The sequence below is a fragment of the Nicotiana tomentosiformis genome, chromosome 7 (genome assembly GCF_000390325.3).
Source record: "Nicotiana tomentosiformis chromosome 7, ASM39032v3, whole genome shotgun sequence".
Lineage (NCBI taxonomy): Eukaryota > Viridiplantae > Streptophyta > Magnoliopsida > Solanales > Solanaceae > Nicotiana > Nicotiana tomentosiformis.
This window is the reverse complement of record NC_090818.1, coordinates 22314667-22375614: the sequence shown is the minus strand read 5'-3', so window position 1 is coordinate 22375614 and position 60948 is coordinate 22314667. Positions and strand designations below refer to the sequence as shown.

At 37.3% G+C, this 60948-nt stretch overlaps 3 protein-coding genes and 1 non-coding gene across 5 annotated transcripts in view; 2 read left to right on the top strand and 2 right to left on the bottom strand.

Annotated features, from left to right (window-relative positions):
• Positions 1–21190: 21190 nt before the first annotated feature.
• On the bottom strand, positions 21191–21283 carry TRNAY-GUA (transfer RNA tyrosine (anticodon GUA)). Its single transcript has 2 exons — positions 21247–21283; positions 21191–21226 (listed from the first exon to the last, which is right to left on the bottom strand). It is a non-coding gene; the product is annotated as a tRNA-Tyr (tRNA).
• Positions 21284–32595: 11312 nt separating this feature from the next.
• Positions 32596–36499, top strand: LOC104120585 (uncharacterized). The gene is made up of 4 exons (XM_009632381.4): positions 32596–32858; positions 33044–33114; positions 33513–33599; positions 36225–36499. Exons 1-4 carry the CDS (start codon positions 32735–32737, stop codon positions 36246–36248), a joined length of 306 nt encoding a protein of 101 aa, XP_009630676.1. The 5' UTR covers positions 32596–32734; the 3' UTR covers positions 36249–36499.
• A 690-nt stretch (positions 36500–37189) lies between these two features.
• On the bottom strand, positions 37190–38854 carry LOC104120586 (uncharacterized). The gene has a single exon (XM_033652661.2). It carries the CDS (start codon positions 38852–38854, stop codon positions 37190–37192), a length of 1665 nt encoding a protein of 554 aa, XP_033508552.2.
• Positions 38855–57694: 18840 nt separating this feature from the next.
• Positions 57695–60948, top strand: part of LOC104120588 (formiminotransferase cyclodeaminase-like protein) — a 3393-nt gene continuing 139 nt past the window's right edge. The window contains exons 1-3 of one of the 2 annotated variants that reach the window (XR_691692.4): positions 57695–58151; positions 60002–60616; positions 60800–60948. The exon at positions 60800–60948 is cut by the window's right edge and continues 139 nt beyond it. Coding sequence is in view for 1 of the 2 variants with exons in the window: in XM_009632383.4 (XP_009630678.2) it covers positions 57695–58151; positions 60002–60516 (972 nt within the window). In the remaining variant the exon portion in view is untranslated. Of the gene's footprint in view, positions 58152–60001 lie in introns of both variants that reach the window. The other variant, XM_009632383.4, reaches the window with a different exon arrangement.

Below are 60948 nucleotides of genomic sequence, written 5' to 3'. Positions count from 1 at the left end.
GGATATAAGATATCGGCAAAGAAGACATTTTTCTTTGCAAGTCATTGTACATGTGTCCATGTTTTGTGTCAGGGCTCGGGCCAACTATATGGGCATGGTTCGTTTTGACCATTTAGCTCTTACAACTTTTCCTATCGGAACCCTGTTGTTATGAAGCAACTTTCTTGCATCGAACTTGATATATTTTAGGGCTAATGCCCCCCAGTATTCGAGGTCGATTGTAAAGAGGCCTCGGATACTGTCAATTTGTTTCTAAGTTAGCACGATCAATAGTTGCCTCATTAAAAAACTTGCCGAAAAAATCATTTGGGATAAAACCGGTCTAAGGGAAAAAGAGTGCAATGCGTGCTTTCAGACCTAGGCCTTCGTATTGAAGGATCCATCCTAGCTCCTGATCGGACTCCTGCAGGGGTTAGTTTCGAAATGTAAACGAATATGGGAGGGTCGTACCTTAGCAGTAGTATCGTTTTAGGTGCGACAAATTCCAATTGCTTGATAGTTGTTTGTCGTTTATGATACTGAGCTTGTATGATCCTTTTCCGACGTTTTTGAGAACCTGATACGATCATTCCCAGTTCGGTTCTAGTTTTCCTTCGTTGGGATTTCGGGTACTGAGGGTAACTTTCCTTAGCACCAAGTCCCCGAGTTTAAAATGGCAAATCTTGGTTCTTCGATTATAGTATCTTTCAATTCGCTGCTTTTGGGTGACCAATTGGACGAGAGAAGCTTCTCGTTTTTCATCCGATAATTCGAGGCTAGTGTTCATAGCCTCGTTATTTGACTCTTCTGTTGCATATTGAAACCTAGCATTGGGTTCCCCGATTTCGACTGGAATCAAGGCTTCGGAGCCATATACTAAGGAGAACGGGGTTTCCCCAGTACTAGATTTTGATGTTGTTCGATATGCCCAAAGAACTTCGGGTAGGATTTCTCTCCATTTTCCCTTAGCGTCGTTCAGCCTCTTCTTTAGGTTTTGAATGATAGTTTTGTTTGTTAATTCGGCCTGTCCGTTCCCACTATGGTGATACGGTGTTGATAATATCCTTTTTATTTTGTGGTCTTCGAGAAATTTCGTCACTTTGCTGCCGACAAATTGTTTCCCATTGTCACACACTATTTCGGCTGGTATTCCGAATCGACATACGATATGATCCCAGATAAAGTATATAACCTCTTTCTATCTTACTTTCACGAATGCTTGTGCTTCAACCCATTTAGAGAAATAGTCAGTCATAAATAGAATGAACTTAACTTTACCTGGGGCCGATGGTAGAGGGCCGACGATATACATTCCCCATTCATGAATGGCCATGGGGATAGGACTGAGTGAAGTTGCTCTCCGGGCTGATGAATCATTGGTGCAAACCTTTGACATTTGTCACATTTTCGAACAAACTCCTTCGCATCTTTGTCTATATCGATCCAATAATACCCTGCCCTGATTATATTTTGGACTCATGAGTCAGCACCAGAGTGATTTCCATAAGTGCCCCCATGCACCTCACGTAGGATGTAGTCGGTATCTCCTGGACCTAAGCATACTGCCAATGGTCCATCGAATGTCCTTCGGTATAACGTTCCATCTGTAGTTAATGTGAATCGAGCAGCTTTGGTTCGTAGGGCCCTCGAATATTTAGGGTCTGATGGGAGATTTCCATTCTTTAAGTATTTAATATACTTATTCCTCCAATCCCATGTTAATCTTGTAGAATTTATCTCGGCATGACCTTTTTCGATCACGGATCTCTAGAGTTGAACGACAGTCCCGAAGCTTATCTCGCCTTCCTCGACCGATGATCCCAAATTTGCAAGTGCATCGGCCTCACTGTTTTGCTCTCGTGGAACATGCTGTAAAGTCCATTCTTTGAAATGTTTACTTGATTTACCACCAGCAAAGAGTCACACTTGGCTTCAATGACTTCTGCTCCCAAGCTTTTAGCTAGCTCGAGACCTGCAATCATGGCCTCATACTCGGTCTCGTTATTAGTCAACCTAGTATTTTTGATAGATTGCCTAATAGTGTTATCCGTATGTGGCTTTAAAATGATGCCTAGCCCGGACCCCTTCACGTTCGAAGCCTCATCCGTTAAAAGGGTCCACACCCATGATGACATACCCGATTTAAATAAGAGTTCTTTTTCAACTTCAGGTATGAGGGTCGGCGTGAAATCAGCCACGAAGTCCGCTAAAATTTGAGACTTGATGGTCGTACGGGGTTGATATTCGATATCGTACCCACTGAGTTTGGCGGCCCATTTGGCCAATCAGCCTGATAGTTCGGGCTTGTGAAAAATATTACGGAGTGGGTAAGTGGTCAATACACATACTGGGTGACATTGAAAGTACAGTCTTAACTTTCTAGAGGCGCTTATCAGTGCAAGTGCCAATTTTTCTAAGTGTGGATATCTAGTTTCTGCTTCTCCTAAGGTTCGACTTACATAGTTGACGGGAAATTGCGTACCTTGCTCTTCTCGAACTAGGACACAACTTACCGCAATTTCCGATACTACCAAGTATAAGCAAAGTTTTTTGTCTGTTTTTGGAGTATGAAGCAATGGTGGGCTCGATAGATATCGTTTTAATTCCTTTAATGCCTGTTGGCATTCTGGGGTCCAAGCGAAATCGTTCTTCTTTTTGAGTAGAGAGAAAAATTTGTGACTTCGATCTGACGACCTTGAAATAAATCGGCCTAAGGCTGCAATCCGTCCTGTTAGCCTTTGCACGGCTTTTATGCTGTCCACGATGGCCTTGATTTTATCGGGGTTAATCTCGATCCCCCGATTTGACACGATGAAGCCGAGGAACTTGCCTGAATCGACCTCGAAAGCACATTTCTCGGGGTTGAGCTTCATGTTGTATTTCCTTAAAATCCCGAATGTTTCCTGCAAATGGGTCTAATGGTCATCTACACGCAGAGACTTAACTAGCATGTCATCAATATAAACTTCCATTGATTTACCTATTTGTTTCTCGAACATTTTATTTACTAGGCGTTGGTAAGTAGCTCCTGCATTTTTTAGCCCGAAAGGCATCACATTATAACAATATGTTCCATACTTGGTGACAAATGAAGTCTTTTTCTGGTCTTCCGGATTCATTTGGATTTGATTATACCCGGAATAGGCATCGAGAAAAGTAAGGATCTCGTGGTCGGCTGTGGCATCGATCATGCGATCGATGTTAGGCAGTGGAAAAGAATATTTGGGGCATGCCCTGTTTAAATCCTTGTAATCTACACACATTCTAAGTTTGTTCCCTCTTTTAGGGATTACAACTACATTGGCTAACCATTCGGGATATTTCACCTCCCGGATGGGCCCTATTCTGAGAAGTTTAGTTACCTCGTCCTTTATGAATGCGTGCTTTACCTCGGATCGGGCCTTCTCTTTTGCTTTATTGGTTGGAACCTAGGGTCCAGGCTTAGCCGATGCATTGTTATATCCGGTGGGATCCCTGTTATATCTAAATGGGACCAAGCAAAACAATACATGTTATCGATAAGAAATTGAATAAGCATGTTCCTGAGTTCGGGGGTTAATCTCGTTCCCAAGTATACCTTTCGTTCGGTCAAATTGCTCGATTAATATGACTTGCTCCAACTCTTCAATCGTTGATTGGGTAGAGTCAGAATCATGTGGAAGCACGAAGGATCGAGGGATCCTTTGATCATCATCTTCATCGATCTTCTAATTTTCTGGTTGGGTTAAAGCCGGTGTCTATGATTGCTATTTGGCATCTAGTTCCCCTTTTGAGCTCGATCCCTTTATTGACAAAGGCGAGGATATCGAATTCGCTTCCTCGATGGCAAACATTTCTCTTGCGGCCGGTTGTTCTCCGTACACTGTTATGACCCCCCTTCGATGTTGGGAATTTAAGAACCTGGTGTAGGGTCGAAGGTACAGCTCTCATGTTGTGGATCTATGGCCTTCTAAAAAGGGCATTGTACCTCATGTCGCCTTCGATTATGTGGAACTTCGTTTCCTGGATGGTCCCGGCCACGTTTATTGGTAGAATTATCTCGCCTTTAGTGGTTTCACATGCCATATTGAATCTGTTTAAAACCAAGGTCGCGGGTACGATATGGTCCTGTAGACTGAGTTGTTGCACGAACTTCAATCTAATGATGTTGGCCAAGCTACCTGAATCAATTAACACACGCTTAACTTTAGTTTTATTCATAAGTACGGATATTACCAGTGCATCGTTATGAGGTTGTATGACTCCTTCTGCATCTTCATCATTGAAGGACAAAGTTTCTATGGGTGCGTAATCTTGAGTTCGAGATCGCTTTTCTCTCACAATCGATGTCTTAGAGCGTTTGAGCACCAAACCTTGAGGGGTATCGACGCCGCCAATGATCATGTGAATGACGTGCTGCGGTTCTTCTTGTTTGGTTTGCTTGCCGAAATCCCTATTTTTGAAATGGTTCTTCGCCCTGTCGCTTAAATTTTCTCTATGGTTCCCTTTATTGAATAACCAGGCTACCTCCTCTCTTAGTTGCTTGCAATCTTCTGTTATGTGACCATGGGTGCCTTGATATTCGCACATTTGATTGGGATTTCTCTTGGCAGGATCGGTCTACATGGGTCGAGGCCATTTAGTGTCTATGATGCGTCCAATAGCCGACACGATGGCGGATGCAACAATGCTGAAGTTATACTCCGATAACCGAGGCGCTTCCTTATATTCGGTAGGCTTGTCGAACCCACTTCTGTTCATCAGTCCCTGAGACCCTTGACCTCGATCACTTCTTTTGTTGCTTTGTCCGGGGTTACATCTCGATTCATTGATTCTATGGTTTCCATTATACGGTCGGTATTGATCCCTGATCGGACCTTATTCTCGATTGATATCCCTTCGAGCAGTGGGTTCAGACCCCAACTGATCATCTTCGACCCTAATTTTTGATTGGTACTGATTGTGCACGTCCGCCCAAGTGATAGTCGGGTACTTGATTAGGTTGTGCTTCAACCGCCGTGAAGCCATCGAACTTCGTTCGTTCAAACCTTGAGTGAAAGCCTGAACAGCCCAATCGTCTATGGCCGGGGGTAGATCCATTCGTTTCATTTGAAAACGAGACACGAATTTCCTTAGCATCTCGTTATCCTTTTGTCTTACCTTAAACAGGTCTGACTTCCTGGTCTCGATTTTTATGGCCCCGACGTGTGCTTTTACGAAGGAATCTGCAAGCATAGCAAAAGAATCGATAGAATTAGATGGCAAATTATGATACCATATCATTGCTCCTTTTGACAGGGTTTCACCGAATTTCTTCAATAATACGGATTCGATCTCATCATCCTCTAGATCGTTCCCTTTGATGGCACATGTGTATGAGGTGACATGTTCATTGAGGGTCAGTAGTTCCGTTATATTTAGGAATCTCGGGCATGCAGAACTTCTTTGGGATCGGTTTAGGAGTAACATTTGGGGGGAAGGATTTTGTATTAATTTTTTGGAATCTAAGCCCTTCAATATTGGTGGTGCCCCCGGGATCTGATCAACCCTGGAGTTGTATGTCTCCACATTTTTGTCGTTTGTTTCGATCCTCCTTTCTCCCGATTCTTTTCGTTTGGTCAGTTCTTCGAACATCTTAGCAATTTCGGGATTAGTCCCCGACTCCTGCTCATTTGATTTCACTATAGGTGGTTCCATTGTATGGGCAATTTCTCGGAGTTGACTGGGCTCCAGTCTTCTCGGTATATGGGTTTGACTCTGCAACTGAGCGATTGCTGCAGGTTGAGCTTGCAACATTTCAAAAATCATACGCAAGATGACGTCATTTTCCTCGACGTTATGGGTATCTCGAGCTACAGACCGAGTGCCACCATGAATGTTACTTTCAGGTTCAGAATGTAGGTTCGCCTCAATGGCCACATGCGAATTGATATCTATCGGCACTTCGATTCGAGCTCCAACGACGTTGACAAGTGATCTTTGAGAAGAACAAATCAATACTCAATAGATACACAAATTTACACAGAGAAAAGTACATTCGTTACAAACATACAAAGTTTCAACTTACAAAAACAAATATAATAAAACTAATTAATACAATAAGCAAATAAAATCTCAATGTAACACATAATATGATAATTGTTTTTCAATGAAGTCGGTTCATTAGAATCCACATCCTTGAAGACGTGTTTCTAATTGTGTTTATCCGAAAAACGGATAGAGTTTAATTTGTACGTAGTTCTAAGAATATGTGGTATAGCTTAATACAAATTGTAAGGATAAATAGAAATCTCAAATACGGATACCAAATAAACAAGGTTGGAAAGAAGATGATTTTTAGGACTAAGCAAGATGAATCAATTTATGAATCTTAAAAGAATAAGTCTTCAATATAGGAGTGTGTGGTGCTTGAATTTACAATGTAAGCCAAAGAATTGCCCTCTACAGAAATGTAGCCATCCTCTTTATAGTGGAGGATCCTACTTTAGATATAATTAAAAATACATAGTGGAGAACCCATGATAAATCAGCTTTTTCCTAATTTTCGCCGAGATTCTCTCCCTTAGTGTGTTTGCAACGGCTCTTGTCTGTGAGTTTGAGATCGATCGGCCTCGGTGCTGGTCGGTATTGCTTCTAGAGCTCGATGTGGACTCGGAATCAGGTGATGATTCGGGCTCGGTATCGGTTGGCCTCTACCCCTTAAGATCGAAATCATATCATCATAGTTCGATTCAGACCCAATCTCGATAATGAGTTCGAACTCGGTGTTTGACCTATACCTGAAATATGAAGCTCGTTCATACCATCTTCAGAACCCATCTCGATATTACGAAGTCTTTCTTCGATCTATTATGTTTCGACCTCGATCAATTGTACGAAGGCCGAAATCTATTTCGACCGTATACAAATTATTATGCATATAATTATTGTTAGAACATAAATTTCTTGTATGCTATATTTATGTTTACCCGTGAAATGGTATAGTTGAATTTATTCGTGGTTTCTAGACAAGTGAACTAATTTGATCCTGAAATAATACAATAATTGAAAAAATGTACAATACTTAGCCTTGAAATGTAGATGAAACTACAGAGATGACAGTTCCGAGAACAGGGTTTCCGGGCACAGCAATGATGAGATCAAAAAGTAAGAAAAGTAAGATTGTATTAAGCTTTATATAGAATTTAGTATAAGTTTAGCCAGAAAATTCGTCCCCCTTACAATGTTAACTGAGCTCCCTATTTATAGCTATGTCTAGGGAAGGAGGTCCTAGGATCGTGTCCTCCTTTAATGTCAATTATGAGGGTCATTGATGAAGACGTAACGGTGAAAATAAATACAAATTCTCTGTAACGGGCCGTCGCTCTTAATGCTGCAAAATATTTCCTATTAAATGCTACTTGGCGCAGAGCATTTAACACACCTTTATGAACGTTATCCTTTCTGGTGACAAGCGGAATGGTTGTGTTCGGTCTTCCGCCATCCCCATCTTGGATTCCACTTGTCCTCCCTTTAGATGATCATATGTCATATCATATTTCACCCTATATAGATAGTCCCCTTGCTTTCCGGTGACATAACTTTGTGTTACCGGAAAGTTGATAGAAATACCTTTTTGGCGGGAATTACTATAACTCCCTTTGAAGGTTTTTGACAGTTGATTAGATGCACGTCTATTTAATACCCCGACCACGCGTCATCCCATTATTCAGCATAATGTTTGCCGATTATCGAGGTAATCATGGCCATGAATTTAGCCGCCAAAATTTTACTTATACGTAACATTTTTTTCCTTTGTGTTTCATAATTTCTCGAGCTTCTGATTTGCATCTTTGTTTTCCATCCTTTCTCTAATTCTCTTCAAACACAAAACCTTTTCCTTCTTCTTTTTCAATGGCTTCTTCCTCTAAGCGTGCTGGTTCTAAGAAGAACAAGAACAAAACCAAGGACTCTGTTCCAACAACAGTGGGTTCCGTCATCCCAAAAAGACTTAGTACCACAAAGGACTTTGAAGAGAAATTTCCTACTGCTAACCCTCGCACATGGGCTGTTAGTAGGTACCCTTCTTCTATCCGTCCTTCCAGTATTCCTGCTGTGAAGGAGGAATGCCGCTGCCATGAGTTGGATATCATTGCTTCTGATCTATCGGAGCGAGTGACCCTTCCCAAGGAAGGTTTTACATACTTTTTCACGTATCCCTTTACTTTGGGTGTGTTTTCTTGGAGCGGAGAGCATGATTCCGTGATTACGGAGTTTTGCCTTCGATACCAAGTGTGTTTGGCACAAGTAAGTCCTTCAGTGTGGAGGATGGTCCCCTACCTTCGACGTTTGTACCAGGAAACTGGAGAGGAGCTAACCTTAGCTCATATGATAAATCTTTATTCTCCCAAAATATTCCGCAGGGGAATGATAAACCTCTGCAAGCGTAGCCACCATGCTTTGCTGTCTAGCATGGATGAAGACAATGACCGTGGATGGATGGAACAGTTCGTTGCAGTCACCACCAAAGACATCATTCCGACAACGGCTTTATCCTTTTCGGTCGCTTGGAACCGCACTTGTAAGCTCTTTGTTTAGTATTTCTTTTTACTAGATATTCTTTTATGGTCGTATCAACTCTTCACCCTTCGCATGTTTCAGCAACTCGATAGATCCCACTGGTGGTGGAAGTTTTGGACCGGTGGGTTCAGAAGATCTTGGACGTCACGACCCCCGAAACTTTTTTATGGAAAGAACTGGCCCTTAAATACGAGTGGAAGGCCAAAAATCATGGTAATTTTAATTTACCTTGCTTTTATTTTTTTTTTAGTTTATGGAGAATTTGGTTGAACCCTTCTGACTTGGTCACAAAATTAGGTCTACCTGCGGGCTCTATTGTTGTCCCCGAGAAGGACATTTTGGCTGATCTTGATGATGCAGCAAGGCTGCTTCAGGAAGCACTTACTCGAACAGGTATCTCCGAGCCTAATTCGGGCACAAACACTTCTTTACAGAGTCCCCGACCGGAGGATAAGCAACCAAAGAGAAGATGTTCCTCCGCGGCCAGGGAAAAGAATAAGATGGCAAAGATTGATGCCCCCAAGTCATCTCCGGTGTCGATGACGACTAGTCCTCCTTTCGGGCCGGTCATAGACACTATGATGATTGATGATGATGAAAAAGCTAGTGATGAGGGAGCTTCTCTACATAAAAGGCTATGATCCTCATCATCTCAACAAGATGCTCGACCTGTTGAGATAGTTACACCAACTGAAGACAATGTCTCGGCACTTTGGGGAGAATCTGATTTGGTAGAAATTGCCAACTCCCGTTTTTGGGCCCCAATTATTGTAACCGGTGTTGCGGGGCTGAGTAACGGGTTCGTGCCGTCTTTGGTTTGCGAGCGTCCAACAGCTAGCATTGCATTTGATGCAGCTGCTTCTCACTCTTCAACTCCATCAGCTTCATCTCTACCTTCACCCACACCAGTAACTGCTACATCACTTCCATCTTCATCCACTATTCCACCAGCAGTTGCTACACCACCTCCATCGGCCGCACCTGACCATGAAGAAGGTGTTCCTCTTCCACAGTCCCAGTTCATGGGAATTTGGGGAAAAATTATGCTGCCCCTTCTGAAGATCCACAAAGGAGGAGAAACATTACTCTTTTTCGGTCTCTACCGGATGCAACTTGCTATCCCAGCCGGTGGAGCTTGCTAATTATATGAAGCCTTTGGCTTCAAAAAAGACTGGGAAAAGATTCAGGCACTCTCGGGAGAGTTCTTGTTGAACAATGCCATGTATAACGCCGCAACGGCACGTTCTTTTCTTCCTTCATTACTTCTTCTACTTTTGTATTAATGTATTCTAAGTTTTACTTCTTCTTGTTTTGTAGGCCAACTTTCTTGCTTCTGAGGGCCTTAAAAGGTTGATTCGTGAGAAGGAAGAACTTACTTCTAAACGGAATCAACTTTTGGTGGAACGGGACCAAACTATTCTCCGCCTCTCGGAACTGGAAAGCAAAGCTACTAAGGCCATTATTTTGGAGGTTTGGTTGTAGCAAAGTGAGCAAGAAGTGGTAACCCTTAGCCAAGAAATTGGCCTACTGAGGGTTATATTTGATGAACCCAAGTCCAAATGGGCTAAAGTCCAGGACGTCGTTCTTACTGCAACCGACCGTGAGGCTGCCTCCGCTGAAAGAATGATTAATTTAGAGGCAGCCTTGAACTCTAAAATCGAAAAGCTTGCTTCTGTGGGGGCAAAACACGCCCAGCTAGAAGAGAAGTACAAGAAAACTATCGAGCATAATAGGCTCTTTAGTTCAAATGTTCGCGACCTTGACGTCAGGTTCTAATCCGCTAGGTCCGCCCGGGAAAGCCTTTCTGCTGAGGTTACCTAACTCAAAGAAGAACTTAAGCTCTAAGCGGCTTCCCTCATTGTTGAAAAAACTTATGCCATGTACAGCTGTAACAACCCGGCCGGTCGTTTCGAGTATTACAACTTCGTCTCCCTATTTACTACTCAAATTGTGCTTTACGATTGTTATTTGACTTTTCGGGGTAATTTCTTTGGGTCCGGTAAGGTTTTGGAATGATTTGGAACACTTGGTTCCAAGGTTTAGAACTGAAGTTGAAAAGGTTGACCGGATGCTGACTTATGTGTAACGACCCCGAAAATTATTTTGCTAAGAAAATTAAGGTTTCGTGGTGTCGAACTAGGCTTACGTGTTTGAGAATTGTACCGCGGCTCTGACCTTTTGGGTTGAACAGTGCGCGGGGGAGTTAAAGAAAAATATTTAGCAGAAAGATCCATTTCTGCGGTCCACTTTGCGAGCGTAGAATCACTATACGGGTCGCAGAATGGTCGCAGAATGGGCAGAAGCTGGGCAGGTGTAAGTGCAAATCTGCGGTCGATTATGCGACCGTATAACTATTTTGCGGTGCATTATACGACCGCAGAACAGGTCTGCAGGCTGCATAGTAATCGCACACCCGGGCAGAAAATACCCAGTTCCGAGGGCCATTTCGCGGGCCGCATGAGCATTATGCGGTCACATATGCGACCGCAGAATGTGTTTTGGAGCTTCATTTTTCTGGTTTTATAAACCCGACCCCATTCTTATAAAACACTACTAGGGGTCATTTTGAAGGGTTTCATCTGATAATTTAGAGAGAGGTGAGAGCATTAGAGAGAGAAAGTGAAGACCTAGTCATTTGTCCATCAATTCTTGTTCAAGGTTTGAAGATTTCACAAGGATCTTGTTATGGCTTCAAAGAAGTAAGAATTTCTAACCGTAGTCTTCAATTTCGAGTTTGGGTAAAGATTGGTGATTAAAAGTATAATTTTGGGTGTGAGAGTATTATTTATATATACACGTACCAATAGGGTTTGGGGAAAGATTGTTGAGTTCAAATGGGTAAAGATTGGGTTGAAAATGGTAGAAATCTTCAAAGACTTTAATTGAAGATTTGAGGGTCGAGTTGATGTCGGAATTTGGCGAGATTTGTATGGTTAGACTCGTAGTTGGATAGGCATTCATAGTTTATAATTTTTGTCGGGTTCCGAGATGTGGGTCTCACGGACGATATTTGAGTGCAATTTCGAGTTTTTGTTGAAAACTCTATATTTTCATATGGAATTAATTCCTATAATTTGTATTGACTGAATCAAATTAATTGTGACTAGATTCGAGCCGATCGGAGTCGGAAAATCGAGAGAAAGGATTTCTTATTGACTGATTGAGCTTGGCTTGAGGTAAGTGGCTTGTCCAACCCTGTGTAGGGGAAATCCCCTTAGGATTTGATACTGTTGTAATATTTTGTGATATGTGAGCGTCGTGTACGAGAGGTAACGAGTGCGTACACGGGCTAAATTTAAAAATATTGGTTCTTGCTGAGTAGTCTACTTTTAAATTCTTTAATTGAGTTGCTTTAGTATATGTAGTGATCATGTTTAGTCTAGTATCACATGGCTACGTGCCCTAACTTTTACTTGCAATATGTGCAACATGCTTAGTTGAATTACCTGCTTATTTGATTTGATTTAAATCTTTAACTGAGAGATTCTTGTTGTAAATTCGTTGTTTCCTTCGGATATATATTGCATATTTACTTTTGGGACTACGAGGCGGTTCCTTGGGAGATCCCTTTGTACTGCATATTTACTTTTGGGACTATGAGGAGGTTCCTCTGGAGATCCCCCTATACTGCATATTTACTTTTGGGACTACGAGACGGTTCCTCGGGAGAACCCCATGTACTGCATATTTACTTTTGGGACTACGAGGCGGATCCTCGAGAGATCTCCCTGTACTTCATATTTATTTTCGGGACTATGAGGCAGTACCTCGGGAGAGCCCCTGTTGTTTACCTCTATTTGTTGTGTTGTTCACTTCTCAGTCATTTCGTTATATTATTATATCCTCTGTCTTACTTTTCTATTATTTCTAGTAGGGCATGACCTGACCTCGTCACTACTCTACCGAGGTTAGGCTTGGAACTTACCGGGTACCGCTGCGGGGTACTCATACTATGCTTTTGCACATCTTTTTTGTGCAGATCCAAGTACTTCTTACCAGCCCAGATATCAGTGAGCTACCTGTGTGCGGAGACTTCAAGGTACATCTGCCAGCATCCGCAGACCACATTAGTATTCCTCTTAGAAGCTTGTGACTTGTTTCTACCGGGTTTTGGGATATTGTAGTTCTTTGACTTGCAGTTTTCATTTATCACAACTATTGAGGTTTGAGTTTCAGATTCTTATTATGTTATTCCGCAATTTATTAGGCTTACCTAGTCTTAGAGACTAGGTGTCATCATGACATCCTACGGAGGGTGAATTGGGGTCGTGACAATAGCATGAGGAGAAAAACCTTGGAGGAGGCCAAAGATGGAATCATCGACTATGATGCCGAAATTGCTAAGGCCTGAGAGCTTGAGTTAGCTGCTAAAAATGGACTCCCAGCACAGTCTGATGCTCCTGGTTCTTTTGGTTCCGATTTCGAATTTTCGGGAACTAAAGAGGGATCAGAAGGCATCGATGCTAAAGACCAAACTGGGGAAAATGTCGAGCCATCGGTGGACCCACCTACTTCTCCCGGGAATGCGGACACTTTTCTTCCTCCTGGTTCCGGAGGCGCTGCAGTTTAGCTTTTCTCTTCTTTTTCCCATTTTGAACTTTTACCATTTTGGCACGTTCTTGTAAACAAATACATATTTTTGCTCAAGTATCGTTTGAGTCTTACTTTCGCTTGAATATCCATGCAAGTATTTAATCTTTGCACTTGCTCAAGAATTCTGCCCATGTTTTCTTGTTCGCGCTTTACTATATGTAGTCTCGAATGTGTTTTCCTCGAAGCACTTTGGTTCCGAGCGTTATCCCTTTTACGTGAGGGTTTCTATAAGTATTTGCGCAAGTTTACTTTTTGCGTCCTTTTCATATGTGGCTTCGGATGTATTTTTCCATGATGGCATCTTCTAATCCGGGCATAAATTCTTCCGGAACCAACCCTTTAATGTGAGGCTTTTTTATAAGAGAGGGCCCTCTTATGTTTACGGTTCTCTTGAAGAGGAAGTCTCATGTTCATTATGGTACTAACATTTGAAGTACTTGTAACTTTCAAATGACAAAGTTTATTCATCGTTCAGACAAGAAACAAGATAAAAACAAAAGGTTTTCATTTTATTCCTTCTATTTTCAAAAAATACATAAGCATTTGCTATGCTGAAAAGAAATTGCAATTACTTGTGGTTATCTTGTACAACTTGTTTCTACAGGGCTGGCTGCACAGTCCCTAGTCCTAATGATGCATTTTGTTTTCGGATTTTCATTCCCCGGTTGATGTGGCAGTCATTGTTGTCGTATCCTCATATCATTTCCCCCCCTCCCCCCGAGTGTTCGATTGCGAAGAGTGAGAATTGGAACACTGAAAGTCTCGTATCTTCGAAGATTCCACTAATGAATTGCTAGATAATCCTCAACTTGGTAACACAATTTTACTTCCCCTGAGGAATTTATGCTATCGAGTGAAGGAATATCTAATAACCCTCTAGTGGTTTGCGCTCGTGAACGGTTGGGTAACTTTTGTTCGGTAGCAAACTTAACTTCCCAGTGGAAATTTGCTATCGCACCAAAGATTATCTAATTGTCCCCGAGTGTAAGCTTGCTTGTTTGCCTTGCTATCAAAGGTTTTATTGTTGTTGTCTTCGTAGTATGATTTCTGTTGCTGCCCCATTAAAAACCTTGCCAGAAAAACATAATTGGGACAAAAACTTAACGAAGGGAAAAAGAGTGCAGCACATACTTTTCGTTTGAATAATGTTCATCAACAATAATATCTTTTGAGGTATGCCACGTTCCAGTTGCTAGGCAACTTGTCTCCATTCTAGTTCTCTACTCGTATGATCCTTTCTCGGTGATATCTGAAATCCGGTAGGGATCTTCCCATGTTGGACCTAGCTTCCCCGCGTTAAGCTCCCGGGTATTTTGGGTTACTTTTCTGTCACGACCCAAAATCCCACCTCAGGCGTCGTGATGGCACTTAGTCTCTAAGACTAGGTAAGCCGATTAATATTTCATTTCAAGCCATTTTGTTTTTGAAATTTATATAATATAATACAAGTGTCAAAACCAAAAGCAGAAACAACTATGAAAACCTCCCAAGATTGTTAATACTGATTCACGAACTCTAACGGAATACATGCAATGATCTCAAGGATCGATATACAATACTGTTCGACTAAGAGTTGACAGTAAAATAAAATGGAAAGACTCCAAGGGACTGCGACGATCAAGTAGCTCTACCTTGAATCCTTGCGATCACGCTCTAACTATGTTCGAGCCCGATATCTCCAATACCTGGCTATGCACAAAAATATGCAGAAGTGTAGTATGCGTTATGGGTGTCTAACGGGCGGGCTAGGACGGGTTGGACACAAAAAAAACCAGCCCGTCCGTTGAACGTTGCGGGCTGTTAGCGGGCTGTACTTTTTCGGGTTTTTTTGTCCGTTCGATTTCGGGCTTAGCGGGCTGGACCGGGCCGTGCAATTTTATTTTTTTTTAGTAAATTTTGTTTTCTTATTCAATGTTATTGATACTTAAGTGTTTGCAAACTTTCAAGGCTTAGAATTAAACTTTAAAGTTAAAGTTTTAAATTTGAAATTTGAATTTTACAATTTTAAAATTGAAATTTGAAAGTAATTGGCTACAAAAAATTATTTAATAAGACCAATAGGCAATATGTAAGGATCAAGCTCCGAAAACTTTTATTTGATATTTTTATTGAATAATATATAATACTTCAAATTAAATTGCAAGTTCTTTTTTGATTTTGTTATTTTTGAACTTGCAAATTAAAAGTTTACAACAATTATAAAAAAAAAATAGTACATCACATGCTTTGCATCATTTTTGTAAGTTCATCCATGTCAACATGAGGTTCTTGATTTTCGGCATTGGTTGAATTAGAACCATAAACTATTATATCTCCAATTTCTTGGTCCTCCGCTTCTTCTACCTCGTCACGCCCTTGATTTCGTCATTCTGATCTTATCCAATCTCTAAAACACACTAGAATTTCCAAAGCATTGATGCCCAATGAATGACGGGTATATTCTAGTTGCTGCCTTGCTTGGCTAAATGCGCTCTCTGATGCGACTGTTGAAATCAGCACATTTAGCACGTCTCGAGCCGTGGCCGAAAGAACAGGAAATTGATTTGAGTTGCTCCTCCACCAACCCAGTGGTAGAAATTCCTTTGTGCGGGGCTCTGCTGACTTTTGCAAGTAGAATTGAAGTTCATTAATATTCTTGCTACTGGTTTGTTGATGCTCCCCTAGTGTAGACCAAATCAAATAATCTTCAACACCATCATTATCATACAAAGTACTGGTCCCAGATGTTGAAACTGAACTTGAAGGAATATTTGCATCTACAGTAAAAGAAGCATCAACAATGTTAGCATAATAATTGTATAATGTTTCTAAATGTTTGTGTAGATCAGAAATACAAGTGTCAATATCAGGAGTTTCAGTTAGTCCAATATCCATATAAGAATATAAAGCAGTGATTAATTGGCGACAAGTGGCCATTTTGATAGAAGGGTTTAAAATATCACCAATAAGGTAAATAGGGAAATTGGGTAGAAATAATTTTTAAACTTATCTAGTATAGATTCAACAACAGAAGTATATCCTTCTTTCTTCTTCAAATTATGTAGTAAAAGAGAAATTTCAGCAATATGAACTAAACCATTTGCAATAGTAGGATAATTTGCAATATTTGAATTTGAACGTTGGCAACGGTCCAAAAAATAATTTTTTTTAAAAAATCCCGTTAAAAAATGGGCTGAACCGGGTTGTAGCCCGTTAAAAACCCGTTAATGGGCTTAGCAGGTTCCGGTACACCGGTATCAAAAATTATTCGTTTGAATTCCGCTCCCCGCCCAACCCGTCCCAGCCCGCCCCCACGCTACAGTACCGGGCTGAACCAGGCTGAACCGAGTTGTAAACAGGTCAGCCCGGCCCGATTAACAGGTATAGTATGAGTACACCTTTGTTTATATTCTATGTCAAACTCACTCATTTTGACGGCCCATTTGGCCAATCTTCCCTAGAGCTCGGGTTTATGGAGGATGTTTCGCAAAGGAAAAGTAGTCACCACAGCTATCAGTTGGCATTGGAAGTAGGGCCTCAGCTTCCGAGTGGCGACTACGAGAGTTAAGGCCAGTTTTTCAGATGTGAGTAGCGAGTTTTTGCTCCCGTTAAAATTTTGCTAACGTAATAAATAGAAAATAGCATACCTTCATCCACCAGGACTAAAACTGCACTTACCGCAACTTCTAAAACTGCGAGGTAGACTAGCAATGTTTCACCTTCTTTTGGTTTTGAGAGTAATGGAGGGCTTGATAAATACTTCTTCAGATCCTTCAAAGCCTGTTGGTACTCCGGTGTCCATTCAAAATTATTTTTCTTTTTGAGCAGTGTGAAGAAGCGATGACATTTTCCGACGACTGGGAAATGAACCTGCTCAAAGATGCTAGTCTTCTTGTGAGCCTTTGGACTTCCTTTACGTTCGACAATTGATCCGTAAAATCCTCTATGGCCTTGATTTTGTCGGGGTTTACCTCAATTCCCCTTTGTGAGACTAGAAATCCCAGAAACTTACGAGAATTGACCCCGAACACGCACTTCTCGAGATTAAATTTCATGTTATGCTTCCTTAGGATATCGAATGTTTCTTGCAAATGCTTAAGATGGTCACCTGTATTCAAATACTTAACGAGCATATTGTCTATATAAACTTACATAGTCTTTCCTATTTGCATTTCAAACATGTTATTTACGAGCCGTTGATAAGTGGCTCCGGCATTTTTCAACCCGAATGGCCTTACATTGTAACAATATGTACCGAAATTCGTTATAAACGAAGTTTTTTCCTGATCTTCTGGGTTCATATTTATTTGGTTGTACCCAGAATAAGCATCGAGGAAACTCATCAACTCATGCCCGGCCGTGGCATCAATCATCTGATTGATATTTGGCAGTGGGAATGAGTCTTTCGGGCACGCCTTATTAAGGTCTTTATAGTATACACACATACAAAATTTATTGTTCTTCTTAGGAACTACTACTACATTGGCTACCCAGTCCGGATATCTTACCTCTCAGACCGAACCGATTTTAAGCAAGCGGGTTACCTCTTCTTTGACGAATTTATTCCTGGCCTCGGCAATAGGGCGTTTCTTTTGTCTTACCTGAGGTACATTGGGATCCAAACTCAGCTTGTGCACGGCTATTTCCGTCGGGATACCTGTCATATCCTCGTGCGACCATGCAAAACAATCATCATTAAATTTAAGGACTTCAATAAAACCAGACATGAGCTCCGGGTGTAGTCCTGTCCCCAAATGGAATTTTCTTTCTAGGAATTCCTCGAATAATGCAAATTACTCCAGTTCCTCCGCCGTGGATTTTGTTGCGTTTGAATCTTCTAGAACTTGGAAATATCTTGGCACCTAATATTATTCTGATGACTCTGCTTCCGGCTAACTCATTCTAGCTCGGGAGTAGTGTCGATTCCTATAATTGCTATATCGCGCGTTCCTTCCCTTTGCTACTAGAAACTGAGATTGCATTCATCTCCCTTGTTGTCGATTGATCACCTCTTATCCGATTGATTCTTTGGGCATTGGAAACTTCAGCAATTGGTGATATGTTGAGGGTACAACTTTCATCTCGTGTAGCCATGGCCTTCCCGGAATGATGTTGTATCTCATGTCACCATCTACTACTTCGAAGAGAGTTGTTTTTATTACTCCTTCAGTGTTCGTGAACAGCAAAATCTCTCCCCGGGTCATCACGCTCGCATGGTTGAATCCAACGAGGAGCTTTGTTGCCGGAATAATGCTTCCAGTGAGTTTATCTTGCTCCAATACTCGCCATTGTATGATATTAGCCGAACTTCCTGGATCCACTAGAACACGTTTAATCTAAAATCTAACACATGTAAATAAATTACCAGTGTGTCGTTGTATGGTAACAGCAATCCATCTGCTTCCTCCTCCATGAAAATGATATCGTCTTCCCGGAGTCTTTTACTATGAGTTATTGATACTTTCGTCTTCTTCACTGCTGAAAAGGTGACCCCGTTAATCGCATTCCCCTCGAAGATCATATTGATCGTTTGGCGTGTGGGTCCTTCTCCTACTTTCAAAGGTTCTGGATTGTCTCTGTTACAACCATAATTGTTCTTAGCTCGGTCACTCAAGAATTCTATGAGGTGACCATTCTTCAATAATGTAGCCACTTCTTCCTGGATGTGCCGGCAGTCCCCTGTACGGTGACCGTTCGTCCCATGGTACTCGCACTATAAGTTGGGATCTCTCTGGATGGATTCGAATCTCATAGGTCTCGGGAATCGTGCCTCTTTAATGTTTCTCATGGCTGACACCAACTCCATTATACTGACGTTGAAGTTATATTCCGATAACTTGGGGTAAGAAGGATCCCGAGATCCCAACGTCTCTTTATCCTGGAGTGATCTATTATTTTGACCATGATCGGTCCCTTTGTCAACGATGAACTTGTTTGCTACCTAGAAATTTCTGCCACGACCTTCGGTCCGCTCGTAGGGCAAAAACCGGCCCCTCAAAGTTTGTATGTCCGCGTCGTAGTTATCCTTTGATTTTTCTTTGCTCTTCTCCCGTCCTTTGGCCGATGATGTGGAACCGACCTGGTCATCTTCGATCCTTATCTTTGACTCGTACCGGTTGTGGGCATCTGCCCAAGTTGTTGCTTGAAACTCAAGCAAGCTTTCCTTCAGCTTTCGGGACGTGTCTGAGCTTCTCGGATTCAATCCTTTGGTGAATGCTTCAGCTGCCCATTCGTTCGGGATGGTAGGGAGAAACATTATTTCTTTCTGGAATCGGGTAACGAACTCTCGTAATAATTCAGATTCTCCCTATGCTATCCTGAATATGTCGGCCTTTCGGGCTTGTACTTTTCTGGCCGCGGCATGAGCCTTGATGAAAGAATCCGCGAGCATCTCAAAGATCTCTATGGAATGCTCGGGTAATAATGAATACTACGTTAGAGCTCCCCTCGCGAGAGTTTCTCCAAATTTCTTTAGCAACACATATTCAATTTCGTGAGGAGCTAAATCATTTCCTTTTACCGTCGTTGCGTAGGTGGTAATATGCTCATGTGGGTTTGGAGTACCGTCATACTTTGGCACTTCGAGCATTTTAAACCGCTTTGGGATTAGGTCCGGTGCCGCACTCGGCTTATACGGCAATTGAGTATACTTCTTCGAGTCTGGGCCTTTCAATATTGGTGGCACGCCCGAGATTTGGTCCATGCGGGCGTTTACTTCCCTCATAAACCGTAAAAGTTCATTTTCGATGGGTTGTTCTCGTTGTTGAGACCGGATCTACTCCCCCCGGCCCCATGGGAGCCAACTTCGCCCCTTGGAGTGTTGTTGTCGGCTCTCTGCGTCGTTTGGTTTGCGGGAACATCAGGAGGAATTGGGTCTCGTCTGTTTGCATTTTTTGAAGCCCCTGATAGTGCCTGCTTCAGTTCCATCATAACTTGATCCTGCCGCGTGAGATGGCCTAGAATGATTGAGTGTTGCTCTTGCAGGACCCTCACCTCATCCACGACATGCTCCTCATCAGCATCATCGGGAGTTGTATCTCGAACCTATCGAGGGTATTGTCTGTCATGCACCGACGTGGCGTCATTCTCCTCATTGCGGGTGTCACTGATTGAATCCTCAAAATGAGGTTGATCCCCTCGAATTTCAAGGTTGTGCGTGTTGTCAACAGTGTTATCTGCCATTTTTTTATGATTTTTCTAAGACGAAACAATCTAATCGCGTTAGTAAAAAAGGCAAGGATCAATTTAATTGCACGACTGTCTAGGCCCCATAGTGGGCGCCAAATTGTTTACCCATAAAACGGTACAGTTAAATTTATATGTGGTTTCTAGACAAGTGAACTAATTTGATCCTGAAATAATACAATAATTAAAAAAATATACAATACTTAGCCTTGAAATGTAGATGAAACAGTAGAGATGACAGTTCCGAGAACAGGATTTCCGGGCACAACAATGATGAGATCAAAAAGTAAGAAAGGTAAGATTGTGTTAAGCTTTATATAGAATTTAGTATAAGTTTAGTCGGAAAATTCGTTCCCCTTACAATGATAACTGAGATAACTATTTATACCTATGTCTAAGGAAGGGGGTACTAGGATCGTGTCCTCCTTTAATGTCAATTATAAGGGTCATTGATGAAGACATAATGGTGAACATAAATGTCAAATTCTCTGTAATGGACCGTCGCTCTTAATGCTGCAGAATATTTCCTATTAAATATTGTCGGGCGCAGAGCATTTAACACACATTTATGAACGTTATCATTTCTAGTGACAAGCGGAATAGTTGCATTTGGTCTTGTGGTCATCCCCATCTTGGGTTCCACGTATCCTCCCTTTAGACGACCACGTGTCATATCATATTTTACCCTATACAATTTATATCTTAAAAAATAGAAAAAATGCGTAAAAGTCGATTATATATTTTTGTGAAAACCAAACTATTAAATAAAGAAAATGCAAATATGAATTGATTAGCTAAGTTTTTTCTTTCGAAAATTGGTTATGTTGCATATTTGGTTTAATCTCATCATATTCTACTTTCGTTTAATGACCTAGTTATTTCATTTTATCCCGTCAATAAAAAATTGAAAAAAACATCCGACCTGCCGGATTCGAACCAGCGACCTAAGGATTTGCTGTTAGGCTTTGCCCACTACAGTCCTCCGCTCTACCAACTGAGCTAAGGTCGGCTATTGACAGTCTGTGCAACACTTTTGTATTTTGAATGCGAGATTTCCTGATGTACTTATTGCTATTTTTTCCCAATCACCTCAGCTAAGTTTACAGTTAATAAATGGAATTTGTCCTTCGGTCATAAAGTGCTCGTTCACTTTTTCGATTTTATTGAAAAGACGTAGTAATAAATTTCTTAATGCCTTTCCTAAGTTGCATGACTTAAATCTATTAAGCGAATAAACTATATTTTCTTGAGCATATTTTTCCATATTAACAAATTATTTGCTTGTCTCCTTCCATATGTGATATGTGTATAATAATATCTTTATTCACTTCTAGCAAATATTTACAATCTTCAATTGTCGCCTTAGAGGATGATATTGTGTGTCCTCCTCTTTGATAAACTTGACAATAAGTAGGCAGTTCGTCTTCACTTTTAATTTTTTGTATCCCCTTTCTTGTACTAATTTGAGACCTTATTCGATGTTACAAAGTTTTGTAACGACGATTGATATAGACTTCATTCGTTTTTCTTGGTCTTTCTTAATGATCCCTCCAAAAATAGCATTTCCGATCTTCACAGTTCATGACATCAATAATAAGTTTCATTTTTCTTGCATAAGGAATTGATCAAAACTTTTGCTTTTGGCTGGTTTTAGGTATAGAGATTTGTGAAGGAAGCATTTCATCAATTTTCTTAGGATAATCTTTAATTTGCTAGTATATAAGTTCGATAGATACATACTTTTTTTTAATCAAATTTATGTTTTGCTCTTCCCATATATACAATTGTTATTTATGATATCATAAAATCATTTAAGTAGGGGTGGCAAACAGGCGGGTGGGTCGGATATGAACTGATCGAAAATGGGTAATATAAAAATAGATAAAATATCTGACCTGACTCATATTTAATACGAATAGAAAATGGGTTAACCGGCGAATAATATCGATATACATATTATCTATTGCTTCTTGAATATGATCACTTTTGGAGTTTTAGGAGGATTCCTAATCTCCCAAATTTGAGAAACCCCTACTTTGAGTCTTTGCAAATGTAAAAGTTAAACTCATTGGTTATTTATTTCTAAGTGGATAATAGGGATCTTATTCATATTTGACCTATTTTTAAAAAGTTAATTATCCAACCAATGTTTTAATGAATAATATGGATAGATAATTATTATTTTTATCTATTTTGCCACCACTACAGCCAAGTATTGGCTTCTCATTCAAAGTATTAATCCCATTCAATGAAATGAACTTATTCCATGTTCATTTAGATAGTAAACAATCTCTGATAATATGCACAAAGTCCTCCACATTTTTATCATATTGTTCACATTTTGGAGACTCAATTAGTTTCTTAGTAATATCAAGGAGTGCTGGTGTTAGTGCATTTTAATATCAAAATTATAATATTAAAGTGCATTATTTCTTGTGAGATGGTGGTTATAAATTGGTAAGAAAGTGATCATTACTTTTGTGTAACTCATGAAATCACTAATGTCATGATCTACCACTAATTACCCACTAAAGATTAAATTTTGTAACCAACAATCATGTTCTATAATTTTATTTTTTCGCTACCTTATTATTTATTTCATAGAAGAGATTCTACACCTATAAATAGTGGTGTTTCCTCCTTGTGTTTGGAATGGGATAATTTAGTAGTGTGTATGAAAAAAGTGAACTTGGTATAGTGAAAAAGAAAGTTAAGAGAAGGAGAAAATTTAAGTCTCCAACTTATTCTCGACAAAAGAGAATATTATTTCTGTTGCAGGAAGGTGTTCATTTTGGTAGAGTTTTGGACACAACAACTTGTCCAGAGTTAGTTCGAGTCATACGATGTTGCCGGGTTATTGTATTTTGGAGGGGACAAGTCAAGAGTATTACTGTTGGACCGGTAATGATGCTACCGTAGTGGGCTTGAATCTCCTTAAAGAGAGCGAGATATACGTACCTCAACCTGAAGAGTATTTATTTAATTTTCTTCATCTTATTTTTCAGCTGTAATTAATTGTAATTTCACCGACAATTTTAAGGAGATTCAATTTTTATGCAGTTGAAAAAATAGTGGATATCAAGGTAGATAAGGTTGGTTGCTCTGATGGTAAGCACCCTCCACTTCCAACTAAGAGGTTGTGAGTTCGAGTCACCCCAAGAGCAAGGTGGGGAGTTCTTGGAGGGAAGGATGCCGAGGGTCTATTGGAAACAGCCTCTCTACCCCAGGGTAGGGGTAAGGTCTGCGTACACACTACTCTCCCCACACTCCATTAGTGGGATTATACTGGGTTGTTGTTGTTGTTGTTATTGTAAGGTAGAAGTTCACTCTCTTTATGAGATGGAAAGGTAAAAACTTTTTTACTTGGTTAACTCAAGCGGATGAAAGGTAAAAACTTTTAACCTTATACTTTCTTGACTATGTGATTATATTATTTATGATTATGAATCTTCATATTTCTAGAAATATTGGGGGTAAAAGAAATAAAAAATTCTTGCATGAAAATTTTGAATATTCGTGCAAGAGTGAAAGTTGATTAAATCAAAAGATTGTGATAAGTATATCTATCATAAGTCTTGAAATAATTCACATGTAATTGTTTGCCTTTATGTTGATGATTTGTTAATATTTGGCTCTGATATGAATGTTATTGGAGAAACTAAAAGCATGCCTAGTAGACATTTTGACATGAATGATTTGGGTGAGGCAAATTTTATTCTTGAAATAAAAAATTATTAAAACATGTAATGCAAGTATCCTTGATTAGTCACATTATGTTGAGAAAATTTTGAAAAAAATATAATTTTATTGATTGCAAGCATGTTATTCCTTTTGATTCAAGTGTTCACTTATTCCCTGTACAAAGTGATAATGATGTGATAAATCAAAAGGAAATATGTTAGCTTAATTGGAAGCTTGAGAATATGTGACTGATTGTACTTGGCCAGATATTGTATATGTGACAAGCGCAAAACACACACTTAAATTGTGCTCACTGGTCAAAGATAGTATAGTATAATATCGTGTCTACAGGGATTGGATTTAAATAGTAGTCTCGTAATTTTTAGCTTGATTGCTATTCAGGAGGATCAACAGTTGAGATTTATATGACTAAGAATCTAAAATCTACATGTATTACCTAGTGACTATCGAAATAAGGAATAAACAATTAAAGTTATCGGTGGGACAGGATAGGGTTTTGACGGAATAAGTGCAAGATAATTGTTCGGGGTCTAACTCTATATAATTCACTTCCAATGTTCAAGTGAGTCTCTCGAATTCACTCTATTATTAGTTCAAACGTTTAGCAAAAACTCCTCTCTCGATTAAGTCTTAACCTCACAAGATGAATCAATTTAAGCATTGTGAAGATATGCAATAATGCGTAGTGGATCAATACTGTGAAGATATGCAATAATGCGTAGTGGATCAATCTTTAGAAAAACCTCTTTCGATTATTTTCCTAACCAGGTTTAATCAATGATTCAACTAGCCTCTTTCGATTACTTAGAAGAATCTATGAACTCAACCAACAATATAATGCAAAGATATCACAATTATACCTCTCTTGATTACATGAACTAGTGAATATAGATGCAATAATTAAATCTTCCAAAACGATTCAAATACATAAGAATAGAGTTATAATCCACAAACAATCATCAATACACCAAATCCATCAAATTAAAACCCAAAAGGAACTACTCCATAGACATGGAGAAGTTCTTTACAAATATAACTAAAGTATAGGAAAACATAAATTCAATCCAAACCTGGATCTTGAGTGAGGAAGGAATGATGAAATCCTTGTGCTTGTATTCTTCCAACTCATCCTTAGCCTCCTTAGGTCGAAATTGTGTCAAAAGTCCTAAAAATGTTATTTTTCGTGTATTTAAGACCCCCCCCCTACCCCAATAATCTCCGGACGAAACTACCCTTTTAGCGGAAATGGGAAGATACTCTAACATTTTTGTGCTACTGCGCCGCGACATGCAACACGCTCGTGGGCAATTCCAGTACGATTTGCAAATCACTTTCTGGGTGTAATTTGCACTGCCGCACCGCACTGGGCGACGCGGCGTGCGTCGCATTAGTGGTATTTTCCAGCAACTTTCAATTTGCACAAAATTGACCAAAAACCTTTGTCCCCCACGTATGCAGGCATGCTAATTAGATGTGACTCTTTAATGCTTTGTCCCCCAAGAATGCCCTCTTTAATGCTTTTTGCCTAATTTTCCATTATCTCTTTCATTTCTCAATTATTTGTGCTTATCTTCTAATATTAGCTTTAATCCTTTGCATTATGTATTTTTTCACTAGCACCTTATTAGCCACGTTAGCTTGCACTATAATTTCATCTAGTTTTTATGCATACTCAATTTTCGACCCCGACTTAATCCTTTAGGCCTTTACTCAGACTTCAAAGCTTCAAATAGCTCGAATTAGCTCCGTAAAATCTAAACAACTCGGGATCACTCCTACACGGTATAAAATACATAATAAGTGCAAAATAATACTAATTAAAGCTCAACATAAGTAAAGTGCAGTGAATTAGAGTGCAATAAGCAACTAAAATACGGGATTATAGCCTACCATCAACACCCCACATTTAATCATTGCTCGTCCTCAAGCAATCAAACTACAATTCACATAGACACGACCTTTTTAAAAAACTCTCCTAACCCATCACACCAAGAATAATAGAACAGATTAAGCACATTATAGTAACAACCTCGCCTCAAGAGTTGACTCAACAACACCACGCATTTTTCACAACCTGCTCACTTACTCTAACACAAAGGTCAATGACATTACCTTTCCTTCGTGAATCAAGTGCCCTCACACAATAATAGAGAGTAGTTCCACACACAATAAAGTTTAAGAACAATTAGGAACTCAAGATACGAAGAATTTACTCTCTCAGAAACAACATTCATGTGCCACAAAAGACGTACCATAAACTTGCCCATAATGTAATACTCTACTAATTGAGCTCATTCAGTCAAGGATCAAGTAAAAATTTATTTGGTTGTAATGTAAGTTGTGGGATGGGTAAGATATATTTGGATATAAGCATGACTACACCTCCTTAAGTACTTTAATACATAAAATCGGTTGTTCAAAATTCCACACTTTTGTCAAATCATAACTCCACATTTACGTCAATATATGTCAACTCCCCACTTCTTTAAGCACACATACATCAAAAATTACCACTATCAATGAATATTTACACAACAATGCAACTATATATTTTTTTCAATTTACATGACTCTTATTAATTTTTATTTTTTTTAAAACAGTGCACATTTCTCCTTATTTCATTAGTTCCACTCAAAAGCCAACCAACACCCCACACTTTAACTTTTACAAAGTTCATAACAATTTCAAATGCTCACGAGAGGTAAAATGGTTAAGGCTTGTAATGTGGTTGCCAAAGAAGCAGGATTACAGGCTCAAAGGGGTTAACTAAGATACATAACAATTATGTAGGAGCAACATATAACTGGCTCAATAAAGAAACGCCTATATCACTTCCAAGACTGAATAAAACTACTATTTTCGCTTTGCAAACATACGGGGCAAGTTCTAGACATCAAATATAATGCACATAATACACAAAATCTCACACACACATGGCACATAACTCACTCAGGATTGGACTCATCAAGACACTCTAATCAAAGTAGTTAAGCAAAGTTAAGATCATACAATTTAAGGTGCTTATACAAGAGTCAAAAATTGAGCCCAAGTGTCACAACTAAAGCACTTACTATTCTCAAGGCATAATAAAGTCAAGAGATATTGCTTTCAGTTAAAATCACAACACAAGATCTCCTACTCCTAAAAAAATAAAAACTAACTATACCCGATTCAAACAAAACCCTTGGAAAAGAACCGCGACACAAAGAAAAACCAAGGGGGGATTATTATACTACCTAAAGAAAATAATATATATATTTTTTTCTTCGAATTTAAAAATTTCAATCAAAAGAAACGAAAACAAGCACAAGAAACGAAAACAAACAGTTATTTACATATTTATATCCTCACCCCACACTTTAAATTGTGGTATGTCCCCATGACACACAAATAAAAAGCAAGAGGTAAAGAAAACTCCCTGAACTTTTTCTGTTTCCGAGAATTTGTGAACTCCACCCCTAATTCTGAATGCATTTTTCACTTTCGCTCCTCGGGATTCTTTATTGAGCTCATCATGCCAAAGTCCTTTAAGGATACTTGCAAGACCCGCTATTTTCTTTCTTTCTTGGCCTCATTTTGAGCGGTGGATTGTTCTTGTAAGATTATCTTCAAATTATTTCTACATTCATTCACAAGATCAATCCCTGCATATTCCTGTAAATCCCAAAAAATAAAATCCACATGATCACGGTTAGAATAAGAAAATGAAGAAGAAAGGTCATGTGAGTGTTCCTCTGATAAGTCCAAGACCATTTGTTCCTCATTCTCTTCTACTAAAAATTATAAATGTGGATATATGGATGGGGGGAGGGGGGGTTGAACTCTTCTTCTATTGATTTATAATCAATCAAAGCCTCATTTTTAATCATCTCAGTTGAAACATAGTCCTCTTATAGAGTAGAAAACTCGCTCTGTAGATGTTCATCATCTCGGGTAGGCTTATTCTCACCGGGTATTTCCTCTATATATTCACCATCACAATGCAATGAGCTTTCTAAAAGTGTACTTATTATTTTTGCATTGTTAGATTGTTAATGGATTCATCATCTTGTGTAAATCTCTCTTCCACCTTATTTATGAACTTATACATAAGCTCTTCTAAACTATCATTCTCCTCTTGAGGTGGTTGTCTCACTTCACTTTCATTCCAGTCATAATAAGTGTATTCATCCCAACCAGAGTCAGAATTGTACCCATATGAATCCTTATAACTGTATGGACTAGAGGCAAAGTGAGAGTGTTCAAAAGATGAACCATAGGAAGAATACCTACCTGCTTGACAATAAATCCATAGATGATTTCCACCGCATTTAAAACACATAGCGGATCGCTGCCAATGTTCAGCTGCTAACTCTTCAACTGTTTTCTTATGCTGGTTGTACTTCATCTTCACATCATTTTGAGTTCAATAACAAGAATCTCTTCAAGATTTCTTCAACAAAAAAATCTTGAAGAGAAGTTAACCAAACAAACTAAAAATAAAAGAAAAAATTTAAAAGCTAATTCCTAAATTAGCATTACAAACTACTTCAAACACCATTGATTGTCAATCCCTGGCAACGACGCCAAAATTTGACGAGCGCAAAACACACACTTAAATTGTGCTCGCTAGTCAAAGATTGTATACTATAACTATCGTATCCACAAGGATTGGAGTTAAACAGTATTATCGTAGTTTGTAACTAGATTGCTATCTAGGAGAATCAACAATCAAGATTTATATGACTAAGAATCTAAAATCTACAGGTATTGATTTGTGACTATCGAAATAAGGAATAAACAATTAAGGTTATCGGTGGGAGAGGATAGGATTTTGATGGAATAAGTGCAAGATAGTTGTTCGGGATCTAACTTTATATAATTCACTTTCAATGTTCAAGTGAGTCTATCGAATTCACTTAATTATCAGTTCAGACATTTAGCAAAAACTCCTCACTCGATTAAGTTTCAACCTCACAATATGAACCAAATTAAGCTCTGTGAAGATATGCAAGAATGCGTAGTGGATCGTTCTTTAGAAAAACCTCTTTCAATTATTCTCCTAACTAGATTTAATCAATGATTCAACTAGCCTCTTTCGATTACTTAGAAGAATCTATGAACTCAACCAACAATATAGTGCAAGGATATCACAAGTTATGCCTCTTTCGATTACAAGAACAAGTGAATATAGATGTAACAATTAAATCTTCTAAAAGCGATTCAAATACATAAAATAGAGCTATAATCTACAAACAATCATCAATACACCAAATCCATCAAATTAAAACCCAAAAGGATCTACTTCATAGACATGGAGAAGTTCTTCACAAATATAACAAAAATATAGGAAAACATAAATTCAATCCAAACCCGAATCTTGAGTGAGGAAGGAATGATGAAATCCTTGTGCTTGTGTTCTTCCAACTCCTCCTTATCCTCCTTGGTCTCCTTAGGTCGAAATCTATCCCAAAGTCCCGAAAATGATGTTTTTCCGTGTATTTAAGACACCCCCCAATAATCCCCAGACGAAAATATCCCTTTTAGTGGAAATGAGAAGATACTCTAACATTTTTGTACTACCGCGCCACATGCCGCGCAGCAATATGCGATGTGCTTGTGGGCAATTCCAATATGATTTGCAAATCACTTTCTGGGCATAATTTTGCACTGTCGCACCGCACTGGGCGACGCAGCGTGCGTCGCGTTAGTGACGTTTTCCAGCAACTTTCAATTTGCACAAAATTGGCCAAAAATCCTTTGTCCCCCATGTAGGGGTGGGCATAAAATCCGAAAACCGAATTTCGAACCGAACCGAATTAATTTGGTATTTCGGTTTCGGTTTTTTCGGCATTTCGATATACTTCGGTACAGAAATTTTGGTATTTCAATATTTCGGTATTTCGGTACGGTATTCGGTATTGAGTTTTTGATATTTCGGTATACCGAAATATTTAAGTCCAAGCCCACCTATATTTCTCTTTTCCAGCCCAATAAGCCTAAGCCCAATACCCCAAGTCCCCTAAATCCTAATTCCCTAATCCCTTAGTGGGCCTAGCAACCTTCTTAGGCTTAGAGACTTACGGACAATAGTTTGAGAATTTAAAGAATCACTATTTTGGGGGAATATACACCATCAATTCCATTTTTCTTCTCTGATTTGGCAATCAAAACAGTGTCACCGAACTAATTATTCTTGAAACAATGGCTTTGAGTTTTCCTTTGAGTAGTTGAATTCTCAGCAGAAGTCATAAGATATGTTAGGCAATAGGCAATTAGGCATAGCATAATCTTGGAAGATTTGAAAGATTTTGGTATAATACCGAAACCGTATCGAACCAAATAAGAAAAATATCGAACCGTATCGAACTACTTTGGTGCGGTATTTGGTATGCACAATTAATATACCGAATATTGAAATACCGAACCGTAATTATTAAATATCGTATCGAAATACCGAATGCCCACCCCTACCCCCATGTATGGAGACATGCTAATTAGATGTGACTTTAAAGCGTTGTCCCCTTAGAATGTTGACTTTAATGCTTTTTGCCTAACTTTGCATTATCTATTTCCTTTCCCAATTATTTGTGTTTGTCTTCTAATATTAGCTTTAATTCTTTGCATTATGCATTTTTTCACAAGCACCTCATTAGTCACATTAGCTTGCACTATAATTTTATTCTGTTTCTATGCATACTCAGTTTTCGACCCCAAACTCGATCCCGACTTAATCCCTTGGGCCTTTACTCATACTTCAAAACTCCAAATAGCTCGAATTAGCTCCATAAAATAAACAATTCGGGATCACTCGTACACAACATAGAATACATCATAAGTGAAAAATACTACTAATTAAAGCTTAATATAAGTAAAGTGCAATGAATTAGAGTGCAATAAGCGACTAAAATACGGGATTATAGCCTACCATCAATATGCAGTAGGAGTGATTGGTAGGCTTACAAGCAAGCCAGGTAATGAATATTGGCATGCCATAACAAGAGTTATGAGGTATTTACTTGGCACAAAAATCTATGACTTATTTTATAAAAATATTCTATTGTACCCGAAGACTTTTATGGTGCATACTGTAATACTATATCTGGTGATTCTTGTTCTACTACAGGTTATATTTTTACTTTGGGAGGTGGTGTTATTTGTTGCAAATCAAAAGGCATACAATAATTGCTAACCCTACCATGTAGGCTGAACTAATTGTTTTAGCTTCAGCTAGTGAGGAAGCGAAGTGGTTGAGAGATTGATTATGTCAAATTCCTTATTATGAAAAACCAATTCCTCCTGTTTCAATTCATTGTGATAACAATGCTATTGGTAGAGTATAAAACCGTTATTAAAATGGTAAATCCAGACCTATAAGGAGAAAAATATAAGATCCACTAACCAAGGTCTTGGCAACAGAAAGAATTTGGAGCACATAGAGGGGGATGAGATTGTATCCCATAAATCCGTAAGTCATATATGAGAAAACCCAACTTGGAGACTAGAGATCCTATAACCAGGTTCAATGGGAAGAACGAATTATATGATGGCTTGGTTTGAAAGGCACTATTATAGTATTTGTTATTGTTCCATCCCTATGGGGTGGGTGCATTTATCCTGTAACGATTGAAAATTTGTAGCTCGTATGAGTAGGTTGTTAGAGTTACAGGAGCACCCTTGACAGATTTCACCTATATGGGTATGGAAGTAGGTAGCTTCCAATGAGAATTGGGCTTATTCTAAAAAAACACTCATGAAAATCGGGATAACACAAAGCTGTAATGTGCTGACTAATAAAGCTCTTGTCAACACCCTGATTATTATGTATAAGTAGTGATACTTTATTTTTCTAAAACAATCATAGTTCAAGTTTGAGACCACTGCTGACGCTGGAGTAGAGATCGTTGTTTTACTAAGTGGAGGTTTAATGCAGAGCACACCTTCATTTTGCATAATAGTCCCCCTTCAATCGGTAAACTCTCTTATTTTAATATTAAAATGAGTGAGGGAATGTTGGTGTTAGTGCATTTCAATATTTAAATTATAATATTAAAATGCATTATTTCTTGTGAGATAGTGGTTATAAATTGGTAAGAAAGTGATCATTACCTTGGTATCATTATTTCTAGTGCCATGATCTACCACTAATTACCCGCTAAAGATTAAATTTTATAACCACCAATCATGTTCTAAAATTTTATTATCCCACTACCTTATTATTTATTTCATGAAAGATATTCTACACCTATAAATAGTGGTATTTCTTCCTTGTGTCTGGAATGGGATAATTTGGTAGTGTGTATGAAAAAAGTGAACTTGGTGTAATGAAAAAGAGAGTTAAGAAAAAGAGAAAATCTAAGTCTCCAACTTATTCTCGACAAAAGAGAATATTATTTATGTTGCAGGAAAATGTTTATTTTGGTAGAGTTTTGGACTCAACAATTTGTCTAGAGTTAGTTCGAGCCATACGATGTTGTCAGACTATTGTATCCTGAAGGAGACAAATCAAGAGTATTACTGCTAACCGTTGAAGATGCTACCACAATGGACTTGAATTTATCCCGAAGAATATTTATTTAATTTTCTTTATCTTATTTTTCAAGTGTAAATAATTGTAATTTCACGAACAAGGAGTATCAAATAAAGTGAAAGGGGAAAAAGGGAAAAAAAAACTAAAAAGCAAGGCGTTTGGGCCGAATTCTGAGCGTTGGTCGATAAATACATTCTAACCACCGTATGTCCATTTGAGACAACTGAGAGCTGAAGAAAGCTGAAAGCCATGGCAACTTCACTGGCAGCGATGACGGCGCGTCGAGCCGCAACCTTCACGCGCTTCCCCATCTCAAGCTCTACGGCTCAAGCAGCTTCTCTTTCTCAGCGCCGCGGTCTTGCCGGCGCTGCTGGTACTAATCTCTCATATCCTCTCTTTCCAAAATATTTTAGATCGATTTAATAATTTCTCTTATGTGGCTCTGTACCTATGGATGAATTAAAAGTAAAAATGCTGATACCTGAATGTATTGTACCACTTATGTGTATGTATGTGTGATGGTGACTGATAATATTGAAAAAATGGATGTATTTTCAGATCATCACGGGCCACCTAAGGTCAATTGCTGGAAAGAACCTATGAATCCTGCACAATGGAAAGAAGAACATGTGAGTTCTCTAATTTGATGCTTTAGTTCTAGGGTACATTTTTTGTTATTTTGTGTTCATCAGGAGTAAAGTATCTGGAGCTTAATAAACTAATGATTGTGCAAGTTTGGTGTTTTTAACATGGTTATTGGTTGGTTTGAAAATAAAATAAAAAATACAGAGTTCAAACCTATCTTCCTATTTGCCTAAATCATCACTAGATATTTGTGCCAAATGTCTTCTTAGTAGAGATGAAGAAAAAATGTAATTCCAGAAGATAAAGAGTAATATTCTATTACTCTTAGCTGACAATTGTAGTTCACAGAATCAGTTGTCTCTTTTTTGTTGCTCAATAGGACATGCTTTCGAGGCTTTTGATATTTGTTGAAATGTCAAATTTATATGTCTGGAACTTGCAGTTTGTGATTGTATCTTTGTCTGGATGGGGCTTGCTTTTCTACGGTGGATACAAGCTCTTCACTGGAGGCAAGAAGAACAAAGAAGAGGTACTCACGCGTTCCTTCGAAATCCTGAACACTGATTGGTACTTTTACATTTCAGTTTTTACAACTCTTCCAAGAATTGGAGATAATCAAATCTCCTGTAGGAGTAATGTTGCTTCCAATCACACTGACCTGTTCAATTTGCAAATGGTAGAGCTTTTTATGCCCAGTTCATTAAAAACTGATTAAGAAATAGATGAAGTCATAGACTGTAGTAGCTTACTTTCCTATACTTATGTGGAGCTATAATATGGGCATTATTGATTGAAGACCATATATGGAAATCTCATAGCGTCGGATGGGATGATAACAATCATGAGTTATTTATGCATTATTATTTGAATAACCATACCTTAGAATCTATTAATAAGTAGTTTGTAAACATTGGAACTGTTCATCCAGGGGTTGAGGAAAACAAAACAGAATCCTGCATTTTCTTGTTTAGTGTTTCCTGAAAGCAGTGACCTTAGATTCTCTTTTTTCCCCTGATGATGGTGGTGTACTGGCCAGCATAGATGTTATTGTAATTTTTTCTATAAGGTAGATATTATTGTCATTTTTAAGTTAAATTTGTTTCTCTCATCTCAGTTCTCAGAAAGTAAATTAGTCCTGTTTGACTTTGATTCTCTTTTAAAACGGTGCTTCTTAAGGAATCGCTTTCAGCTAATGCATTAAAAAAAGGGAACAAAAAGGAAGACTTGTGGTTGAATGATCATTCTAGTTTGAATTTCAGTTATTAACTGAACGAGAACAGAAGGAGCTCTCTATCCAATTACTTCTTGCAAATACTAACAGTGTGGACCAGTAGCAAAAAAAGATTAAGGGCCGTTTAGGAACAACTTTAGAATTTGAAACGTTGCCTTGGTGTATTTGTTTTTAATTTTTGAAAAAAATTCCAAAAAAGCAGTGTTTCTATGAATTACTAAATAGGTGCTTTCCAGTTTCTGTTGTTCATTAGTGAAATACTTGTCTTGCTAATGCTTTACTCAATTAGTGATCAATCTTTTAGTAGAGCTTATGAGTGATGACTAATATCAAATGTCTCTCTTTTTCTTTTAATCAGTTGATCACTAACATCAAATTTAATCAAGTTTAATGCAAGAAGTTTACGGATCATAGCTAAGTTGCTCCGACACCGCAGTTTAGGTGCCGCACCCGTGTCGACGCGACACTAGTATGGGTGTGGGTATGAGATTTGTACCGAATCTGGTCAAACAGTTTTGGGTACTTTGACCACGATGGACGGAAAAATTCGAGAAGAGAATACAATTTGATTCCCGAAATCAGAACCAAAAATAGGGTAAATTTGAAGAAAATAGCGTACCTTATCTAGGAAATCAATCCTTTACTTATCTACAACTTGGGAATAAAAAAGAAATCCACACTTTACAAGCCATACGTAAGTATTCCACAAAATTTCTCATAATTTAGAGTTTTTTTTTTTGAATTATTTTTAGCCGGATCCCCGCACTCGTATCCGTACTAAGATCCGAATCCACGAATCTTAGAATTTGCATCTCGAAGGATCCAACTTCTAGATCCACACTCGTGTCTTAACAACTTAGGACCATAGTGGGAAGAGAGAAAGCCCCACCTTGAGAAGTATAAATAGAAGTTAGGACTAAAGAAAGTGACAGCAGTTTGTGAGCTTCCATTTGCCATTTCTTTCAAAGTTATTCAATCCAAGTGTGGTTAGGGAAAAGAGAGGAACGATAGGGAGGTTTCAGTTTGCAGGAAAGAAAAGTAAAAGTTAACAGAGTTCAAATTATGATTCTTATTCAAGCAATTAGCTAAAATACTCTTGTTGTAGATCATGTTTCCTATTCAAGTAATCACTTTTTTTATTTTGCTCAGACCCTATTATTGAGTTTCCAAGCGCAGTTGATTCGATAAGGTTATGGAAAACAATTTCTGAAAATGCGTGAGATGCCACTAGGCCCGACTTGGTTGAATTGGGGTTTCCTTGGTTGGTACTGTGAAATAAGATTATAAGATGTGACTGGAAATCCTATCTTGTGGAAAATGAATTATTACTTTTGGTTAATGAATATACCAAATAAACTGAAGAAAAGTTGAAGAACAATGTTGCATTCTAGATGAGTTTGTACTTGACTACTTGTATAGCGAAGATATAACTGAAGTCACAATTTATGATAGATAATTGCGTAGGGGCAAAATTTCATCATATAATGCTAAAAACGACTTAGATTACCGCTGTTGTATTTCATGAAGCATTATTTACTAGATGTAGAGTCTAAGATATAATTTAACTTGGTAGTTTGATTATTTTAAAAAATAAAACTTACGGCAAATTTCATTTTTGTTTTGTTTACTGAATTTTAATTCTTGATACTTGTGAAAGGTGTATAAAGTAGTGCTATTAGCAGAATGTTGTTGGAATGGCCCAAAATAGAATGAGTGTTATAAATTGGGATTGGGAGACTAACTTTCTTTTGGGGTGTGGGGGAGTTATTACTAGAAATAGTGGCGTCTTGGTCTTTGTGAAAGTGATTATATGTTGAAAAGTAATCATTTCATTTGTGTATCCTTCTTTCTTGCCCAGGAAGCGGCGCCTTCTTTAATCGTGATTAATGACAATTATATGCTATTTATTTCTTATATTTTCAGAAATTGGTTCAAGCGGCACAGTAAGGTGTGAATTTCAAGGCATTATCCCAAGTCTGGGAATTTTTCAAGTCCCAGGTCCGAGGGTTTCTCTCTAATAATCCAATTGTGGGACATGACATAAGTTCCTTTCTTTTCTTTATATTGGTATCTTCTTATTGTTACAAATGACAATGAGAGTTTTTGAGCCAGTAAGTCGCGGACAAAATTGGTTGTATCACCATTATGAGTTCAGTATCTCCTTATATTATCAAAATATGTGGAGTGGTTTCTGCCCATTTGCTTCTCTTTGCTATCTTCATCTTGCCTATGCATTGTCTGAAATTCTGTATATCCATTTCAAGATCCCATAGCCTAAATATCATGAAAATTTTGAACATCCACTGATCTGGAGGCATTGCCAATCGTAAACAAATTACAAAGTAGTATCATTGGGATTTAACTACTCAACATGTCCTTAGACTACAGATACAGAGTAATATGTTCAATGACAATGATGAGACATTCGTTAGGGTTCTTGTTTAGATTTGTATTCTCATCACTTACTAGTCTACAGTACGAGAGCCTAATTTACTCAGGAAATGTCTATCCTTCGTCATCCAAAACCATCGCTCTAAAAGTTAAATGCCTCGATTTTGTTTCTTTACACGAGGAGGCGTGTTTCCTTTCTTTTACCCTATTTTATCCATGGTTATGCTTTTCTGGTGTTCCTTTTCCAATATCTAATTAGGAGGAATGAGTTCCTTTTTTGTGTGTTTATGTTGGGAGGGTGGGAGGGTGGGTTAGGGACATGGGGTTATTTGAAGAGACATAAAGTTATTAGTGAATAGAAGCTACAAATGCCTAAACTTTACAGCTGCAAGAGGGCAGAATGGAATTATTTTCCTAAGCTAACCTTAAACATGACGCTTTCTGTGATCGACTTCTAAATGAAGCATAACATTAGCATTTCTAGCACTGCTGTTAGACTAAAATTCAGGCTTGTCGTTGTGGTCTCCATCCTCTCCCTCCTCTCCCAAGCTGGCAGCAGAGCCTGTAGTACTGTCTGTCTGTTCTTCTATGTCCTGATCACTGTCAACTTTAAAGTTAGCAGCTTTTGCATGTAGATTGTCCGCATGCTTTTGTTCTCTATCTTCTCTGATAGTGTAGGTTTTTCGTTGTGGTTGTGCAGTGTTATCTGGTTTTTGATTTCTGGCATCTTGTGATTCTCCAGAATGATCTCCCTCTTCTTCTGTTTCTTGATAATAGTCAACCTCTTGGTTTTCATCTTCTTTGGCACCCCTTTCAACAATAGTCGCATGTTCAGAAGAATTTGGAAGATTGTGAGCTTGCCCTAGCTCTGTATCTTCTCTGATGGTGCTGGTTATTTCCTCTGATTGTACTGTTTCATCTGGATTTTGATTTTTGACCTCTTGTGAGATGCTACTGCCTTCTCGAGAACTCTGGAGCAGCTGAGTTTCTGTGTTACTGACTTTTCTTTTCTGCCCTTCCTCAGTCTTCTGAGTTGCATCAGGATTCATGACTTGTGTCCTTTCCTTTGTGTCTGCAAAATTGTTAGGGTTTGACCATGTCCTACCTGGTGGACTATCATCATGATTTGTGCTAACATCTTGCGTTCTGTCTTTTCCTGTATCTGATTTTACTCCTTGTTCTGTCCTTTTCTGGTTATTGATTTGTGCCTCTGAATCTTTAACTTGTTGAACTTTATTGGTCATTTCTATCCCATGAACTTCCTCATCAGGTTTTTTCTTCACGTCCATGCCCATGTCCTTGTCTTTCTGATGGCCCATTATTTCCAGTTTACTGCCTCCAGCCCTCTCGATCCTTTCAGTTCCCATTTTTACTTTCAAGAATTTTCTGTTTCTCATGCTTGCAATTCCACGACCTTCAGGATGCATGCCACTTTCATCTGCCTGGCGCTTAGCAATTGTTTGCCGTCTCTTCCCTCTTTTTTTCCTTATGTGGTCCTTGGTTACTCTTGATGTTCCTCTGCTTGAATTCTCTTGCCTTTCTAACTTCATCACAGCTTTATCATTCACTCCAACTTCATTGCTTTGCTTTTGCACTTGATTTCTATCATCCTCAGTTTCCTTTGATGCATTGTCATTAGTGAACCGTTTGTTGTCTAGATAAGATTCTTTCTCATTCTTATAACTGTTATCATACTCTTTTTGTCCTTCATTAATGTGAGAAATGGTGTTGTTTCCTGGAACATCTTCTTGAAAAGTTTTCAGCTGCTGAGACTGCTCTTCTCCAGTTTTGCCGTTCGCGTTTTCAAATCTCTCTCCATCTTTTCCGGTGTCATCAACATGCCCGGTGAATTCCTCATTTCTCTTATGGGCAGATTCATTGACACTGCTGTCTATATCTTCGGCTGAATTTTTCTGATCTTCTCTTTTGATGGATTCATGCAACTCTTCAGTTCCTCTTCTACCATCATGTCCAGCAGCCTCGGTGGTGAAATTTGTTGCAGGATTTGGGTCATCTGCACTTACTGACCAGACCTTTACAGGTGATAATTCCAGTCGGTGTTTTAAATCCTCAATTTCAGCCTCTTTCTGTCGCAAGGTTTCAGAAAGTGATGTAACTTGTGAATCATCTGACTTTGTTTCCATGTGGTTTTCCTGAAGCATCTTAATTTCAATCTGTTTTTCCTGAAGAGCACCTTCAACTGTTCTTTGTTCTTCTTTAAGGGAAGAGATTGTCGACTTCATCTCCAAGATCCTACTGTCGAGATCCATTTTCTGCGTACGAAGCAAGTGTATATCGGATTTCATGTCCTCTATTTGCCTTCTGGCCTCTTTTGTCTGTTCTCTTTCTTTCTGTCACACAGGTGAAGGATAAAATGTTAGCTTGGGTAGCATAATACGTTCGAAAGTTTGCCAATGGCAGAAGATATAACGATTGTTATTTGTCTCATTAAAAAACTCTACTGATCATGGGTGGGTTCAGCGGGTAATGAAGGGAAGGCCCACAACCTAGCTTGGTAACTGCATTACACTTGTGGTATGTCATAATTTGAAGAACTTTATTGATCATTGATTACTCTGTACAACTATTAACACGATAGAATTAGAATTTTGTCATCCATCTTTTCCCTTACCAAAAGAATTAAAATGCACTTCTATTAATTCAAGAATTGATTTAACGTCCGGGCCCAGCCTGTGTTTTGTCACCTGAGTTAATTTAACATCAGATTTTGCTGAAAAATTGTTATATAAAACGTTTTTTAACTGTATACTTCTCCATTGAGAAGTACTGATTCCTGTTTATTTTGGATTTCACGTTTACTTAGTGAAAAAGTGAAGACTGAGTGATATATATCGAACATCATGTAAATAGACGTTAGCCATGGACAAGCGTTCCTCTTTGATTCAACACACACACACACACTATATATATATATATATATATAGAGAGAGAGAGAGAGAGAGACCTGCAAGAGGAGTTGAAGAGCGTTGAGCTCGCGATCTTTCTCCTTGACAAAGAGGCTGCAGATGCGCCTGTCCCTGAGCTTGTGGAGAGTCATAACTCCAAAAACGGCAGCACTAAATGCGAGCAGCAGCAGAAGTCCATATGATCTTCCTTTGCTTCCTGCTGTGTTTTGACTGTGCCTCATGCTTTTGCTCTATCTATGTCCTTAAGGAAATGTGTAAAGAGTTGTGGGCAAACAAACAAGAATGGCCTTACTAATTAGCTCTTTCAGTAAATATAATTCTAATGTGTCATTCTGCTTGTCATCTCAAATTGGTTTCTCAAACTGCTCTCACGCATGCAGAAGAGCCACATAAATTGTGTAATTCTGATTTATAAAGGAACTAAGAAAGAGTAGCGAAAAACACGAGATTTTGAAGGATACATGTGCATGGCATGGGGACTGTGTACAAAGGGCAGCTCATTCTGCCCACTTTTGTCCTTTGCAGTCAATCAAATCATTCTGCATCTCTTGCGGTATAGGTTAGAGTTTCCTATTTGAAGGCAATACAGTTTTCCATACGTTACAATATTTTTGTAATTCGCACATACTCTCGTCTGTCCAAGATTTAGAAGAGTAAAATGATAGAAAACTGTAAATCTCTAGATCATTTATTGGCTGCGCACTTAAAAATAGAATACAACAACAGCTGTGCCTGATTAATCCTAAGCAAGTTGGGAATTGACTATGAATTCTAGGGGTGGCAAATAGGCGGGTTGGGCTGGATTTGGACAGGTCAAAGATGGGTTAGGTCAATAAATGAGTCATTGTTCAACCCAGTCCAAAGTTTACTTGGGCTAAGATGAGCTAGGTCAAGATGGGCTAAACAATGGGTTATAGCCCAACTCGCCCAACTTGACCCATGTTTTAGAACCATGCTCATTTTGCATAAACAAAGTCTTTTACCTTTTATACACCTATGTATAAAAGGTAAATAAATGCTATTAGTATTTTGAGAATCAAAATATATTTTCTTAAATAACAAATTAGTATTTAAAATGTGTAAATTGAAAAATATTTTACGGGTGGGGTTTGGGGAGGGGGGGAGGTGCAGAAAAACATAAAAAACAGAAAACAGAAAATTGAAAATACAATTTTTATTTTTTGCGGGCAGGGGGTTGGGGTGAGTGGATAGTGCAGGGAAACGAAAAAACAGAAAATTGAAAATACAAAAAAAAAAGTAAAAAAAAAATGCGGTGGTTGGGGAGGGTAGGTGGTGCAGGAAAACGAAAAAACAGAAAACAGAAAATTGAAAAATTAACAACAACAACGACCCAATAAAATCCCACTAATGAGGTCTGGGGAGGGTAGTGTGTACGCAGACCTTACCCCTACCCCGAAGGAGTAGAGAGGTTGTTTCCGAAAGACCCTCGGCTCAAAAAAATAAAAAGACAAAAAGACAAAAAGGAGACAATATTAGTATCACAACAACAATCATAGGATAAATAGGAACACCATGAAATCCAGAAGAAAGATACAAAGCAAAGGGAGACAATATTAGTAAATATTAGTATCACCACAACAATCATAAGAAAAATAGGAACACCATGAAATCTAGAAGAAAGATGCAAAGCAAAAGCGATAGCTAGTAAATAGGACATGCACTGAAAAGCGAAATAGTAAGCCACAACATTGCCACTAGATATCTTAGACAAAAACCTTACATGGCTAGTCCCACAATTGTACGAAGTAAGGCACGGCTCAACTACCTCCTAACCTACAACCCTAATGCTCGACCTCCACATCTTTCTATCAAGTGACATGTCCTCGAAAATTTGGAGTCTCGCCATATCCTGCCTGATCACCTCTCCCCAATACTTCTTAGGTCGCCCTCTACCTCTTCTCGTGCCTTCCACAACCAGCTGCTCACACCTCCGTATCGGAGCATCTGGGCTTCTCCTCTGAACATGTCCGAACCATCTAAGCTTCGCTTCCCGCATCTTGTCATCAATGGGAGCCACATGCACCTTCTCCCGGATATCATCATTCCTAATCTTATCTATTCTAGTGTGCCCGCACATCCATCGCAACATCCTCATTTTTGCTACTTTCATCTTCTGGATATGTGAGTTCTTAACGGGCCAACACGCAGCCCCATACATCATGGCCGGTCTAACCACCGCTTTATAAAACTTACCTTTGAGTATCGGTGGCACTCTCTTGTCACACAGGACTCCAGATGCTAACCTCCACTTCATCCATCCTATCCCAATACGGTGTGTGACATCCTCGTCGATCTCCCCTCCCCCCTAGATAACCGAACCAAGGTACTTGAAGCTGCCTCTACTCGGGATGACCTGCGAATCAAGCCTCACATCCACGACCTCTTCCCCTGGCTCAGCGCTGAACTTACACTCCAGGTATTCCGTCTTCGTCCTGCTCAGCTTGAAACCCTTAGACTTAAGAAAATTAAAAAATTAAAAATACAAAAAAAAAGAAAAGAAAGTAAGGGGTGGGGTAGGGTAGGGGTGGGTGGGTGATAATTAAGTAAATGTTGAGATACCTTTGTTTTGGGGTGAGTTTCATGAGTTGTATTTAGGCTATTTCATGGGTTAGAATGGGCTGCAAAAAATAATGAGTTAACTTGGGCTAATGTTATAACTTATAATCCAACTCATTAATCTCTAGAGGTTAGGCGGGTTGGATGAGTTTGAGCTCAAATTGCCACCCCTGATGAATTCTCATGGACTAGCTATAATGAAATAGGAACGTAGTTGTAAATTGTAATACAATTACCATTGTTTGCATCAAATATTTAATAGTACATACCATGTATCTTCGACGTAAACTTCAATCACCTATAACAACAACAACAATAACAACCCAGTATAATCTCACTAGTGGGGTCTGGGAAGGGTAATGTGTACGAAGATCTTACCCCTACCCTGGGGTAGAGAGGCTGTTTCCATAAACTTCAATCACCTAACGATAATTAATTATTATATGTATATTCTTTTAAGGATAAACATTTGGTTTGAAATATAAATTTGTTTATCCAAATTCGTGTTTAAGGTCAAAAGGTTTGGCCTTATATTTAGGAACAAGCAATTTATCTACTTGTTTCAGTACTTCACTGGTCTTTTAGTTGACCTTTATTAAGGATTAGAATAATTGGGAGCAGTAACTTAAACCCAAACCTGAAGCAAAGATATGGTTGAGTAGAACCAAACTGATCTGATACAAAAGCCTAGCTTCACTCTCAAGTATAAATCCTTTGAACTATTCTGCTCCCTGCTGACACTTGATTTTCTTTTTCCTTTAATAATTTTTACTTTGAAAGCGATATTCTTATTTCACGTATTTATGAACTATCATATGGATCTTGAATTGAATGGTTGATTGGCTGATGGAAAGAAAGAAATGTAACTGCAACACTGAGTATGCTAATATATACTCCCTCCATTCCAATTTTTGTGAACCTATTTAACTGGATACAAAGTTTAAAAAAGAAATGAAAATTTTAAAAGCGTATGGTTCTAAATAAGCTATAACATTTGTGTGACTATAACTCTTTTGAAACTTGTGGAGTTAAACATGTCACAGTGTTTGTGTGGTTATAAAAGTTTGTCTGTGATGATAAAATTAAAAGTTTAAGTTATATTTTTTTCAAATTTAGAAAGGGTTTATTCTTTTTGAAACGGAACTAAAAAAGAAATAAGTTAACATAAATTGCAACGGTTAGAGTATTATTGAGCAACAGTAAAGACACTGCTATACCGAGTATTAACACCAAAAATGTTGTGTGGGATTTGCAATGCGAAAGTTTGTCACGACCCAATTTAGGATCATGGCCGTCGCTTAGGAGCAAGTGCTCCCAAGTAAGCCTCATCGATAATTTACAGAAAATCGGACAGAGTTTTTCCTATTTTAGGACTATCCAAAAATAAACTTGTCTCAGAAATCAACAACACAACCAACCTATATCGACCAAACAAGTTATAATCCTCATTCACGAAGTATTTCCAACACAATGATACTAACTTCATCTCCAAGTATACGATAGGAAAGTCTAATACGAGTAACAAGTCTATATCAATAAAAGAATATTTATGACTCATAAAAATGACTATGGAACGGCTTTAAGAGTTTTAAGAAAGAGACTATAACAAATAAATAACAATCTTTGCTCACGCGAATAAATGCGAGGCTCACCAGGAATTGTCAACTCGTGTACTCTAACTAACGAAATTCTCGCCTGCGTCTACTGTTGTCTCTGTAAAAATAATAGCGGGGAGTGAGTCGCTAGCTCAGTGAGTAATAATACTTAATCACAACTGTTTTTAATTGGGGACAAGTCAGAAAACATGCTAGTATATCAAATAGAAAATATCATAAGAATGCTCTTTCTAAAACGGTAAATATAATCAGTCTTTTTAGTTTCCTGTAACATAAATCAATTTAACAAATCGGTAATAAACTTAGTAAACACTTTATCATAGCAAATCTTTATGTTTGGAAGGTTTCCAAGAAAGGATCATGTAATCTGTATCACTGTGTGGACCCCTTCGTAAAAGGAGTCAAATATAACTATAGGTCCCTACTAGAGGGAAAACTGTAACTGTATGCTAGTTCTACCTTCTCTCCAGCGAGGGCTATAACTGTACTCGGTAATCAGTAAATACAAGGTGCACCAGGTCTAACGAACCCGCCGTTAGCTACAGGATCCTTCAAAGTCTCCTCCCATTCATACTTTTCTTTGTAAACAGTAAATCTTCACATGGAAGCATTTTCAAAACAGTACAAGGCATTTTAATTTTTATCAAATCATGTAATCCAATTTCGGTAACGGTAATCATATCTCTAGTAACAGTAAAACATGTCTAGTAACAAGAAGAACTTTTTAAATAACTATAAGCATCTCAAGTCAACTATTCAGTACCATATCAAGTAAAGGACTTGTCCCACATGTAATTTCAAATATTTGGTAACATATTTTATTTTTAAAATAATATGTAAACCATGCAGGGTATGAAAATACAAATTGCAGTAAGATTACTACTCACAGTACTCGTGCCGAAATACCAAACTCGTCATCTCGAGCAATCCGTACGGCTTCCTTCAATCAATCTATGATTGCATCATATTGATCTCATGTTAATTTCCTTGTTCAGACTAATTCATAAGTGAATTTGAATACCCACCTCTCGGGATCACATGTTTAGTTCTCAATTCGTCAAAATTTTTGTCTATCCATACTACAGTTAACTTAATCGAGTCCATAATCTTCTAAACAAAGATCATTCATATAGTTTATTCATTGTACAAATTAATCATATGAATACTACAAAAATCAGATAATATTATTGTCCATGATATTCCTTCTTAATTGGTATTTAAATCTTTTTTTTGTACACAACGAAAGCGTACACTATGGAAAGTATCTCTAGCGAATTCCAAAGAAGGAGAAATTAATTTTTTTGTTCTAAGCCGTGGAGTATTTTCACTGAAAGCAACTACAAACTTCACCGGACCTGGTTGACCAAAACTTTAGTGATCAAAGCTTTTTATTTTCTCAAATTTTTCTTTCACGTTGGTGAAGCTTTAGGCTTCTTTTGTTTCTCAAATCCAACATTTTCTTTCTTTAGGGATTTTAGTCATCTTTTGATTCTACAGAAGTTTAAATATGGCGCTTCTCCCTTTTCAAATTCCCTAAACTTCATCTTTTAAACTCTTAATCCAATCCCAACATCTTCTCTACTCAGTTCCATAAGGAATCATGAATATAAAATAATATTGTATCAAAAGAAGAAGAAGAATTACATGTAATTACCTGGAGTTTATTGTTGAAGCTCAAGAATATATGCCGATGACGAAGTGAAACACGATATTCGGCGCTAAGAAACACTAGAAACGTTTTCTTTCTTTTCCCGTTTGATATGTGGTTGGCTAAAAGGATTTTTTGTTTTCAAACACTTTTCTAGCTTCGTCACTTTGAAGCAGATGGGCTAAGGCCCATTTAATTGCCTTCCTTCTTTATTTTATTGTCATTTTCTTTTTTTTCTTTTTTTTTTTTGTCTTGTATTATCTGGTTTTTTTTTTTGCAAATTATTTAACTATCCATTATTTAATAGGAAATATTATATTCTCCCCACCTTATAAAATTTGTCCCCAAATTTAAATTAAGTACATACTTGTAGACTGAAATAAGTGGGGATACTTCACTTGCATATCGTTTTTCTACTTCCTAAGTAACTTCTTCAACGGTATGGTTTCTATATAAGACTTTAACGAACACATTTTCTTTTGACCGTAGCTTTCTTACTTGTCTATCAAAAATAGTCATCGGCTCCTCCTTGTAATACAACTTCTCATCGAGCAGTATAGTCGGTGCTTCAAGCACTTGAGAGGAGTCTAATATATATTTTCTTAGCATAGAGACATGAAATACTAAATGAATAGAAAACATCTCAAGAGGAAGTGCCAAACGATAAGCCATAACTCTCACTCGGTCTAGTATCTCATACGGTCCTATAAACCTAAGGCTCAACGTGCCTATTTTTTTTTTATGAATCATATTACGTCTTTCATAGGGAAGACTTGTCGAGACACTCTGTCCTCAATTGAAAACAAACTAAATCCATCTCGTCTTATCCGAATAAAACTTTTGTCTATTTTGAGATGTATGCAATCTAATTACTAGACCTTGTCAATATTTTTTTGTACCAAGTCGAGTCCTAATAAGTTAGCCTTATCAGCTTCAAACCATCCAATAGGAGAATATCATCGTATACTATACAAGGCTCCAGAAAGTGCCACCTCAATACTGGACTAAAAGCTATCGTTATAGGCAAATTCAGCTAAATATACATACAAGCATACAAACTACCTCCAAACTCAAAGTGCAAGCTCTCAACATATCTTTCAAGATTTCTATAGTACATTCAAACTGCCCGTCTATCTGTTAATGAAATGCGTTACTAAGATCTTCTAGTGTGCCCAATGTTTCTTGGGTAGATTTTTAAAATCGTGCAGTAAATTATGATCTTCTATCAGAAATGGTAGATAATAGACCCCAAAGAGTTGACAATTTCCCATTCATGTATATTTGTGCATATTTATCCTTGATATGAGAATCTTTAACTAGCAAAAATGCTCCTACTATGTAAGCTAATTTATAATTGTTCACATATAATTATAACCTCTAATTGTTTGAGATAGTTTTATCATAAAATTTACTATAATTCTATTTCATTTCCACTTTGGAACTCAAGTTATTGTAGTGGTCCTGCAAGTCGCAAACACTTACCTTAACATGTTAACAAGTCAAATAGTCAGAAACAAGTAAAAAGATCTTTCTTCTTCTTTTCTCACAAATACAATTTTCTTCTAGTTATGGTACATCTTATTGGTCCCCGAATATACAGTGTAACTAGAGTTGTGAGCTCCTCAAGAATAACTTGTATTAACCAATCTATATCAGGTATACATAACCCGCTACTTAGCTAAAGAATACCATCACTATCAATAGTCATATTCTTGCTTTTACTAGTTAGAACCCCATCTCGTTACTTACATAATCTCTCATCTTCGTATTGAGTAGCCTTTATGCGTTTTATCAATGAAGACTTTACTTGAACTCAAGCCAACAACGACTCTGATTATTTTTTATACTAAATCTAATGCATGTACCATTTTGTCTGTGCATACACTTAACCATAAACCTCTTTATAGGAGTTATATTGTGATGACCTGATATGCTATATTTTTAATTTTAAATTTTCTTAATGTATTTTGAGACCTCGAATAGCTCCATTCTATTTTTCTCGATTTGCGTGCGCAATATGTATCTTTTTTCGAAAACTTTTATGTGAAAAATCAAAGAAAATATGAAATTTTGCCTTTAAAACTCATTTGAGTTGACTTCGGTAAATATTTTTAGAAAACGGATTCGGATCAGTGTTTTAACGGTTCCGGTGGGTCCGTATAGTGATTTGGGACTTGAGTGTATGTCCAGAATCAAATTTAGAAGTCCCTAGCTGGAATTATCGCCATTTGACGAAAACTAGAAATTTAAAGGTTTAAAGAATTCTTAAATTTGGCCATAATTGGATATTTGTTGATACCGGGTCCCGATTTGGGTTCCGAGAGTTCTATCAGCTTTGTAACAATATTTATGACTTATGTACAAAATTAAAAGTTATTCCGAGGTGCGTAAGCATGTTTTCCGTTAGTTTTTGAAAAACTAAAATAAAATAAAAGTTTTGATTTTATAAAGCTTGAATTTCTAAAGTTTGACCGGAATTTGACTTTTGAGCAAATGACTCCGGAATGGATTTTTTATGATGTCAATAGCTTCGTAAGGTGATTTTGGACTTAGGAGTGTGTCCGGATATTTATTTGGAAGTTCACAATTGATTAGGCTTGAAATTAAGAAAATAGGAAGTTAAGTTTAAAAGTTTGACCGGGGAGTTGATTTTTTCATATCGGCATTAAAATCCGATTCTGAAAATTGGAATAGCTCCGTTATGCCATTTATGACTTGTGTGCAAAATTAGAGGTCAATCGGAGTTGATTTGATAGGTTTCGGGATCGAATGTAGAAGTTGAAATTTTTTAGTTTCATTAGGCTTGAATTGGGGTATAAATCGTATTTTTAGCAAAGTTTGATGTGATTTGAGGTCTCGACTAAGTTCGTATGATGTATTAGGACTTGTTGGTATATTTGGTTGGGGGCCTCGGGTGTGTTTCAGATGTGTTTCAGATCATTTTGGGCTACTTTAGATGCTGATTTTCTAATATCTGGTGTTGTTCTTCGCGTTTGCGAGGAGCCTCTCGCGTTCGCGAAGAAGGATTTGGCTTCTGGGATTTTGTTCTTCGCATTCGCGAAGAGACTCTCACGTTCACGAAGAAGGAAATCTCTGTTGTGATGGTCTGATTTTGGAGGCTCATATCTTGCAATCTATAAGGAATTTGGAGATGATCCAAAAATAAAAGTTGTAGCCCTTTGTGTCTAGTTTTCATAAAGTTAAACCATTTGTCATTTGAAATTATATACCAAAAGTTATGGTGGATACCCTTCAGGTTGTCTGGGAAGAATTTGGAAATCTCTGTTGCACAGGGCTAATTTTGGAAGTTTATATCTCGCAATCTATAAGGAATGAGGAGATGAGAAACAAATGAAAGTTATAGGCCTTGGAGTCGAGTTTTCAGAAAGTTAAACCATTTATCATTTGGAGTTTTGTACAAAAGGTTATGGCCATTACACTAGAGGCTGTCGGAGAATAGTTTGAAAATGGTTGTTGGAGAATTTGTTCATCGCGAAAGCGAGGGAAGGGTCGCGAACGCGAAGAACAAACCTCTGAGCAGCAGAATAAAGTCCAAATTCGTCTCATTCTTCCATTTTTGGACCAAAGAAGCTCGGGTGAGGCGATCTTTCGAGAGTTTTTCAAGAAAAATATTGGGGTAAGAATTCCTAACTTGATTTTGGTTAAATTACATGAATCTATTATTGTTTTTATCACTAAATTAGTGATTTGGGTTGATAATCGTAGAAATCCTCTATACTTTAATTTAAGATTTAATTGGCGATCCGTTATCGAAATTTGATAATTTTGGTATGGTTGAACTCATATCGGAATGGGTGTTCGGATTTCGTAAAAATTTTGCCGGGTTCCGAGGGGCGGGCCCCGCGCTGACTTTTTAGAATAAAATTTTAAATTGGTATTTTATTATCCGAAATTATTTTCGATGAATTTTAATGAAGTTGTACAATTAATTTTGATAGATTTGAGCTGTCCGGAGGTCAATTCAAGCAAGAAGGCGATTTTGGAATATCAACATAACTTCAAAAAAGTAAGTATCTTACCTAACCTCGAGTGGGAGAATTACCCCTTGGGCATTGAGTCTTATGTGGAAATTGTGTGATTGAAAGCCGTGTACACGAGGTGACGAGTACGTACTCGGGCTTATATGTACAAATTTTATTGGTTTAAAGTTTTAGGCCTTTTTATGTATTAAATTGGATAATTGTTGGAATTAGTAAATCCTTGAATTATCACGCCTCATTCCTTATTTGTCAAGTTTGTATTTTATATAATAATTTGGTGTTATTGTCACTTGAATTTTATGTGAATTCTGTGTGTTTGTTGATTTGATATTTTCTTGAAATTAAATTCATGATGGAATCCTTATCTGCAAATATTTATTAAATAAGTTTAAATTGATGAGTTAATATAATTATCAAGAATTTGGATTAATGAAGGCATTGCCCTATACTGAGTATTTTTCACCTCTGTTGATTGTTTTGAGGTTTTATATACGTTGTGTAGAGCCTTGGTTTATTTGTTGAAAAATTTATTGATTCTGCTACATATTTAGAATTTGGTTGTGGTCATTGGTAAATTGTGATATGAATTGTTGTATTGTGTTATGGTTTAAACACTCTTCTTAATGTTAATTATGCTTCCTACATTGCTTGTTAATGATATACATGTGCTTGGTAAGGAAGAGTGTAAAGTACAAAGAGTGATGCCGTGCCATTTGAGAGTGTAAAGCACGAAGGGTGATGCCGTGCCATTTGAGAGTATAAAGCACGAAGGGTGATGCTGTGCCATTAAGAGTATAAAGCACGAAGGGTGATGCCGTGCCATTTCATTTATATTATCAGGTGAGGATGAGAGTAAAAGCACGAAGAGTGATGCCGTGCAATTATTTTTATATTATCATATATTCATGGCATGAATGGTGTTTCCGTGCAGGCGAGGACGAGAGACATACATTATATTGTGATATCGTTTTGTTGTGTATACATTCATGCCTTTATCTTGAGATGTTATTGTGCACCTATGTTTTCTATGTGACTTGTAGTCGTTGTTGCTTCCGGTGTGCCTCCACTTTATTTCTTTTATTGTTATTGACATTTCTCCCACCTAGTTGATACTGTTATATGCATGCACGGTGACAAAGATATAAATACACGAAGGGTGTTACCATATAAATTGATTTGATCTACATATATATATTGGGTGAGAATGAGACAAATACATGAAGGTATTGCCATGCCATTTAATGTGATATGTTGAATATATTTCTCATGCTAGAAAAGTTAAATGAGGTGTCACATGGTGACTTTTATTTGAAAGAATTATATTAGAAAGATATTTACTTGCTATTTGAAAGATATTTACTTGAAAGAATTATATTTGAAAGATATTTACTTGAAAGAATTATATTCGGAAGATATTTATTTGAAAGAATTATAATAGAAAGATATTTATTTGAAGGAAGTATATTCGAAATATATTTATTGAAAAGGATTATATTCTAGAGACTTTTATTAAAAAACTTATAGATAAAAGATGTATATTTTGAAGGACTTGATTAATTAGTTGTACCTGTGTTTATTATTCGTTTGAGTAATATTTATGGTGTTCCTGTTGCCTTGCTGTTTAAATCACTAGTTGATTGGTATTTCTGTCACTGCTGTTTATTTTCTATTATTTTGTATGTTATATTGCACAGATTATTTGATTAGTGAGTGTCTTGACTGTACCTCGTCACTACTTCACTGAGGTTAGTCTTGATACTTACTGGGTACCGACCGTGGTGTACTCATACTATACTTCTGTATATTTTTGTGCAGAGTCAGGTATTGAAGATATCAGATTCAGACAGAGATTAGAGTATGATCGCAAGGATTCAAGGTAGGACTGCATGGTCATCGCAGTCTCTTGGAGTCTTTTCATTTTATTGTACTGTTAATTTCTTATTCGATCAGTACTGTATATTCGATCCTCAAGATAATTTCATGTATTCAGTTAGAGTTCGTGACTCAGTATTATCAGTCTTGGGAGGTTGTATTAAATTATTATTTTTTTTAAAAAAATGGCTTGAATTATGATTATAATCGGCTTACTTAGTCTTAGAGACTAAGTGCCATCACGACGCTTGTGGTAAAATTTTTGGGTCGTGACATATATGTGCCAAACTATCCCACAATTGTTTTTAATTAATTGCATTGCCTACAACAATGGACTTTCCAAGATAATATAGAATAGTGCAATTATAGTCCTTAAATAGTTTTATCCATCTATGTTGCTGAAGGTTTATACGTATTTCAGACTCTTGTAGTCTATATAAATTTCGCAAGTTTCCCAGTATAAGTAATGCCTCCAAACCTTCAAAAGCCAAAACCACTGCAACTAACTCTAAGTCATGAGTAGGATAGTGTAGGTCGTCCTTCTTGAGTTGTCTAGAAGTATAAGGTATAACACGATCATATGCATGAGGACACATCCTAATCCATCCTAAAAGCATCACAGAATATCGTGAGTCCTATAGAACCTGATAGTTAGGCTAATATTAGTATAGTTGTTAAACATGTTTTGAGTTCCTAAAGCTCTGCTCACATTCCTCTGTCCACTGGAACCTTATTTTTTGGTGTTAACTAGGTTAATGGCGCTGCTATTTCGGAAAAGTCCTATACCAAATGTCAATAGTAGTCTGCCAGGCCAAGTAGTTGCAGGTCTTTATAGGAATAGTTGATCTTTGACATTTATGAATTGTTTCTATCTTCTTTAATTTTACCATAATCACATTCTTAGTTACAATATGCCCGAACTGAGTCTATCCAGAATTCACACTTCAAGAACTTGGCAAAAGAGGTAATTTTTCTGGCAGCGTCTATATATATATATATATATATATATATATATATATATATATATATATATATATATATAGTGGTACTCGTATTCTTCCTGACTACGAGAATATACCAAAATATCAAAAATAAAAACTATGATCTTTTTTTTTGAAATAACTCAAATACCATATTCATTATATCTATAAAAGCGGCTGGAGCACTAGCCAGTCCAAAAGGCATTACAAATAACTCATAATATCTTTACTGAGTTCTAGAGGTTGATATCAAAATATCTTCCTTTATTATTTTAAGCTGATAATAACTAGACTGGAGATCAATCTTTTAAAAGTGGGAGGCTCTTTGTAACTAATCAAACAAGTTATCTATACGAGACAATGGGTACGTATTATGTATCGTTATCTTATTCAATTGTCTGTAGTCGATGTACATTCTTAGGGACCTATTCTCCCCTTTTTCTTTCAAATAACATTGGTGCACCCGTTGGTGAAACACTTGGCATAATAAAACTCTTATCCAACAAGTCTTGCAATTGTTCATTTAGCTCTCTCAACTCCGTTGATGCCATATGATATAGCTTGCATATTATGTGTCAAAACAAAGGCGGTGTCTATTTTTCTTACTGGAAGTAGTCCTAGTAATCCTCATGAAAATTCTCGTACTACTGGTACCTTTTCCAAACTAAGTGTCTCATCTCTTGTATTGACCATCGTTATGAGACTCCTACCATCTTTGTTCAATAATCATTAAACATTGATAAGTGATATAACGTTACCCATTACTATTAAAAAATCCTTTTTAGTACAAAACTAATTTTATTGGGTATCTCAATCAATCTACCTTTATGTAGAAATCAAAGGTAATGTGGTAATATGATAGATAATCCACACCCATCGGCATGTCACAACATACCACATCAAGTACAAATTGGTCATCTAGAATATTTCTTCTCTAAACTCAAATGTAATAAGCTCGTATACACATGTTTACTACTGTAGGTTTTTTTTTTACAAAAGTGGCAACCCAAGAAGGATTGCTCAATATTTCAAAATATTCGTGATTTTTAAATCTTCAACCCATATTAAAATCCATACTGAAACGTTTCCTAATCTCGGTCCTCTTACGTGCACGCTTACCATATCCATATTTTTCAATCTTTCCGCTAAGTGTAACTTCCACATAATAAATCAAGGTTTTCGTATGTGTAGTTACTACCTTGTTTAAATGGTTAACCAATATTTTATCAAGCCTCTAAACTTAATATATTGCTTATCTATACAATTGAGAAAGTTAGGTGCTATATGTCGTTACACCCATCGTCTAAATTAATTTCTTAACTATCTTGCAGGAAAGTTCATATTAGAAACTTGTCGAGAAGGAAGTGATTCATAAATAATTTAGTGAAATCATTCGCAAATTATTTGTGTTTGTCTTGTTGGCATACCTAAGAGTACGGTATCAGTTCATGTATTCGACATGTTCTGCGGTCTATAAGTTGCTTGTTCCATAGACCATTCCATGAAATATCCTATAGCTCGTAATGTGGTAAATATTTTATCAAAAACCCTTAAGGATCGTATGAACTATCAGAAATAATATACTTGGTAGTTTCAACTTTAGGAACTTTATTAAGGATACTTTTATGTTCCCTACAATCTTCTACGTGCATGATGACTCTAGAGAACTATTCTGTTGCCCATTCTTCTCATGTCTATCTATTATTTCCATCGAGATCTCAATTTCTCTTTGCATTGAGGTAAGTACCTTTGTGATGACACTTTCCTATTGCTATGATGGTAAAACAGTACTAATTTCAGGAATGGACACGACTAAACATGTTAGCGGAAAGAAAGCTCCTCATTATGGCACAATGACCCTTTCATTGTCCTTGTCTACTATTTATGTCGCTTTCCTTTGCGGGAGACAATTGCTTGTCTAATATCATTATTTGATATCTTTGAACCTTTAGCCAAATTTTATTATTGGGTGAACCATACAGGAACAAGATAACAGTGACACGTGTAATTATTTGACCCTAACCACCACATACGTTAGGAGGAATAAGAAAGAAAGACAAGACATATCCCATCACGTCCTTGCAGAATCACGATTATGGGAATGGCCAGCTACATAATCATAATTGAGATTCTACTACCGACGTGTGCTTCATTAGTCAGAAGAATAACCTAAGCTCTGATACCAACTTTTTCACCACCCAATTTAAGATCATGACCGGCGCTTAGAAGCAAGTGCTCCCAAGTAAGCCTCATCGGTAATTTACAGAAAATCAGACAGAGTTTTCCCTGTTTTAGGACTATCCAAAAATAAATCTGTCTTAGAAATCAACAAAATAAACAACCTATATTGACCAAACAAGTTATAATCCTTATTCACGAAATATTTCCAATACAATAATACTAACTTCATCTCCAAGTATACGATAGGAAAGTCTAATACGAGTCACAAGTCTATATCAATAAAAGAATATTTATGACTCATAAAAATAAATATGGAGAGACTCTAAGAGTTTTAAGAAAGAGACTATAACAAATAAATAATAATTTTTGCCCACGCGAATAAATGCGGGGCTCACCAGGAATCGTCAACTCGTGTACTCTAACTAATAGAATCCTCGCTTGCGTAGCGGGGAGTGAGTAGCTAACTCAGTGAGTAATAATACTTAACCACAACTGTTTTTAATTGGGGACAAGTTAGAAAATATGCTAGTATATCAAACAGAAAATATCATAAGAATGCTCTTTCTAAAATGGTAAATATAATCAGTCTTTTCATGTGTTTTCTGTAACAGAAATCAATTTAACAAATCGGTAATAAACTCAGTAAATACTTTCTCATAGCAAATCTTTATGTTTGGGAGGTTTCCAAAAAAGGATCATATAATTTGTATCACTATGTGGGACCCTTCGTAAAAGAAGTCAAATATAACTGCAGGTTCCTACTGGAGGAAAAACTGTAACTGTATGCTAGTTCTACCTTCCCACTAGCGAGGGCTATAACTGTACTCGGTAATCGGTAAATACAAAGTGCATCAGGTCTAACAAACTCGTCGTTAGCTACGGGATCCTTCAAAGTCTCCTCCCATTCATACTTTTCTTTGTAAACAGTAAATCTTCACATGGAAGCATTTTCAAAAAGTACAAGGCATTTTAAGTTTTATCAAATCATGTAATCCAATTTCGGTAACGGTAATCATATCTCTAGTAACAGTAAAACATGTCTAGTTACATGGAGAACTTTTTAAATAACTATAAGCATCTCAAGTTAACTATTCAGTACCATATCAAGTAAAGGACTTGTCCCACATGTAATTTTAAATATTTGGTAACACATTTTATTTTTAAAATAATATGTAAACCATGCAGGGTATGAAAACACAAATTGCGGTAAGATTACTACTCACAGTACTCGTGCCGAAATACCAAACTCGTCCCCTCGAGCAATCCGTACGGCTTCCTTCAATCAATCTATGATCATATCATATTGATCTCATGTTAATTTTCTTGTTCGGGCTAATTCATAAGTGAATTTGAATACCCACCTCTCGGGATCACATGTTTAGTTCTCAATTTGTCAAATTTTTTGTTTACCCATTCTACAGTTAACTTAATCGAGTCCATAATCTTCTAAACAAAGGTCATTCATATAGTCTATTAATTGTACTATTTGGTCTCCTTAATCATATGAATACTACAAAAATCAGATAATATTATTGTCCATAATATTCCTTCTTAATTGGTATTTAAATCTTTTTTTTGTACACAACGAATGTACACTATGGAAAGTATTCTAGCGAATTCCAAAGAAGGAGAAATTGATTTTTTTGTTCTAAGCCGTGGAGTATTTTCACTGAGAGCAACTACAAACTTCACCGGACCTGGTTGACCAAAACTTTAGTTATCAAAGCTTTTTATTTTCTCAAATTTTTCTTTCACGTTGGTGAAGCTTTAGGCTTCTTTTGTTTCTCAAATCCAACATTTTCTTTCTTTAGGGATTTTAGTCATCTTTTGATTCTACAGAAGTTTAAATATGGCGCTTTTCCCTTTTCAAATTCCCTAAACTTCATCTTTTAAACTCTTAATCCAATCCCAACATCTTCTCTACTCAGTCCCATAAGGAATCATGAATATAAAATAATATTGTATCAAAAGAAGAAGAAGAATTACATGTAATTACCTGGAGTTTATTGTTGAAGCTCAAGAATATATGCCGATGACGAAGTGAAACACGATATTCGGCGCTAAGAAACACTAGAAACGTTTTCTTTCTTTTCCCGTTTGATATGTGGTTGGCTAAAAGGATTTTTTGTTTTCAAACCCTTTTCTAGCTTCGTCACTTTGAAGCAGATGGGCTAAGGCCCACTTAATTTCCTTCCTTCTTTATTTTATTGTTATTTTCTTTTTTTCCTTTTTTGTTGTTTGTCTTGTATTATCTTTTTTTATTTTTGTAATTATTTAACTATCCATTATTTAATAGAAGATATTACAAACGTTAAATTATATTGCAAGCTCAAGCAAACGAATAATTTTTGCATTCTTAAAGCCCAAGCAAACGTTTGCTCAAGCTCAATTCTTAAAGCAGGTAATATCTCCTATTCTTAAAGCCTAAGGGTGTCTTTTTTCTCTTCATTGCAAGCTCTATTATATTGTTAAACATACGTTTTTTATTTCAAATTCTTCTAGCACAAATAATTTCACATATACACAAATAAGTTATTGTGAAATATTTATGTGGGAACGGAAATGGTAAACCAAATTGTAAGTCGGTAAAAGTGTTTATACATACGGTGGAAATAACACTGTGTAGTCACTTTAAAGCATGTTGTTTAAAAAATATCTACAATTTAGAATGTATTTAAAGATTAACCAATTTGCTTAAATTTCAGGATACGATATCCTGAAGTTTAAGCTTCAAAGTTTAAATTTCAGGATATTGTGTCCTAAAATTCAAAAATTATGTCCAAATTCGAATCTTATGCCCTGAATTTTAATTTTGCAGTTCAGAAATTCAGGACACTTAGTCCTGAACTTCAAAATAGCAGCTCAAAAATTTAGGCCACTAAGTTCTGAATTCCAAATTAGCAGCTCAAAGATTCAGGATACTTAGTCCTGAAGTTTGGATAAATTGGTAAAATCTTTAAATACATTATAAATTATGGATATATTTGAAACAACAAGTTTAAAAGTGGCTACTGGTACACTTCACCCATACATACGTTGCTCAATAAAAAATTACATTTCACTAGATGGACTTCCAAATGGGATGGGCTTTAAGAACTACTAAAGCCCACTGGACCAAAATATTAGGAAATAAACCCAGAGAGCTGGCCCAAACTCCACAAGAATAATCTCAAAAATTGTGTGTGGTGTAGAAATGTTCCATGATCAATCTCTTTCCTACACTCAACCCCAAATTCTTTCTTTTTTCTAAGAACAGTAACAAGAAAATGCTAAAGTTGATGTTGGCTTGCTGTAAAGTGTACATATCAGAAAGCAGAAACAGGGCAGCTCTTGAATCAATTGAAAAAGCTGCTAAGTTATTTCCAGAGGTTCCCATTGTTAACAAATTTGAAGATGAGATTTACAACAGAGTTGGTTACACCCTTGTCTCCAAATTATATCCCAATCCCTCAACTGAATCTTGTCCCTTAAAAAATGCTTCTTTTGCAATGGTCAAAGCTGCATTTGAGACAATTGATCTTCAACAGCATTGTGGAACTCATCCTAGGCTTGGTGTTGTGGACCATGTTTGTTTTCACCCCTTGGCTATCACTTCTTTGGAGTTAGTTGCTTCCACTGCTAAGTCTTTGGCATTTGAAGTTGGTTCTAATCTTCAAGGTTTGTCATTTATCTTTTTAGTCATACACCCCCTTATAAGTGATATTTCTGTTATAAAGATTGAATTTTGGTATTTGCATTAATGGAAAGGCTAATTGTATGTTTGGTATCTTGGAAGTGGATTTGCAGCTAAAAAAGATTGAGTCTTGGTTTTGCATCAACACAAAGATTAATTGTACGAATACTTATCTTTGGTTGATACATTTCTATCTCCGGTTCTAAATTATAACCAATCTTTAACATTCTTAGCACCTTTAGTCATAATATTTTGTGCTTAATATGATAGCGAGCATTTGAAAATTTAGCACTTACAATGGTTTGATTTGGCATCATGAAAAAACTATAGTAAATTATAAGGCTTGTTGTTTCTTTAATGTAGCTAAATGTTGATATATTAGAAAGGAATGGATCCTGTTGTATCAAATGCTATTTCATTGTTCATTCATTTAAATTGAAGAAACGGGTGTTTGTTTCGCAATAAGAGTTGTATTGGCTAATTCAATTTTTATGTGGTCTATATTTAACTAATTTGTTTGAAGGCTGCTAAAAAAGACGCAATTCTAACAAAAAATGATACTTTTTGTTAGGAATTTGAAGGGAAAAAAAAGATTATATACAAATTGAGCATAAGTTTTAAAGCACTGAATATTGAAGGGGTTAGTCAAATTAATCAACCTCCACTCTTGACTAATATTTGCTGCTATGGATTTGAAATCAGCTTGTTGAGTGGTATAAAGATCTTACTTTTGGAGGAGACACATGAAAAAAAGCTACCATTGGAATGGGATTAGGTGGAATATTTGGTGGTTGGTTGCTCTATAACGGACTATTCTGCTTTTAGCGAATAACAATACTGCATTAGTTATTTGTCCATATGATGCAACGAAGCTACCTCAATCCTTCCCTGTCACATTCATCATAAAATAATAACTTGTACTTGGTGCCTTTCCAAAAGGTAATCGGCAAGTTTAATACAATCACTTTGTATCGATCAATACTTTCCAGGGCTTATTTTTTCTCTTTTCCAGTACCTCTCTTTTAAGATGTGATCGACTAGTGTAAGGAAGCATATCTGATATGTATGGTTCTGTTTAGTTATTCCATCATTAGTTCCATTATTGGAACTTCAATCAAACCACAGAAATCATTGTGTGAGATCACATGCATAGCTCTACATAAGCTTAGGATCTAGTAGACAAGGTATTCCTTATCAAAAGAAAAGAAGAAAAAAACAAGTAGACGAGGTATCTGGACATCTGTGGATAGCTGCCCTTAATGGATCAATTTATTCAACAAAATCGATATGTTTAACACGAGCCCTTTCTTGTTTCATACTCCTCAAAAGAGCTTATATAAAGCTAGGTTTTAACTAGATCGTAGTAATAACCTCTCATACGTTCTATCGTGCCTTTAGCTAAGTGCTACTTAAAGTGTTTGAATACTAGTAGCTAGTGTCTTTTGTTGCATTTCGCTAATATTCCATGCAGAGACCTACACAAACTTGAGATCTGGTAGATAAGGTATTTGGACCAACTTTGATGGATCAAATCATACTACAGAAGCTGTTGCTTTAGATAAGATATTTATTTTTGTATCTCCTGGAGAAGAGCTGATATTAAGCAAGACTATACTAAATTGTAGAAATAACCTCTAAAACCTACTATCATAGTCTTCAATTAAGTGGAACATAAGGTCTTTGGAACTTATAACTTTGTGTCTTCATTGCATTCTACAATTTGCCAATAAATCCATATCGTGGTAATAGGATGAAGCTGTGCCTTATATTGTGAAAGTTGTTGCTGCTCTATAAATTTCAAATGTTATTAAGTGGTCTTAAACGTAGACTGCAGTCCCGACCTACTTATATGGAGCAGCACATCAAGAGGGAAGGTCACTTGATTCAATCAGAAGGGAGTTGGGATATTTCCATCCTAATTCAAGTGAGAACCAGTGGGCTGGTGGGCCAAAATCGCAGACTTTGCAATTAAAGCCCGATGAGGGTCCTTCCCGAGCAACTCAAGCAAAAGGTGTGATTACAATCGGAGCTACCAGGTGGGTTGACAACTATAACATTCCCGTCTTCACCAATGACATATCCATTGTTCGTAAAATTGCAAAGAGAGTCAGTGGAAGAGGAGGTGGACTTCCGTCAGTGCAATCCATGGCACTAACTCACGGAGGTGGCACAATTGAGGTTGCTTGCAACTTACTGGAACCAGCTAGGATTGGTGGCGACCAAGTACAGCTTGAAGTTGAGCGGCTTGCTAGGGAAGAGGGTATTGCTGTCGGAAAGGGATATTATACAGATTTCTCAGAAGAAAAAATAATTGAAAGCTACTTGAAACTAGTTCAACATTCTGACTAGAAGCTAGAGGAGCAAGTTATTCTATCCCCGTTCCTTTTTTCCTTCTCTTTTCGCTGTTTTGGCTGAGATTTTCGAAGCCTCTTGACTTTGAGCTCCAGAGGTAAGCAATATGTGTGTACGGGTAAATTCCTCCGGCTTATCTACATTTTATTATAGCACATAATATCATTATCTTACTGCATTTCTTAAACATTCTTATTCTCTTCATATACATAGAGAGAGCTGTCTAAATAAAAGGTTTCTTTCTTCATTGTAATGTGGTTGATTGGACATTCTTGATCAGGAATAGGACATGTGCAAAAGTATCAGACAAGAGATGGATATGGATTCTTAAATCCAATTTGCATGGAAAAGATTAAGCTTTGTAATAGACAGTGAGTTTGTCATAAAGCTGAATACCAAATGGTAATAGATAAGATTAGGTGCATGGAA

Bases quoted from the DNA above. Each gene is read 5' to 3' on its own strand.
- LOC104120585 (XM_009632381.4), top strand. From the start codon at position 32,735: ATGGCAACTTCACTGGCAGCGATGACGGCGCGTCGAGCCGCAACCTTC. The intron at 33,115-33,512 runs GTGAGTTCTCTA...TGGAACTTGCAG, and splicing joins CACAATGGAAAGAAGAACAT to TTTGTGATTGTATCTTTGTC. The intron at 33,600-36,224 runs GTACTCACGCGT...TTATATTTTCAG, and splicing joins GCAAGAAGAACAAAGAAGAG to AAATTGGTTCAAGCGGCACA.
- LOC104120586 (XM_033652661.2), bottom strand. From the start codon at position 38,854: ATGCTTCAGGAAAACCACATGGAAACAAAGTCAGATGATTCACAAGTT.